Raw genomic sequence first — 65,954 nt, 5'->3', positions numbered from 1 at the left:
AGGGCTTTAATTTGAACAAACTTGGTAGACACTTATTAGAAGATGTTTCATGCTAAATATCTTAGCTCTAGCTCTATGGGTTCTTTAAAAGAAGATTTTTTAAGTTTTTACTATATGCATTTAGGGAAAATCAATGACCCCCGGGGCCGGGCCAATTTTGACCCCAGGGCTTTTATTTGAACAAACTTTGTAGACACCTATTAGAACATGTTTCATGCTAAATATCTTAGCTCTAGCTCTATGGGTTCTTTAAAAAAAGATTTTTTAAATTTTTACTATATGCATATAGGGAAAATTAATGACCCCCTGGGGCGGGGCCAATTTTGACCCCAGGGCTTTTATTTGAACAAACTTTGTAGATATTTACTTAAAAATGTTTCATGTATAATATCTAAACTCAAGCTATTTGGGTTTTTTCAAAGAAGATTTTTAAGTTTTTGGTATACACAGATAAGGAAAATCAATGACCCCCGGGGCGGGCCAGTTTTGACCCCAGTGCTTTTATTTGAACATACTTGGTAGACACCCCCCATTAGAACATGTTTCATACTAAATATCTTAGCTCTAGCTCTTTGAGTTCTTTAAAGTGACATTATGCCCATCCAAGGGTATATAGTGAGTGAACGGGTGAACATCAAAATAAGCTTTCATTTTGCCATAATTCTTTTTAATTTAATAATTAAGTTCGCATAAACAATAAATAATGCACAGATCGAAACGAAATTTCTGTAAATATCCATTAGAATTTACCTATCACGCTTAGTTTATTAAAAGAGTGGGGCAGTCTGTTTAAATGTAAGGCAGATTTATAATTTTATCCTAAACATTTTTAATATCAACTGTTGGTCAAACACCATTTTGTGTGTCAATGTTTTGAAATATAAAGTCAATTCAGCTCAACTTGACTATGAAAATATGAGCATAATGTCACTTTAAAAGAAGATTTTTTAAGTTTTTACTATATGCATATAGGGAAAATCAATGACCCCCTGGGGCGGGGCCAATTTTGACCCCAGGGCTTTTATTTGAACAGACTTGGTAGACACTCATTAGAAGATGTTTCATGCTAAATATCTAAGCTCTAGCTCTTTGGGTTCTTTAAAAGAAGATTTTTTAAGTTTTTACTATATGCATATAGGGAAAATCTATGACCCCCTGGGACGGGGCCAATTTTGACCCCAGGGCTTTTATTTGAACAAACTTGGTAGACATTCACTAGAAGATGTTTCATGTCAAATATCTAAGCTCTAGCTCTTACGGTTCTTTAAAAGAAGATTTTTTAAGTTTTTACTATATGCATATAGTGAAAATCAATGACCCCCGGGGCGGGGCCAATTTTGACCCCAGGGCTTTTATTTGAACAAACTTGGTAGACACTCACTAGAAGATATTTCATGTCAAATATCTTAGCTCTAGCTCTTTTGGTTCTTTAAAAGAAGTTTTTTTAAGTTTTTACTATATGCTTATAGGGAAAATTTATGACCCCCTGGGGCAGGGCCAATTTTGACCTCAGGGCTTTTATTTGAACAAACTTGGTAGACACTCATTAGAAGATGTTTCATGCTAAATATCTTAGCTCTAGCTCTTGAGGTTCTTTAAAAGAAGATTTTTTAAGTTTTTACTATATGCATTTAGGGAAAATCAATGACCCCCGGGGCCGGGCCAATTTTGACCCCAGGGCTTTTATTTGAACAAACTTTGTAGACACCTATTAGAACATGTTTCATGCTAAATATCTTAGCTCTAGCTCTATGGGTTCTTTAAAAAAAGATTTTTTAAATTTTTACTATATGCATATAGGGAAAATTAATGACCCCCTGGGGCGGGGCCAATTTTGACCCCAGGGCTTTTATTTGAACAATCTTGGTAGACACTCACTAGAAGATGTTTCATGCCAAATATCTAAGCTCTAGCTCTTACGGTTTTTTTTAAAAGAAGATATTTAAAGTTTTTTCTTTCGGTTGCCATGGCAACCAGAGTTCTGCATGGAATTAAATTCTTTGAACAATTTTTAAAGGTGACCACCAAAGGAACATTCCTGTGAAGTTTGGATGAAATTGGCTTAGTGGTTTATGAGGAGATGTCATTTAAAGTAAAAGTTTACGGACGGACGGACGGACGCCGGACGAAAAGCGATCACAAAAGCTCACCCTGTCACTTTGTGACAGGTGAGCTAAAAAAACAATCTATACAGATTTCTATGAGACATTATGTTTGTAGGTATATACATACATAAACAAGAGGGCCATGATGGCCCTGAGGTCGCTCACCTGTATATAGCCCCCCCCCCCGGGCCAATTTTTACCCAAGGGCTTTTATTTGAACAGACTTGGTAGACACCCATAAGAAGATGTTTCATGCTAAACATCTAAGTTCTAGCTCATTGGGTTTTTTAAAAGAAGATTTTTTAAAGTGACATTATGCCCATCCAAGGGTATATAGTGAGTGAACGGGTGAAAATCAAAATAAGCTTTCATTTTGCCATAATTCTTTTTAATTTAATAATTGAGTTCGCATAAGCAATAAATAATGCACAGATCGAAACAAAATTTCTGTAAATATCCATTAGAATTTACCTATCACACTTAGTTTATTAAAAGAGTGGGGCAGTCTGTTTAAATGTAAGGCAGATTTATAATTTTATCCTAAACATTTTTAATATCAACTGTTGGTCAAACACCATTTTGTGTGTCAATGTTTTGAAATATAAAGTCAATTCAGCTCAACTTGACTATGAAAATATGAGCATAATGTCACTTTAAGTTTTTACTATACACATATAGTTAAAACAATGATACCTCTGGGGCAGGGCCAGTTTTGACCCCCGGGCTTTTATTTGAACAAACTTTGTAGATATTTACTTAAAAATGTTTCATGTATAATATCTAAACTCAAGCTATTTGGGTTTTTTCAAAGAAGATTTTTAAGTTTTTGGTATACACAGATAAGGAAAATCAATGACCCCCGGGGCGGGCCAGTTTTGACCCCAGTGCTTTTATTTGAACATACTTGGTAGACACCCCCCATTAGAACATGTTTCATACTAAATATCTTAGCTCTAGCTCTTTGAGTTCTTTAAAAGAAGATTTTTTAAGTTTTTACTATATGCATATAGGGAAAATCAATGACCCCCTGGGGCGGGGCCAATTTTGACCCCAGGGCTTTTATTTGAACAGACTTGGTAGACACTCATTAGAAGATGTTTCATGCTAAATATCTAAGCTCTAGCTCTTTGGGTTCTTTAAAAGAAGATTTTTTAAGTTTTTACTATATGCATATAGGGAAAATCTATGACCCCCCGGGACGGGGCCAATTTTGACCCCAGGGCTTTTATTTGAACAAACTTGGTAGACATTCACTAGAAGATGTTTCATGTCAAATATCTAAGCTCTAGCTCTTACGGTTCTTTAAAAGAAGATTTTTTAAGTTTTTACTATATGCATATAGTGAAAATCAATGACCCCCGGGGCGGGGCCAATTTTGACCCCAGGGCTTTTATTTGAACAAACTTGGTAGACACTCACTAGAAGATATTTTCATGTCAAATATCTTAGCTCTAGCTCTTTGGGTTCTTTAAAAGAAGTTTTTTTAAGTTTTTACTATATGCTTATAGGGAAAATTTATGACCCCCTGGGGCAGGGCCAATTTTGACCTCAGGGCTTTTATTTGAACAAACTTGGTAGACACTCATTAGAAGATGTTTCATGCTAAATATCTTAGCTCTAGCTCTTGAGGTTCTTTAAAAGAAGATTTTTTAAGTTTATACTATATGCATATAGGGAAAATCAATGACCCCCTGGGGCGGGGCCAATTTTGACCCCAGGGCTTTTATTTGAACAAACTTGGTAGACATTCACTAGAAGATGTTTCATGCCAAATATCTTAGCTCTAGCTTTTACAGTTCTTTAAAAGAAGATTTTTTAAGTTTTTACTATATGCATATAGGGAAAATCAATGACCCCCGGGCCGGGGCCAATTTTGACCCCAGGGCTTTTATTTGAACAAACTTGGTAGACACTCACTAGAAGATGTTTCATGCCAAATATCTTAGCTCTAGCTCTTTGGGTTCTTTAAAAGAAGATTTTTTAAGTTTTTACTATATGCATATAGGGAAAATCAATGACCCCCTGGGGCCGGGCCAATTTTGACCCTAGGGCTTTTATTTGAACAAACTTGGTAGACACTCATTAGAAGATGTTTCATGCCAAATATCTAAGCTCTAGCTCTTACGGTTCTTTAAAAGAAGATATTTAAAGATTTTTCTTTCGGTTGCCATGGCAACCAGAGTTCTGCATGAAATGGAATTCTTTCAACAATCTTGATAGAGCTTCATACAAAGAGTAGTCCTGCCAAGTTTCATTAACATTGGCCTTGCGGTATCATAGAAGATGTCCTTAGAATATTTAAAATGTGGACGGACGACTGACGACGGACGCCATTTGGTTGGCCATCCTAAAAGCTCACCTGCACTTTGTGCAAGGTGAGCTAAAAACATACAATTATACCATTCCTTATATGTACAGACATAAGATATACAAAATGTAAATAAGACTTTAAAGTTTATAAACATACTAATAAGAACAAATTGAATCCATCTTAAAGATGTATGCGTCCAGATGAACCAAAATAAGTTCAAGAAAATCAAACTTGAGAAAAAGGTACTAAGATTTTAAGAAAAGTAAAAAGATTCAAGTAGTAATGTTAATATGTTAATATGTGCCGTTAATCACTTATTTTGGAGTAATTATCACTACATTTCTACTGCGTTACTAACGCAGATAGGCGTAATTTTGCATATTTTGACCTCTTTTTGGTAATTTACGTGGACTGTACACATGCAAGTGCCGTTTGCAATGTTTAAATTACTGACTTTGTTCACTTAAAAAAAAAAACAAAAAAAACAACTTTTTAATAGATTTTCAAAATTTTCATGAAAATTGGCATGAATCTGGAGACATGTTTTAAAATATTTAATTTACTACACCGTTTTCTTATTTACTAGCAAATATTTTCTTTTGGTGGATTAGGTATCATTCCATGATTGGTGAAGGGAAATTTGACTTTATTATTTGTCTTCTTGTGGAAGATATGATAAACTGAAAAGGCCTTGTTAAAAAGATCACCATGATGAAGATTTTCAACATCAAAACTGTCTCACGGGTCTGCAATATGATTAATTTACAATCGGCAATTCTTATACTAATTGCTCTGTCCGCTTATGAACGTTTGTGTCAAATATTATTTTTAATTTACAATGCTAACTCAAAAGTCTTCAAAATTGCACAGAAAATTGGATTTTAAAGACCAGTCGGAATTCCCCTCGTATTATATTCTGTTTCAACACGGATAGCTGTTGATCTTTTAAAAAATTTAAGGATTATTTGACATGACATGAAAAGCAGACGACAATTGCGATGCAGACGACAGTCCAGTTCAACGACTTATCGTCTGCGGGAGATCGTGACCTCTTATAAGCGCGCGCAATCGCCCGCGTTAATATACGAGACTAATGATTTAAAATCTGAAGAAATCTTAGACATTTTTATTTTAATTGCAATTCAAACCGGGTTGATTGCTTTCCAGTTTTTATCACCCGCTTAAAGATGTTGATTGTTTTCATGCAGTGCAAATATCTGTCAGTCTTTGACATTGATAGCCTTATATTTCATACCAGGTAATTAATCTCATCAATTTAGCCTCGTTTCTATTTTCATAGTTCAAAGAATCCATATCAAAAGCATATCGGACCCCATATAACCTCTTTTTCATTTTTAGAGTCAAAAATATCTACACAAAATGTATATCGTACTCTAAATAGCCTCATTTTCAAGGTCAAAAACTTCTTACAAATTTCTTATTGTACTTGAAGTGATAGTTATTTCAAAATGTCATAAAATGGTGGAGTGAAATAAAGATGTTAATTATACATTGCTGAGTTCAATACTGATTCTAGTGGAGTCGAAACGTATATCAGACTCAACTAGCGCCCCGTCCAATATAGGTTTTACAGCTGTGTGTCGTACAAAAGAATTCAATATTGCACTCAACCATATATAAGAAGAAATCTAATAGTATACCAAACATTTCTACATGTGTTTTCCGCAAGGATAGTCCAGGATCTTCTTCAGGGTTTCTTTTAAATAAACGGCAATGTTGGTTATGTCCATTGCTACAAGAAAACGCTACACTTGCATGCTTCTATGTAATATAACCCAATTCTATTGAATGACTCTTTTCTAACCACAGTTAAAATAAAGAAAACTCTTTAAATCTTTTGAGGATTCCAGATATATGTATAACATAAATGTATCTCAAAGTTTTTTTCCGAGCTCCGTTAAAACTCAGACAATCCCCGCATAAATTTAGCACGTGTGAGTTGGTTCTCGTGCCTATATACGTGTTATCAATTTATCCCACAATTGTTTTATTTTATTATTTTTATTTTGCTGTTTGACAAACCATTAAAAAGTTCTAGAATTTCTCTTTCAAATGTCAGAATACCAAGCGAATCTACACAACTGACTTATGCCCTTGATTTAGTCAGGGACTTCTAAAGACTGCAATTAAAATTACAAATACATTGTCATACAGTATGTTTTAACAAGAGTCTTTTTTGGTGCGAACAGTTGTGCCTCTTGTTTAAACCAAAACCTTGCAAGTGATTTCACCTTTTTAACAAATCAACCTGACCTGAGAAAATTGCCACAAATCACGTCAATATCAAATTTACTTTAGCCGTCTTTTTAGCACGACATTAAGGATGAATCAGAAAGAATAAAAAACCAATTGTGTGTTGAATTTGATTGCAGGCTTGCATACAATATGTTGAATAAACAATATAAAAAAATACACCGATTAAAAAACGTTACTTCTTCAGTAACATGAAATGCTGTCGGGGCTAAAAGTTTAGAGGGAAATGAGCAATAAAAAGCGAAAAGTAGATACTCATTTCGCGTTTCTTAAGACGTACTTCATTTAAAATTTATGATATAAATGCTTAATAAAACTGATCAGTGAGAACTTTACAATTACGGCACGTGTGAAATTATTTTGACACGCGCAAGAACAAAATAAACGCAACAATTTAAGTTATAGCATTTTTATTGCGGTACTTTAGAGCTTATTTTCGATCAATTGAACGCTTCAAATGCTTGTTAAATTTCCGTTTTATACCCAGTAAGGAGATTTCAATGGGGCTTGACTGGTCTTTATAAATGCTTGAATTGTCACGTAGTGCGTATATAAAATATTTCGTGTCAAACGTCTGTAAACAACCACCCTTCATGTAACTTGGAAAAATAAACGTTTGCAATTACACTGAGGTTTTTGCCTTCTTTTTTCTGAGCAAAGTCTCTTTAATCCAGAAGGGAGTGACTATTAAAGAAAACAGCGATTTATAGTTAGAATTAACATAAAAAGGATAAAAAAATGTAAAATGAATTAAAATGTAATAAAAGAAAGTCAAATTTTGAGAATAAATAGGTAATAAATCACTGTTTTATGTATCAAGTACATATATTTTTTGGCTTATCATTCGTTGTGTTGTGATCGAGAATGCTACTGATTCGAATCCCTGGATGGTCTTTGTTTCTCTCGCCGGTCGGTTAGCTCAGTTTCTTTTTATGGTGGGCTAGGTTTCATTATGGAAAGTTAATTCACCGGAAAAATGAATAACTCTGTAATGTTACGGTTTACGACTGTGTATTCTCATAGGCAGGGTCGGTGGTTCTACTTTCAAAAAACAATTTTGGGAAATTTCTCGCCGACGTCTTCACATAACATGAACAAATTGTCCAATTAAAATAAATGTCTTTTTCTTGGACGGATATAACAAGCAATAATCTAATGTGGTACTTGGTTTGCAAATATTTTATCTATCGACGGATCAAATCTACGAATTTGCCATCGTTCCTGTTTTCGACAAAGAAACGAAAACTGGACACTAACGGACAAACATGACGTAAATATATTGTACAAAATTCATAAGTTTGTGTATACATACATAAAACATTGCAGTGAGCATGTAGTTATATTGTCATGTGAAAGGTCATCGTGTAATAATTTGAAAAAGAACACCAAAGCATGTGATATACAAATATACATATGGCGAGTCTTAATATGACATGTATTAACCTTAAACAAGGATCGTAAGTTTATATCATAAGATAATGACATATAAATAACTCTATTTAAAAAGCAATTCAAGTTTGAAAATATGAATATTTTACACTTTCAGTACAAAGAAAAATCAGTGACGTTTATCACATATTTAAACAATATATATCAGATGCTGACAATAACTTTAAGAGTAGTCTGTTCCAATGTCACTGAATGCCATGTATACAAATTTAATGATAATAACTTGATATTGATATGACCATCGTTGGAACTTACGGCTGTCGATATTTATATATTCCGTGAACACTTCCGGTGTTTGTTGTTGTTTTTGTTTGTTTTATGGCGCAGCACAGTTTAAGTCATATGGCGCCGAAGCAGTAAAGACGATTTTGGCTAACTTCGGGTGTTACAAACAGGGGTAAAAAACACTAGCGTTTTTGTACAAGTTCAACCTTTACAGAGCGTCCATCTGAAGAGTGCATTCGTTGGTCGCAAGGTAGCTAACTATTGCCAAATTGCGAAAAGAAGAAACTTGAACGAAAACGTTCACGGAATATATAGGGGATCGTAAAATCAACGTGGATTTTGGACGTTTGACTACAAGAGAGTCCACTATCTATTTACTAGGGGCGCCGTGGCCGAGTGGTTAAGGTCGTTGACTTCAAACCACTTGCACCTCACCGCTGTGGGTTCGAATCCCGACAGGGACTTTGGATTCTTACATGTGAGTAAGCTATCCAGCTAGCTTACGAAACGTCGGTGGCTCTACTCAGGTGCCCGTTCGTGCCTGAAATAATGCACGAAGGGCATCTGAGTTCTTCCTCCACTAGTAAAGCTGGAACGTAGCGATATGACCTATACTGTGACATAAAACCCAAAACAAACAAACAATCTATATACTATAGTGTATGTTGCTTCTTATGTAAAATGATGGTGCTGTGATGAGATATCCTACTAAAATCATCAAAACAATACTATAAATTTACAAAACATATAGAGGATATTGAAAGAACGTAAGTTCAATACTGAATTTATTGAACGAGTTTAATTATTTTAGGATTATTTTATGCGAGCCTCTAGCGAGCATAATATTATTTTATTCAACGAGTTCAATAAATTCAGTAATAAACATACACGGATATAATGTTCTTTTTATCACATACCCAAAATAAAGACTATTAAAGTGAAAAAGAATAATTTGTCATTGACGCGCCTATATTGTAACGCTAACATTTAGGGCGTCTGTACACTATGTTTACAATGCAAATGTCGACACGTCAAAATACGGTTGTTCAATACTGCAAAAGCAGGATGGATATGTGATAAACACTATATATCAGATGTTGACAGTGGCACGGGTATGTGATTTTTATAAATATTCAATTTGACATACATAATGTTTTAAAATATATATACATAATTATTGTATTAAAGAGATTACGGGACAGAATCGTACTGTTTTCTTTTGACACCTCTTGTATACACGCAGCATGCCCCCTCCTGAAAAAAATGACAAAACCGCTGATTGTGATATAGTTACTGACTGCAAGTCACATACACATATAACAAAAATGATAATGTTGTACAGTCATACCGCTACAGAGCGACCCTCTCTGTACAGCGTTATTTACATTGATTTGATGGTCGTTTTGGAGATGATTATTGCAAAGTTTAAGTTATTCTTGCAGCATGGCGAAAAAAAAAACGAAACGTGTACGAAAACTCAGCAGTCATTGATAGTTCGAAAAGCTTGTTGCGTTTCTGTAGCTTCGCCTATTCGCCCAGTTGTGTATTCGTAATTTTGCCAATTCGCCCTGCCAACCAAACATATCTGTCTCAAAGAAACGCTTAACCGATGGAATACCAATGTGGAGTGTGCTTTAAACGAAGTATACAACATAAAAATATATCAGAATTGTGGAATTTAATGAATGTCAATTCAAAAGACTTTCTATCCTTCAATTGAGTCAATATATCAAATATGAAATGTTAAAAATCTCAAAACTCCGAAATTAGCACATCATATTTAAAGCTATTTTGATTCCAAAATAAGCGAATATAACTTAAATATATGTAACAGTACATTACCGAAAAACTATAATATTTTGTTTAAAGGTGCACTTAACCTTTAACCTTCAGGCGGCAACAGATTTTACTCGTGCCATCAGTCGGTCACTCCATGTCGTCTGAGCATGGTCTGCACAGTTTGCTTTTTAATCAGTACATATTTTAAAAATATTCCTGAATAATAATGAATGGACTGGCCATTTCTGACCATTTCTGACAGAGGACCAGTCCATTTGTAGTAAGGGAGAGTATCAAATTTTTTTGTTTAAGTGTCGTGTATTTAGTTTTTCTACAATTTATAAACATTTACCTTTATTAGGGACGGCAGTGCACACCAGAAACCAGTATTAGGAATCAAGTCACTTCCCTCTGCTTTATAAACTACCTTTTTGATGATGACGCCAGCTATGATGTACACACCGAGAATGGAAAATGCTCTGAAAACCATAAAATAGAAACCCATTTTTTTTAAATATATGACATCATTACAGATTGAATTTAAACTCAGTTTAAATTCATGGATAAATAAGTATACGTAACTTCATGTACAAACAAACAAACAAAATATTTCAAACGTACATTTTAGGATGTTTTTTTTTCTTCAAAATTAATGTAACTTAACCTTTAGTTTAGTAGAAAAAAAACCCACATGAAATTATGTTTTGGTGAGCATTTATTTACAGAAAAAGAGATTTAATGTTGCAATGACGTAAACTCCACGCTGGTATATTAAAATGTATGTAGCTTATTTCTTAATTATGTCTGCTCCGTAATTTGAAAGCGCATTTAATCTTAGAAATGAATAAATTTGTCGTTCTTTAGAAAGTAATGAGCGTTAATTTAGTAGGAATAGTTGGTAGTTAGATATTCGAATAACCAACTACCCACTAACTGTAGTTGGTTATTCGTAATTCCCAACTATTTAGGTGGTAGTTGGTAATTCAATACACTATCACCAGCATGAAAATGTTACAACACATCATACATTTTTGAACACAGAATAAAGACGGGGACTTAAGCTAGTTGTTTATTTTCGCGAATCCCCAACTACCTATCAGAAGTCCGAATTACCAACTACCTTCTGGTAGTTCGTTGGGGATTCACAAGAATGACAAACTTAGTCCCCTGGTCGACGTATAGGGAGACGTGGTGATACCATTTGGTAGAATTCATCTATCGTGTCATATATCTGTTACTTTTTTTGTAATAATTATTTTCTATTTTTAGAGAAATACATGTTATATTCGAATAACCAACTACCTTCTGGTACGTAGTTGGGGATTCACGCGAATAACCAAATGAGTTCCCTGGTCGATTTATTGTGAAGGGGGTGTTACCATATTATAAAAAAATACCACAAATTTAGTTATACGAGGGTTGTCCAAAAAATTCGTGCACTGCAATTATTGCTGTGAGAGTTATTGATAAAAAAAGATGACTTATATATCACTTGAAGGGGAAATCTGTCTCAAATAAGAAAACAAAAGAAAAAGTCCTGTAACCGGCGTGTCGTGAAAAAGAATCGTCATACAGTTACCTTAGTAACGTAATATCGGCGCACGACAAAAAACACAGGACACTACTGACACACTGACAGACAGGACACTACTGACACACTGACAGACAGGACACTACTGACACACTGACAGACAGGACACTACTGACACACTGACAGACAGGACACTATTGACACACTGACAGACAGGACACTACTGACACATTGACAGACAGGACACTACTGACACATTGACAGACAGGACACTATTGACACTTTGACAGACAGTATACTACTGACACACTGATAGACATGACACTACTGATACATTGACAGACAGGACACTATTGACACACTGACAGACAGTATACTACTGATACACTGACAGACAGTACACTACTGACACATTGACAGACAGGACACTACTGACACACTGACAGACAGGACACTACTGACACGCTGACAGACAGTACACTACTGACACACTGACAGACAGGACACTACTGACACACTGACACACAGGACACTACTGACACACTGACAGACAAGACACTACTGACACACAGGACACTACTGAATCACTGACAGACAGTATACTACTGATACACTGACACACAGGACACTACTGACACACTACTTACACACTGACAGACAGTACACTAATGACACTACTGACACATTGACAGACAGGACACTACTGACACACTGACAGACAGTACACTACTGACACACAGGACACTACTGACACACAGGACACTACTGACACACTGACAGACAGTATACTACTGATACACTGACACACAGGACACTACTGACACATTGACAGACAGGACACTACTGACACACTGACACACAGGTCACTACTGACACACTGACACACAGGACACTACTGACACACACTGACACTACTGACACACAGTACACTACTGACACAGGACACTACTGACTACTGACACACAGGACACTACTGACACTACTGACACACAGTACACTACTGACACACAGGACACTACTGACACACTGACAGACAGGACACTACTGACACACTGACAGCCAGTACACTACTGACACACAGGACACTACTGACACACTGACAGCCAGTACACTACTGACACACAGTACACCACTGACAGACAGTACACTACTGACACACAGGACACTACTGACACACTGACAGACAGGACACTACTGACACACTGACAGACAGGACACTACTGACACACTGACAGACAGTACACTACTGACATACAGGACACTACTGACACACAGGACACTACTGACACACAGGACACTACTGACACACTGACAGACAGGACACTACTGACACACTGACAGACAGTACACTACTGACACACTGACAGACAGTACACTACTGACACACTGACACACAGGACACTACTGACACACATTACATTACACACAAATTATCTATCAAAGTGACGCTCATTAGAAAGTGACTAACATTTGTATTAAAATGTTGTAATAATAGATTCAGAATATGTTATCGCCTTATCGCCTGATAGCGCTGAATGCACATGTGAAATAATTCTAATAACGGTAAACAAAATAGTATTTTGCTTCACAATACCTAATACTAAATCACTTTGAGTTTACTAATTACCAAAACCTTAAAGAAGCAAAAGCTGTATCAGATAAATGACCAAAGTGTAACTGTTTGAAAAAACAACTGTAACAAAACTTCAAAAAGAAAAGGCTTTTGTAAAATTAAAAAGGATTGCATTTTTATTGTATTATGGGTCTATAAAAGTTGCAAACCTACATGATAAGTAGTACAGATCCACCGCTTAGACCTCCAGATCCTGCACCGAAACAACATTCCGGAGACACAAGTATAAATCTCTGTAATTCAAAAATAATATAAAGAAAAAATAAAAGGAAATAACAAAAGACCTTATCAAACAAGATCGTAGATTCTTTGTAATTTATATCATTTATGTCTTTTTCTAAACTTTAGCTGTGATAAAGTTGATCTAGGGACCATTTTATATAATGCCGGCGCTATGATACCGTGTTGAGGACAATACTGAATTCTATTGGACAAGTATACAGTTTTATACCTATATTGGACGAGCGCTACCTATGACCTCTTTATTTCGGACCAACAATAATTTAACTTTTTAATATAACTTTGTTTATCCGAGTCCAATATGAATTCGATATCGATTATTTTGGACAAGGAAACCTAAAGCGAGGCTAGATCTATATGGAGTATATATATATAATATCTAAATTTATTCGAATCAATCTCCTTGAAAAGAAATGTTTTCTAGACAAACATTAATTAACAACGTTTGTGAGTGTTCAAAATCAAGTGAAAACCGAATCCTGTATTTTTTGCCCTTAACAACTCATATGATGTCTTATATTCATATACCGCGTTGTAACACCGCACTTTGGGGTCAAACGCACTTTGGGGTCCGACCCCAAAGTGCGTTAAACTTCGCACCGCACTTTGGGGTCCAACGCATTTTGGGGTTAAAATCGAGAAATTGACCCCAAAAGTGCGTTAATAAGCTACATATCAACGCACTTTGGGTTCAAGAGGTCTAAAGGTGTCATCTGAGTTCTGCTCAAATACTGAGTACTGACTTATTTTTTTATCTGCGACATTGGAATATTTGAGGTGGAATTCAAGATGGCGGTCAATACTTTATGATGCTTAAGTGATAAAAGTTTCAATAATTTTACCACTTGAAATATCTAAAAATTGTGTTCATATAACAAAATTACGGTGGCATAAAAGTGACATTTGCATTTTTGTGTTTTTAGTTTTGTATACATATTTTATTTTAGTTTTGCATACATATTTTTTCAGTTTTGCATACATATTTTTTTAGTTTTGCATTCATATTTTATTTTTGTTTTTCGTACATATCTATCTTATTTTTGTTTTTTTTCATACATATTTAGCCAATAAAAACAGCCTTCAAATCTCATAACGGCCTATAGGGGAGTATAAAACTAGCACAGTGGTTTGGTCCCATTTCGACCCATTTTTGGAATCGGCCCAGTCTTTTTCGGCCGGGCAAGTCTGGTTTCGGCCGACCTTTTTCGGCCCATTTTTTATATTATATGCATTTCATATAATTATTGTTTATTATTATTATATACTATTATATTAGTGTCTATTTGGAAAGGGCTGTTGATTGGTGATCAGTTATTATTCCATGAATATGCACCACTTCCTGAGAATTGAGAAATATAAAACGTAGGCCAATTTTTTAGCACATCCAGATGATGTGCAGAACTTATATGCCAGGTGTGTCGGCTCAAGGTCGGGGTCACACCTTCAGGTCAAAGGATGAAGACTTGGGTTTCATGTCCGCTCCTTATCTCCGAAACCCTATGAAGGATTTTAAGGCACCTTGTGTCAAATGTTTACCTCATCGAGACCATATGCAGAACCTTTCTTTGGGTTACCGTGGACTATATATTTATATATATATATACTAAAAAGTGTTGTTATTTTTTTGATATCTCCAAAAATGAAAATATTGGTATTTGAAAATGGCATTTGCAAATGAGGTACTGTAATTTACAGATGGCGAAGTGTTTAAAAATGGTGTTTTACAAATGGTGTAATTATCCAAACCTCTACTTTGCAAATGGCGTCATGTAAATATATGTAACAAAAAAAAATATGAACAAAAAAAACTAAAATAAAATATGTATGCAAACTAAAAAATAATATGTATGCAAAACTAAAATAAAATATGTATGCAAACTAAAGAAGAATATGTATGCAAAACTAAAAAATGTATGTATTCAAAATTTAAATGAAAATATGTACGACAAACAAACAAAAAATATGTACGAAAAATAAAAAAACAAAATATAAAAAAAAATACAAATGTCACTTTTATGCCACCGTTCAAAATACTCTAGTACAGAAATTGTGCATTCCTAGAATTAAAAGATGCTGCGAAAAATATCCCGATCTGTCGGTCATTTACTTGATAACTTTTGGTGCCATATTGAGCCCCATTTTAAATATGTTGGGAATGAAATAAAATGCAGTTAATATTTTTTTCCAAATAACTATAAATATACTCTATTGCAATGTTCTGGGGAAACATCAAGTTTTTCGATCGGACTATAAAAAGTGATTTTTACAAAAACATTATTAAGCTTATCAACAAACTTAAGGGTTTTTGTAAGCTCCGTAACAACCGTTCGCCAGAGGCTTTTTATGGTAAATCTTACATACTTCTTTAGAAAGAGCAAACATGAATTTTATAACGTTAAAATAATGGTATCTGAGAAATGTAAGATGCTTGTTACCTGAATAAAGTAGCGATAAATGTGAAATTATTTGTCATAAAAGAAGTCAAAACCCTGTAGTATTTGACTTCCCTATAAAATACTAATTCACTATAACTGTACTCATCATTGCCAGAAAGCAACAAATGAAAAAGATGGTTCAGGTAATTGGTCAATGTGTATTTTTTGGATAATATAGAAGAACATCAAAATGAAAAAGCTTTTAAGAAAAACAAATAAAAGCATAATGGGCCTTTAAAACATTATTTTTAACCCTCGGGGGATCGATACCCCACAATCCCCTCAATACCCCCAGTGAGAATTTTACATTATTCTGAAGCTCCGCTCTTAATGTGCGACTACTTAAATAGTTGATATCTTTAGTACTGCCTGTACTGACTACTACTTAAAGCCGCATCTATATACACCTAGTCAAATTTCTTATATGTCACATTTAGCTAAATAAATGGCTCTTTCAACATATTATCAGGCACATTTTTTACTAAAATGTCCTACTAAGATTTCCCAGAATTTATACCCATGTCTATGCTAAGACTATCATATTTCTATAAAATGTGTAAATAAAAAACGGGAAAATAATGCATTTAGCTTAAAACAATGGAGTTAATGAAAGGTGTACATTCTTTTAAAATAAATGGAAAATTTGAGAAAAAATAGTTTAAGCTTAATAATTGATAGAAATTCTTAATTTGGTGATTTATTTGGTGAAAGTTATTCACTTACTAATCAAGATCATTTAAATCCCTATTGATTCTACTATAATTCAGGGCACATGTTTGTATCTATTTAATACCTTGATTTTTTGTTTACCATTGACTTTGACTACAAAATATTATTAAAAACATAATGAACATTAATTTTCTATGACCCCAAAGTGCGGTCGTTTGCCTGATGTTAAAAAATGCATATGTACCTGTTTAACGCACTTTGGGGGTTAAAATTGGACCCCAAAGTGCGTAACGCACTCTGGGGTCGGACCCCAAAGTACGTAACGCACTTTGGGGTCGAACCCCAAAGTGCGTTTGACCCCAAAGTGCGGTGTTACACCGCGTCACTAGGCTATGAATATTAATACATTAACAGTACCACGGATAAGGAACTGTTACACACGAAGGATGGAGTTTTTATGATAACTTTTTCAGAAATTCATGTGATAACTGTCACGGAGTTCGTCGAAACATATATAGCACCAAAAACTCATTTTTGAAAGATGAAAATAACCATTATGACGAGTGTTTTTGTAGTATATACAGATATTTTCCGACGAACTCCGTGACAGTTATCACAAGAACTCGTGAACAAGTTATCATAAAAACTCCATCCTTCGTGTAACAGTCCCCCCCCCCCCCCGTGAGTACCATTATCACAACTTACATAAGTGGGCGGGGTATTAGTAATTTCACCGAGAGTATCAAAAGCAGTCGTAGAGTCTTGGTTATTGCATACAAGAAGAACCTCTGTTTGTCTGAAAGAAATATAATAACAATGAACTACTAGAATATCTAAGGTGTTTCTTGGACAAAATATAGTTATATTATGTCAACATTTATATCATAAAGTAGATTTAGATATGATTTATTTTAAAATATTAAAAAGCGACCATTTATTTCAATATGTTAAAAACTGTGACCAAAAACAGTAGACAAAGGCGGGGTCTTAAGCGTTAAAACCATAGTGAAATGTAAAAAGTCACAGGATCAGAAAAATCACAGAAAGTTTTGTATAACCATATACTATGTCGTGCCAAATAATTATATGGTACATATGTATTAAAAATTGAACCGTACAAACAGAAATATATATATGGACGAGTACAGAAGTGAGATAAGTCGTGCAGACAGATCGGATAGTTACACTTTTTTCGGATATTTTTGGTCTTCTTTTTCTCTTTTAATTTTTGACAATACATAGACAAGGGCCTGTATGTAGCCTATGTTTAATGAGGCTCCATCCGCCCGTTAAGGAGCAGCCTTTGCTGTGGTGCACGGACCGCGTACATGTCACCAGTCATGTTCCTAAAGAGTTCATTTTGAAGCACAGTGATAATTTACCTCCATGCAATTTCCATGATATATTAGCCAAAGATATTAATTTTGAGCCAAAAGTAGGTCACTGTACGGCGGTCAATGAGAATCTTAATGTACTGTACAGTAACCTGAGACAATGTGAGAGAAGGAGGTAACCCTTAAAAGGACTGTTGGTGCCAAGCAGAAGACCTGCCTTTCAAGGCATCATTTGTACAAGGGGCTCATGGACCCTAGTACATGATCCTTGTGGGTCTGTGCGCGCTCAACTGTCTTATTTAGGAATTATTAAATCACGTGGTACAATTCAAAAGCATGATTGTACGTGAATATCGGGCACTGTATAAACACCATATATAGCCGTACCTCGCAGCGTCCGCTGATGTATATTTTGCAACTACTATGTCCGAATCCAAATCCAGACCAACATTCTGAGCATTTTCTGTGTAAAACGTCACTCTGTCTTGTGTACCAGTATCGTAGAATTGGAACGTCCCTACGTCACCTATAACTTGACAAGCCTAGTGAATTGAGAGAAAATAGTGTTATTTTTTGTTAAATTTAGTTCAAAATATCCGGCAAAAATTTCTTTTGAATAGTAAAAGATTATGGCGCCGAAAAAGGAAATACTAGTAATTTTGGCTAAGCTGGGATGTTACAAATTTAAAAGCAACACCAGGGGTCAGTATCTACTCACCTGGAGCTAAGAGATGCATAGACTCAAGTTATTCGGAACTATTTAATCGCCTCTTACGATCAGGCAGGGATATACGGCGATTTTAATTCTGATGCATCAACCCTTACAGACAACACCTTTTTTCAAAGGACATGCCCAACTTCCATTCTTGGAACTGTACATTATCAAGTTCGGGAATACCAAGATAAAAAATTAAAGTTTAAAAATTAAAGCAGGCTGTTCTGACTCTACACAGGTGGCAAAGATTAATCGTTGTCCATTTAAGACGGGTCAGGGTCAAAATGTCATTGATAATTGTAAGATAAATTACCGCGACATCATGGCAGTAATCTGCGAAGGCTGATGGGTCGGTCTCTGTGAATGGATCACATGGATTATAAGAGTATTTCATCTGATCCAACGCTGGATAATCTTTATATCTGCAATGTGAAAAAAATAAAATTGTTGGTGGTGTTGGTAGTTTTCATTCCGGACAGTAAGCCACATTAAATTTACCAGAGCACAGTTCAGCCACCGCATCATTCATGGACACGCTGTGAAGCAGTTTACCATCACTTTCACTTGGAACAGAAACTTCTGTACATACCAGACCAGGGGTACCGTGCGAATGACCGTAGAAAGGATTTCCGAAAGTGACCTGCGCCGTCCGGGAATCGAACCCGAGTCGCCGATTCACAGTCCAACGCTCTATCTAATTGAGCTGAAAATAAAATCATGCCCAGACCTGATATAATTTTTCGGAATTTTTATATCGGTGACACAGTGACGCTATCTGAATAGAGCTAAAACAGAGTGCATGTTCTAGTTGTATCATCAGATTCTTATTTAGACTATCATTCCCATGACAACCAAAAACTTTTTGTGTGGCGAAGTGGCCAAATTGTTAACGCGTCGGACTAGTATTCTAAAGATTGCTGGCTGCGTGGGTACAAACGCCGATGGGCTAGCTATTGTTTACTTCATCAAAAAACTTTACACTCATTTCTATATAAGTACTGGTAAGGTCCAGGTAAAGAAATTTGACAGCGTTTCAATAAACTTACAGTACAGCTTCCAACACAATTGAATTAAAATGAATTCGTATTAACTAAACACTTTTTTTCATTCAGATTAACTGGTTGACACTGAACTTTACAGTTGTTGAGAACTATATTATTACGAAGCTCATTTAGCTTTAGCAGCTAGTCATCCACGAACAGAATTTGAGCCACGTCACGACAAAACCAACATAATGGGTTTGCGACCAGCATGGATCCAGACCAGCCTGTGCATCCGCGCACTCTGATCAGGATCCATGTTGTTCGCTATCAGTTACTCTACTTGTAATTGGGTTGGTAAGCGAACAGCATGGATCCTGATCAGACTGCGCGGATGCGCAGGCTGGTCTGGATCCATGCTGGTCGCAAACCCATAATGTTGGTTTTGTCGTGACACGGCTCATTTTAAGTATTGCTGTAATCATAAACGCGACATACAAAGTTATAGAAGTCAGACATTATAAACGATTTTACTATAAAAAGAAGTCCATCTATTAAGTTGAAGTGCAATATACTTTCATAAGATAACAACAGACACTTGGGGTCAGACCCAATCCCACGGCTTGATAAGACCCCGTAAATTGTCAAGAAGAAATAAACATTTTAACTGTTTAAAAGAAATGTTGCATCTGTCTTAATTATTTAACTTGCATTTTGAAAGTTTTTGAAACTTCTGAAATTTTGTTTGTTTGTCTATTTACAGTTTAAAGAGGAGGACCAAGCGATGGGATAGAGTCTGTGAAAATGACTGTCAATGTGACATCATATACCTTACTGTAAAATGACAGTAACCGTATTTTAGAACAAGTTGATAAAAACATACCTGGGTCCACCTTTTGATCCAAGAGCTTTAAGGTCAATGGTTCCTTTCGAGCATTCGCATGAACAAGATGACTTCCGCTCACATGTTTCGGCGTTAACAATACCGAGTAAAAAATAAATGTTAAATAATCCAGTCAATAGATATTTCATGGTGAATATATGTTAATATATGTGTGATTTTTGTATGTTTATATATACCAACTATCAGCCCTATGCTCATATGATTATATCAATAAACTATTACACGATAAAAATGATAAATAGATAAAGATAAATACGATAAAAATATGACCGTGACTAAGATATCTTTGTGTACAATATCTCTGTATCAAATTATGTGTATATTATCTATAAACATCATAATTATTATATAAAGTTAATATGTATACAAAATTATTTGATTTGGAAATTTCAAGGGGATATATGCAGTGCAAAATATCAGCAAAATATTCTGTAACATTAAAACATTTTTATGAAACACTATTTAAAGAAACATGTGTTTATTACACCAGTACTAGTCAATGTCTATAATTTTATGTTTTTAATAGTTATTTGACGCATCGTTTCGGACAATATGGAAATATGTCCCATGCATCCTGGAAGTAAAATGTTGCTATTTTTCCGTGGCTGCAAGCCATTTCATTTGGAAAACCTGTTCCGGTTAGGTGGTTTTCTGCTTACATTTATAAGTGCATGATTGAACGGGAAACCAGCTGAAATCGTGCCAATCGCAACTTTTCGGCCTTTTCCGTCACTCTTCGGATTAATGATAATAGCCGATGTACTTCCGATTGCAATCGTGACAATTCGGGCGATTCCGTCATACTGCGGAATCAGACGAAGTAATATTACGGAAATCTAAGCTATTTTAGTTACTTCGGTAATCCCAGTTTGTTTATATAAATAGGATTCGTATTTTTACTTGATTTATTGTTTTAAACCGTAATAAATTATAAACGAAATTGTTCCGTTTCATTTGTTTTTCAAGACGCAAAAGTTAGTTTCTTTTATAATTGTTTTTTGTCTGTATTAGTTTTACACAATAGAGGATGTTGACTGTAGTAGTATTCCGTCTTCAAAGGGTGGTCCAAATCACACAGTGCATGATCGAGTTATATATAGAATCTACTGAACTTGGTGAGGTAATCTAAAAATAGCCCATGCATATCATTAACCTTACCACGTGATGATTTATAGATAGCGCATCGTATCTGGGAACATGCTTATTAATTAAATGAAATGTGCACACTTGTTTCCTTTCAGTATGATAGATCTTCACGTTAGTATTTTTACGATTGATTATTTTCTTTATTAGTTTTATACAATAGAGAATAGATTTCAAATCGTTTTGACAAAAATATTCGTTTTTACAAAAATAAAAACAAATAAATATGTTGGGATGAAGGCACAACTGTGCAAGCCTTTCCTTTTAAAAGGAAACTTTATATGTATTTGTGTTTCTAGTCAAGACACGTGATGTTATTACGCAGACTCCCCATGTATGCGTAGGGATTAATGAATGCAAATGTCAGTTCCAAGATGACAATACAACTATAGACATAACCAGTGTAGGGAAAAATGATGGAACGGCAAGGTAGGTAAAACCTATATTTATATCTGATATTCTACTATGAAACCACAGAAGTAATATATATTAATAATAAACCTATTGCTCTCTTCTTCGTCGGCGCTTTGAGAATTTCCGACGAAGAAGAACTACCAGGCCGTTTGCTCTTCTACGTCGGCGCTAGTTAATTTCCAAAGTAGAATAATTTTGAAACCATGGCACCCCTCAAAGTAGTACGCTTGGTGTTCGTATTCGTTCGCGTGTAGAAGAAGAAATATAGCCAAACAATCACAGGTCTAGGTGCATTATTCTCATCCGGCCTTTTGTTCTTCTACTGCGCGCTTTGTGAATTTCCTTGTATATGTTACATAAATGCAAAGTTCTTTTTTTTTAAATAAAAGAGGTTTTAACTGTGATATTTTTCTTAGTAACAAATGGATTTCTGATAGAAAGGAAAACAAAATATGTAGGCGCCTTAGTGAGTACAACAGCTCTCCATATTCTTAAAAAAGTCGGGCTTATACAAAATAAAGCTTACTTTTAGATTTCAGGATGTGTTGTCTAAAGACGGTTATCTGTATTCGTACAACCCGTGTGGACCTTTTACCGAGTTCAGCTGTATTAACGCTGCAGTAAGTATTACAATAATAAACTAAATACAGGTACTCGTACACGCTCGTACGCGCAATTAAACTAAAACAATACAAATAGAAATATTAAAAAAAATCATATAAGTATGGGATATCTTGATTCATTGTCATCTCATAGGATTTTCTTACTATGATTATTCAACTGAATGGACTGACAGAAGTGTCTAACATCCTCAAAAGGCTTATCTTTTGTTTGATCATATATGTTTACCTATAAAACTGTTACAAATGTTATCAAGTCGATTCGTATTTTATATGTTTAACTCTTGCAACACTTAATATCTAAAATGGACTCGTCCGTTTTTCATTCTGGACAAAACCATTAATAATTCTGGGGAAAATTCTCAAATAATGTTCTGACTAAATAGCGAATAGTGCAGACCATGATTCAGACGGCACGGCTGTACCTGAAGATCTTGGCCTGCTCTGATCGCATGAGTAGATTTAGTTGCCGCCACCAGACTATTAAGGGTTAAAGAAGAAACGCAACGGGGCTTTTATATGGCTGAATTTATAGGAAATTGCACAGAAGTTGCTTTTAGATAAGAGTGCAATTAACAGCATTTCCGGTTAAACATTTATGAGCAAAAAGTAAGTCAATTCCGAAAAGAAAATCACACAATATAAAGAAATGGACGTTCGTGTAAATTTACAGAGCTCAGATTTTTGTATTGTTTTGATGGAACACTTCAGCATAAATTTAATCCATATTGGTATTACATGATAGATTTTACACAGGTGTGTCGGAAAGACCGGATAACGGGTAAGACGGAGGTGACGGGCTATGCCGAGATGCCACAGTTCACATATGACGAGCTTACCGGGGATACAGTTATAGGTTATACTGCTGGAGCACTTGGAAATGTGTAAGTTTTCTGTCGCTGTTCCTGGACAGTAACAGGATTAGACCATCTTTACCCTTACACCGCCTGTCCTAATCCAATCAGAATGTACAATTTAATATCACATGATAACAAAATGGACGATCAAATAAACCTAAAAAAGGGCGCCTACGGGACACACCATCCGCCATGTTTTTGAAGGATTACCTATACATAGAGTTGAAATACTATCTTCTCTAACGTGTAGCTCTACTGTGTAAAATATTCGGAATATTTCTCTTCAAAGAGGAAAACTTAGCTCTTTTGTTCAGTAAGGAATCTTCGCGAAAGGGATATTTTTTAAATAACCGACTGAATTTCAAGCATATTTTTAAATGTACTCGTATTTATGTCATACACATCGACATGACCAAAGATTCCGAAATTCAATTGTTTAATTTTAATTAAGTCGTAATCATTTGGGGATTGTTAATGAATTTGTCCAACAAATGCGTGCCGTATATAACGTTTTTGGTATACACAGCAAATATTTTTTTTGCTGTATTGCTTTTAATGCAGACGACATGTTTGTTTAAAATATCCGCAGTGTATTTACAATGCATTAGCAACGTATAGATATTTGGATAGTTTCCGTCAATCTATTCTAGTAGAAAGCCATGATTCATGATTCGCCCGTAAGAATGTGCGCGCATGCGTGCGTGTGCAACAAATTTAATCACTAGGGAAACTAAACGGTTTTATATATAAAAATGCTCCGTCAAAAAGAAGAAAAAATATGTAAAAAAATAACTAAGACTATTGTACATATGAATTTCAGAAATAGCTTACTTCAGGGGTAAAATGAGTTTAATACCTTGTTCCAAAACGTATATTTCAAAAAAATGTCCTGAATGTTGCGTGTATTAAAAATAACAACCCGACAATTTAATTTCTAAATAATTCGACCGTAATCAATGTTTATCATCAACTGTTTGCTTGAAAAAAACGCCAGATTTTTAAATATTCGTGCTTTTTTTTCTTTACTATATATTTCAGACATACATTTGTATATTTAATGTGTGATGACAATCCCCGGCCGGGACCACCACAGTTCTATCCAAATGGAACTATAAGTGAAAACTTGTATGTAAGTATCCAAACAATATACATGTATAAATATAAGGGCCGCCACAAATACGTTTTTTTAGGTTGTGGTGTGCGCGTGTGCGGGGATAAATAGATAATGTATGTTAATTAAGATTATTTGTGATAAGATATCTTATTAATAAAATTGATATTGGGATAAAGTCGGCCATGCAGAATACGGTATACTTTGTATTTGAAAAAACACAACAAAAGCAAACAAAAAAGCAACACATATCCCGACAATGAAACTCAAATGAAATATAGTATATAACATAAGTGTTTTTAAAGCTGCATGCCTCCAGATAAGCAAAAATACTTCAAGAAAGTCAACCTTAGCAAAAAGTACTTTGATTTTTAGAAAAGTCAAAAGATTCAAGTAATAATTTGCACGTTAAAGACTGATTTTTCAGTATTTATCACCATAATTCTTCTGCATGACTCCTGCAGTATGGACTATTTTTGCATATATTGACCTCTTTCTAGTACTCAACATGGACTGTACGTGCTGTTTCCAATGTGTACATTACTTACTTTGTTCACTTCAAAAATATTTTATTTATATATACATTTTGAGCATAAAGTCGCCACTTTGTCCGTCCGTCCGGCCGCTTTTTTGTCCGGGACATAACTCTGACACTATAAGAGATATATGAACAAGAAACTTTGTAGGTAGATAGATCTCATTGATTAGATATGCAGTGCACAAGAACCGTAACTCTACCTTGCCTTATTTTGGGGTTATTGCTGATTTTTACACTCACAACTTTTCCGAGACATTACTGTGAAACTAGAAGAGGTATCAACAATAAACAAAGTCGGTAGATAGATCTTATTGGGTAGAAGTGCAGTGCAAAGAACAGTTACTCTGCATATCCTAAGTTTGGAATTATTGCACTTTGAGCTTTGTCGGGATATACTAGTAACTCTGAAACTACAGAAGGTATACTTTCCTGTGTCCAAAACTTAATCGGGGAGCATCACCCGGTTCAACCGACTCTTGCTTATTACATTCATTATTATTTTGTAAGAATACATTGAATATTTTAACTATTTTTAATCTATTATACCTCAATATATCCTCCAATGTAAATTTCCCATAGGCCTATTATGTGTTCTGATTAAATATCACACTTCTAGGATATATTCCCCAGAGAATATTTCTTATATCACCCTAGGGCACTTTACTCTTGCATAACTCCAGCATATTTTTAAGTTTAACTACTTTGTTACAATGTTTTTTGGTGTAAGGGAGATAACACCTACATACCTCCGTATGTAATATTGTACCAGTTAATTCCCTTCGACTAATCAATATTAAGCGTTTAGAAATGTATAAAATCATTTTTGAACTGTTACTGTTTAAGCAAAATTTAATTGTAAAAATGATGATGTGTATTCTATTCATTTTCTTTGACTGCATACTTTATAAATATTGTAGTTGTAGGTATTTCGGTAAAATAAAATAAATAACACATGGCTGTGATAGAGGACAACCCTTGAACTGGCATATTATCCCTCGGCTGCGCCTCGTTCTTGCGTTCATATTTCAGGCGTATATACAAGAATTCGATTATATTTTATTTTGCTGCAGGTGTTAATGTTGTACACGCCATGCGCATGCGGGAACAGATGTGATGCTAACGGGGTTATAGGTCAAAAAGGCTCGGACAAATTCACTCTTGGTGTTGGATACCTTATTCTCATAGGGTATTTATTTAAATATATGAACCTATACTATATTCATTGATATCAACTGGCATTTATTTAAAATATATTGCAGTATATTCTAAGAAAAAAGAACAATATTATACCATAAAATTTAAATAAATATTATGAGATAGCCAGACAAATTTGGGAGGCCATTCCGACCAAGGGATACTTTAGAAAGGGCAAACATGCTTATCACTGAAGAAATGCAAGTGTTGAATGTAAAAATATTTGTCATAAAAAGTAGAACGTAGGTAATAGACCACTGTGTATTTTTTTTTTGGAAACTATATTAACAGAGACATAGATAACATCTGTTTCTATGTCTCTGATATAAACTGGACACAAAAGAATACAAAGATTTTGAGAAATAAAAAATCAAATATTTTTTTTGTTTTTGTAAATCTTCCTATTATACGAACCAATGAACCATTTTTAGCAGTTTTGAACAAAAATATAATTCAGTCCATATAACAAGGGTTAAACGCAGAACTGTAGTAATTTATATGAAACAAACAAGGACTTACAACAGTTTTGCGGTCAGCCCTCGATATATGTACAATACTGAACAAGTTGTAGATTTTTAAAGCAATTTTAAATAATGGTTTGCATGATTTGTACATGTATATGTATATAAAGCGAGTTGAAATATCTGTTGCTTTTTCACACAGTCGGTTTAGGAATGGGGAAAGGGTGTCAGGACCTCTATATCTCAAGTGTTCCTTCATATGACACCAATATACTGGTTGCTTTCAGGAAGCGGACTCGAAAGTGATTAATATAAGTTGCAAAAATTTGTTCCGCAATCGAGTTTAAATAAATATGTTTAAACCTTAGTGTTTGTGCAATGGGCCTAAGATTACTATTTAACCCTTCAACCAATCTGACAATTGTTTTATCATCGGCCTTATTTTATTTTTCTTATATTTCTAGGGTAATTGGAGTGGTACTGTTGTATTTTGTGATCGGTGCCTTGATAATGAAATATTGTAAAAAGGCGACGGGTCGGGAAATCATTCCAAACAGCTCTTTCTGGTGCGGTCTTCCTAGCAACATCAAGGTATCACGTGACATGTCGAATAAAATTTATTTTTGCTGTATATATCTACATTTTATAATACAATTTTCTATTACTGTCAATCATTAGTATAGACGTTTTAACGTAGTTTACAATACACTGGAATACAAATATTCAGGTTATATAATTACCGGGAAATTGTCGTCTGCTAAAAGTGTCCGCTGCCTAATTTTAGGATTTTTATCAAAAATTCAAGAAATTAACAGACAAGAAACATGGCAATGCCATGAAACCAGGTTTTCAATTATCACCATTGTAGATAAATATGTTGTAGCTGAAATGCAAATACAAGCAACAAACAATGTAACTATGTGCAATGTAAATCATGAATAATGTTGGAGGAATTGCACACAGAAGAGGTGTTCACTATATATTCTGTATAAGAGAAAAAACAAAGGGCCAAAATTAGGTCAAATATTAACCAATCACAAAACCCTGACAATATGCGCCAGAGCACTTGATGACAAAGCTTCTGTGAAAGTTAGAACAAAATCCGTTGAGAATTATGTAGGAGTTGAGCACAGAAGAAATTGTTCATTATATAATCTGTATAAGGAAAAAAAACAAAGGGCTATTATTAGGTCAAATATTATCCAATCACAAAACCCCGACAATATGCGCAATGGGCACTTGACAACAAAGCTTCTGTGAAAGTTTGGTCAAAATACATTGAGAAATGTAGGAGGAGTTGCGCACAGAAGAATTGTTCACTATATATTCTATATAAGGAAAAAAAACAAAGGGCCATAATTAGGTCAAATATTATCCAATCACAAAACCCCGACACTATGCGCCAGGGCACTTGATGACAAAGCTTCTGTGAAAGTTTGGTCAAAATACATTGAGAAATGTAGGAGGAGTTGCGCACAGAAGAATTGTTCACTATATATTCTATATAAGGAAAAAAAAACAAAAAGCCATAATTAGGTCAAATATTATCCAATCACAAAACCCTGACAATATGTGCAAGGGCACTTAATTACAAAGCTTCTGTGAAAGTTTGGTCAAAATCCATTGAGAAATGTAGGAGGAGTTGCGCACAGAAGAAATTGTTCACTAAATATTCTATATAACGAAAAAAAAAACAAAGGGCCATAATTAGGTCAAATATTATCCAATCACAAAACCCCGACACTATGCGCCAGGGCACTTAATGACAAAGCTTCTGTGAAAGTTTGGTAAAAATCCATAAAGAAATGTAGGAGGAGTTGCGCACAAAAGAAATTGTTCACTATATATTCTGTATAAAGAAAAAAAACAAAGGACCATAATTAGGTCAAATATTATCAAATCACAAAACCCCGACAATATGCGCCAGGGCACTTGATGACAAAGGTTTTGTGAAAGTTTGGTCAAAATCTATTGAGAAATGTAGGAGGGGTTGCGCACAGAAGAAATTGTTTACGCCCGCCCGCCCGCCGACATACCTCAATCTAATATCCAGTTTTTTCCTTCGGAAAACCTGGTTAAAAATAATGGTGACAGTCTAACAGCTTGGTGCCCGACATGACCGCTAGATGCTCGGTGAGGTACCAGGTATGGTACTCGGTGGGGTACTTGTTGTCTGGTCTGATACCAACCTGTAAAGGCTAATGTGATAGCTTAAAGCTGGCAAAGGGTTAAATAAACTTTACAGTTACAACCATTCAGTAACATTAAGTTTGTTTCTCTGGTGTTTTTTACTCTGATTTTGTTTCTCTGGTGTTTTTACCCGATTTTAACTTATTTCCGGGCATATCCCCACGTCCAGTTCACCTTACGGGTTTTCCTGCATAACTAGCCCAGTGATTCAGTCACTTCCTCTATAAGTAACCGAATACTAATCCCACATGAATTCTGAAAGACTGGTAGAAGAAAATTGGCCACAAAATCAACTGTCATGAAGAAATAACGCCTCGTCCGAGGATCAAACCAGAGACCCTGTTTTACTAATCCAATACCTAGGCCTATGCGAATGAGCTAAGCGTATTTCCTTGTGCATTATTAGATCGCATGTTATAGAAAATCTAACAAACTTTGATGCGCCACCAGATGACGTTTTAAATTTGTTCAACCTCTATATGTCAAGCTCGTGTAAATCATCTTTCAAGAGCATTATCGGTAAAAAATGATGAGAGGTAATAATTCATCAGCATCTTTTAGAAATCACCCTGTCCATAGCTTTCGCAGAAGCGGTGGGTCCATCGCAGCAGCGGTGGAGTACTCGTCGCAGAAGCGGTGGATAAAAGCTATGGCCGGTGTGGAAATCGAATTTATTTAGCACTTGTTAGTTTGTTCCATAACTGTATATTCAATATTTAGCTAGGTTTCATATCTTTTCCAGAGAGGCTGTATGTCAATGTGCGGACAGAGCTATGAGAAAATGTGATAAACCGGTTTTATGCTTAGATGCACTTGAACACCACTATGTACAATTTATAAAAAGTGCGGTTTGTTTGTAATACTGAGATTTTGTTTCACTACAGGTTTGTTTGTAGTATACAATGTACATAAATGTTTAGTTAAACTACAGTTTTAACAATGTACATAAATGTTTAGTTAAACTACAGTTCTTTTTGCAATATACATTAACATGCTTTGTTTGTTAAACTGATAAACGTTATTTAAACCACAGTTCAGTTTTTAATATACATAAATGTGTTGTTATAGTTTTGTTTGTAATATACATTAACATTTTCTTATACTAGTTTTGTTTGTAATATACCCAAACGTTTAGTTAAACTACAGTTCAGTTTGTAACATACATTAAGGTTTAGTTGAACTAAGTTGTTTGAAATATACATTAATGTTTAGTTAAACTAAAGTTCTGTTTTCAATACACATAAATTCTTTGTTAAACTAGAACTGTTGGTAATATACATTAACTTTTTGTTAAACAACAGTTTTGTTTGTAATATACATTGACATTTTGTTAAACTACAGTTTTGTTTATTATATACATAAATATATTGTTAAAATACAGTTTTGTTTGTAATCTTCATCAACGTTTTGTTCAGCTACCATGTTGTTTAGATGCAGTTCTTTTAGGATATTCAACCTTGAACTGTACAATATGAGAATATATGTTAATGAGTACACAGCTGGAGAAATCATATTGGACTAGCCACATGATCTTGAATGGATGCATAAAATGTAAAATTATACATGCATCTTCAGCAGTTGATCAGATAAACTATTCCACAATTAGTTCAACACAAAATCTCAATTTAAACAGTGTTGACACATTGGAGGCATGGTGGTGTTGGTAGTTTTCACTCTAGCTATCTGCAGTAAGCCACGTTGAATTAACCAGAGCACAGTTAAGCAACCGCATTGTCCCTGGGCAGGCTCTAGCGCAGTTAAACAAGTACTAGTTGCCTTCACTTTCCCAAGGAACTGAAACTTCTGTACATGCCAGAGCAGAGGTACATTGCAAATGACCATAGAAAAGATTTCATGACCAATTACAACAAAAGTGACCTGCACTGTCCCAGAATCTAACCGGGATCACCCGATTCACAGTCCATTGCTCTACCTATTGAGCTAACTGGATGGTCTCACATTGGAGGCAAGATAATCAGTTCCAATATTTTTCACAAAGTCTAAAGCTAAGAACACATGGTAAACAAAATATTTCAATTTAACTTTATTGATCAAACCCAAAAATAGGATCAAATCTAACATATGATATAACATCAGTGTCCTCTATGATGTACAGCTTTCATATTCTCAAATCACTTTAACGCCATGCATTCATTTCAATAACTTAAAAAAAGAAAAACAACATTTTTTAATTTTTTTTTCAAATCTTGTTAAGTCTTAACATCACTGTAATTCCGTGGATTCTTTTCATGCGACACATTTGAAAATTTAAATGTCTACCAACAGTACAGTATTACGAGGTGACCTTTGGGGTAGGCGGTACTCCTTGGTTACAGGTCGGATCTTCACTTGCCAGGGTCACAGGCGATACCTCCTTCAGTAACTCTCTGGGGATAAAATTTCCGTCTTTGTCATACCAATAGTTGGGATCATATGAGTACTGAGGAATCTAAAATAACGAAAGAAAGACAAGATGTAAGATTATATTAAAAGCATGGATCCGATTCTTGATTTCGCTAACAATTTCACATAATGTGCGTTTTAATGTGCGTTTCACCTTTAAAGCTACTCTCCTACACAAAACCGATCTTAAAACATCAACATATCTGTTTACAGTTAAATACATGCATGCATAGAAGTAAAATTTGAAGTTTCCATGAGATAACTGGAGCTAATAGTTGTTATGTTTCACTTGACAAAGATATAAACATCACTGTTATCACATGTAGTTAACATGTAGCGAGTAGTACAGCTTGATGCAGGTAGAACTTAATATATAAATGTAAGTTTTAAACCAGATTATTCAAGATATGTTCTTTATTTTGTCTTTATTATTGACACACTTTCTTATGATGTATTGTACAGCAATCGTTTGCAGAATAAACAAGAGCTGTCGGAGGACAGCAACGCTCGACAATTCAAGAGTTGTCATAAGGGTGTTTCATTGAGTATAATAATGCTTACACCAAGAACTTAAAAAGTTATGATCAAGGTTAAAGTTTTCAGAAGTCAATGCCCACATGAATGTAACATTACAAGATATATTTGTAAAACATGTATGCCCCTTATCGGCAGCCAATTAGTCATGTGGCCAGGTTATTGTGACCTACTGACCAAAACATCAATAGGTGTTATCTACTGGTCATGACTAGTCACTGTGGCATTGTGACTGAAAAGGTTGTGTGCAGCAATTTTATGACAAAGTTATCACAAATCTTACATAAATTTAATGAATCATGTATGCCTCCTTAATGACAGCCAATTTGTTATATTACATTTGACTTTGTAATGTGTACCAAAAGCATTTTTAGTTTAATAAAAAATATCAACCATGGCAACTTGAGTTGTTGAGAGTTATAAGTAGGAAACCGTTTTTAGCTACAAGGTCAATGTGTCTTTGATCTTTGACCCTTAAAACAATAGGGGTTATCTCCTGATCAAGACAAATGCACCTGTGAAGTTTCATGGTGAAGGGCCTAGGAGTTGTTGAGATATTGATCAGAAATCATTTATAGCTGATTTATTTACCTACAAGGTCAATATGGCCTTGCCCTTTGCCCCCAACATCAATAGGGATCATCTACTGGCCAAGACCAATGCACCTATGCAGTTTGAGGGCCAAGGGCCCATGGGTTGTCAAGTTATTGATCAGAACTTTTTTTACCAACAAGGTCAATATGACCTTCACCTTTGACCCCAAAATCAATAGGGGTTATCTACAGGCCAAGACCAATGAACCTGAAGTTGAAGATCAAAGTCCCATAAGTTGTAGATTGTTAATTGGAAACCATTTTGACATTCAAGGTCAATTTGACCTTGACCGAAAGTACCCAAAAACAATAGAGGTCATCTTCTGGTCATGAACAATCCCCATACCAAGTTTGAAGTTCCTAGTCCAAAGCGTTTTTTAGTTATTGATCGGAACCATCTTGTCTACCAACAGACCAATGACAGACAAATGCAAAGCAATATACCCCCAGTTCATTGAAGTGGGGCATAACAATACCTCTATTATTGTTTTGTTTTTTTTCAACAAAAATAAGGTCGAGCTAAAAAACAACAGCAATTTTTCCACAAGTGATAACTTATCCCACATGATTACGTATGTAATCAGCAGTCAAAGACAATTGACTCAATGTCCTCTAGATCAAATTCACAGAGAAACCTTGCTAACTGTTTTGGGATTAAATTAGTACTTACAAATTGAAATAAGTACTCCAAGTAAGTAAGTTCCTCTCCATCCATTGCCAATTCTGGACACTCCCATGGGCCATGCCAGTCGTCTATGTGTTGGATGTAATGTTCACTTTCCAAACTGTAATAACAAACAAGATTGCATTTGTAAAAAATGCTACGCCACCGCATAAATACAACACTAAAATAGTAATGTAGGAACAATTTTTTTTTGTTTTGACCCAAGGGCTTTAATTTGAATAATCTTCCTAAAGTTTCACTACACAATGTTTACTGCAAAATGTCTCACCTCTAGCCTTTGTCAATTCGAGAAGGTGATTTTTTAAAGTTTTTACTATATACATGTAAAGAAAACCTATGACTCCGGGGCAGGGCTAGTTTTGACACTAGAGGCAAAATTTGAACAACTTTGGTAGAGTACCTATAGATGATATCATATACCAAATATCAAAGCTCTAAGCCTTGTACCTTCAGACAATTTTGACCCCAGGGCTATAATTTGTTCAATCTTGCTAGAGGTTCACTACACAATGTTTCATGCAAAATATCTAACCTCTAGCCTTTGTCAATTTAGAGAAGATGATTTTAAGTTTTTACTATATACATATGAGGAAAACCTATGACCCCCCCAGGGCAGGGCTAATTTTGACACTAGAGGCAAAATTTGAACAACTTTGGTAGAGTACCTATAGATAATAACACATACCAAATATCAAACCTCTAAGCCTTGTACCTTCAGACAAGAAGGTATTTTAAGTTTTTACTATATGTACATATAGTGAAAATCAATGACCCCCGGGGCGGGGCCGATTTGGACCCCAGGGCTATAATTTGAACAATCTTGGTAGAGGTCTACCAGACAATGCCTTATGCAAAATATCTAAGCTCTAGGCCTTTTGGTACTTTACAAGAAGATTTTTTAAATTTATTCTTATAATTCCTTTTGGTTGCCATGGCAACCAGAATTCTGCATGGAATGAAATTCTTTGAACAACTTTGGAAGGCCTTCACCCAAGGATCAATCCTGCCAAGTTTGGTTGAAATTGGACTTGTGGTTTTTCACAAGAAGATTTTTTAAGTTCACTATATAATCTATATAACACACACACACACACACAAACAAACACACACACAGGTGAATCGCTATATGCCACCGCATCGCAGATGCTGCGGTGGCATAAAAAGAATTTTCAACAAGAATGCATGCATTAAAATACAATGCAACATTGTATAGAACAAAGTAATGGTAGGAACAAAATCACTCGCTATCATTCACTAGTTTACTATAATAGGGACAATAACTGAACATAATGAAAAGCGGTACAGTCTAAATATTTACAATCAGACAATACACAGAAACAAACTCAGTGATAGAGATTCACAAAAATAGTCCTGGCAACCACGAAATTGGCATCCCTGCAGCAAGCCATGGTTTAACTTTCGTAATACTTACGTTAATCTATACATGCTCCACTGTTCTTCCTTCTGCTTATGCCAGTCGGCAAATTTTGTTGATTCACCAAACCTGGCCGATATCAAATCCATGCCTTCCAGATCCATAAACAACTGCAGAAATAAAATGAATGTCTTTTGTAAATAGCATTCATTGTTCTTAACTTACATTTAACAATACAATATCTTATTTTTTTTTTATCACAACTTCATATATTTAGACAGTTCTATTTGAACAGTAGCACAGCCTTACTAATCATTTATATTTTCATAAATTTGGTTTCTGTAACACAATGGTAGTAAAAAGGTCATAATGATAAGGGAACTTTTTTAGCCTTACTGGTGGAGGAAGATCTCCCGTTACCATCCAAGCATTACAGGCAAAAACAAAAGATGTTTGTAAATCATGCATGACCCCCTCGTCAGCATGTGGGATGTTGTATGCAATGTTGCTAGGAAACAGTTTTTGGTACACCACCTCAGTGTGACCTTGACCCTTAAGTCCTCAAATCAAAAGAGGCCGTCAACTGCCTAAGATCAGTTACTTGGAGCAGCAACCTTTCTAACTTTTTAACTACAAGTTTTATTGTCAAGATTTTGCATGCCCCCCACACCCCTAATTTCATAGAAAGTCCTATGTCTGAAATCAGTCTTAAGCCCAAAACTGGGTCAATTTTGTGTTTCAAAGAAAATGTTGTCCAAACCTATGACTCAAATGCTATGACTCTTTTACTTTATAAATAACATGCTGATGGGCATATACAAATTGGGAATAAGCAGGTCTGTCATTCTATTTCTTAACTTTCTCAGGAGAATGAAATGATTTTTAATATACAGTATTTGACTGAAGATAAAAATGTTGATTGAAACGGTCTTAAGTTAGTCCTAAAGTTGACTTTATGTCCTAGGACTTAAGGACTTTCTATGAAACACTGCACTGTGCATTTACAATATACACAGCAAAATATATTCTAACTATTCTGTGATACCTCAAATTGGCATATGAGCCGCGCCATGACAAAACCAACTTAAGGGTCTGTGACCAGCACGGATCCAGAACAGCCTGCGCATCCGCGCAGTCTGATCAGGATCCATGCTGTTCGCTTACAAACCCTATAACAAGTAGAGAACTGATAGCGAACAGTATGGATCCTGATCAGACTGCGCGGATGCGCAGGCTGGTCTGGATCCTTGCTGGTCGCAAACCCATTATGTTGGTTTTGTTATGGCGTGGCTCAATTATAATTTTTTTTACAAAGAAAGATTTTTATTACCAGGTCGAGATCCTCCATTTCTCTGATGTCATAGTACAGGGTGTCACAATGTTGTCTGCAATAATAAATGATAAATTTCAAAATCTGACTGATCTAATGATATTTAGTAATGGGTTTGCCTAACTTTGAATTCTGAAAAGTCCATTCAATGTTTATAGAATTTCTCTATCAAAATATGAAAAATTGAGCTACCCACAGAATAGAGTTAGCCAGGCTGCAATACTGCCATGCGGTTACCTCAATAAGTAGAGCGTTGGGGTTTGAACCGGGCACCACCCGGACAGCGCTGGTCACTTTCGTTGTGATTGATCACGAAACTCTCTACGGTCATTCCCACTGTACCTCTGCTCTTGCATGTACAGAAGTTATTATTTCCTTGCTAAAGTGAAGGCAACTAGTACTGGTAAACTGCTTGACAGCCTGCCAAGGAACAATGCAGTGGCTGAACTGTGCTCCGGGAAATTCAATGTGGCTAACTGCCATGGTCTGGAGTGAAAACTACCAACATCACTACCATACTGCAGTCTGACCAGGCTCTATGCGAAATGTACTTATGTTGGGTCATTTTTGTCAGACTGCATGGCTTTATTAAATTTGGCAAACGGTAATCACTGTCTGTTCCTGTATTGTATAGGTTTAAATTGCAAAAGTGGTGGCAGAGCCAAGTGGTTAAAGCATCGGACTAGTATAGTAGTAATCTAATGATCGCTACCCTCAGAGGTTCAAATTCTGTCAGGGACATGTCATTGACATTCTCTAAGATGATTTTCACCTGAAGAAAGTAGGGCTGGATGTGACATAAATTGTCATAAAATTAGCAAAATATCAACAAAGTGGTACTTTGTCTTCAATATAAAAAACATACTAAATAATTATCACAGCACTAAATGAATGTAAAAATTCAAAAGAATCAAAATGTGGTTCCAGCTATATAGAAAATAAACAACCTTTTGAAAACACCAAAAATAAATAGAGAATATTGAATGAGTGTAAGTGTAATACTGAATTTATTGAATGAGTTGAAAAAAATTATATTATGCACGCCTCTGGTGAGCTTAATATTATTTTATTAAACGAGTTCAATAAATTCAGTAATGAACTTACAAGAATTTGATATTCTATTTATCACACACCAAATATAGAACGTTTGAAGTAAAAAAGAACCGATTTTCCATTGATACGCCTATAGAATTACGCTAACATTTAATGCCCTTTAAGCTATCTTTGTGTAATACAAATGAAGCCACATCAAAATATATGCAGGGCTGTGTAAGTTGTAACACCACTTTTACAGAGTCGCAAAAGCAGCACAAGTGTATGTGATAAATAGGTTTTAAGTAATAAAAAATAACATTATTTTAAGGCTTCACGGGCCTTTAAGAATTCACCTCATTTCAGGTAGGTAGACTTCATTATACTTTTTCCTCCAGCCATCCAAATATGCCTCATTCAATACTGGGCTATTTTGCAACTTGGGCTGAAATGTTAAGATGAGAAAATGAGAGTATAGATGTGATCCAATTGGTTAAATATCAGTTGTTCAATACACAAATGAAAAGATTGTCACCTTAGTGCAATAACTGGTTGACTTGTATTTAAATAACTAGGACCAGTCTCAATAGGTGTTTCCAGAACACAGCAAATGTTGGCTTCTCCCATCTAATCCAAGGATAAAAATTCACATTATGATTATAGCGTCAAGGTGCACTAGCCTTCACAATCTGATCAAAGCATTGCTTTATTATCTATACAATAACCAAGTTGTAACTATTAATGTTACATATTTTTATAACATGTTTGTTCGTACCATGGAAAAAGAAGAGAAAAAACAGCAATTGATCATTTTGATGCGTTCTGAATATATGTATTATGTAGCAATATAGCTTCATACATATACCCTTTGAATTATACCGACAAACATCCAATATTTATTTCCCTTTATTTTCTTTTGCTTAAAAATGTACACTTTTTATATAAATATTTGTTTTGTTTAGGCATTATGTCACACTTCCACTGAAAAGGTCAAATACATGTAGCTTTTAAACTTTACTGATGCTGCAGGCCTCAGATGCCCCTCTGTGCACTAAGTATTCAATAAGTTCTTAGGTGGTACTCAGCTGTAACTTAAGTAGTACTTAAGTCACTTAGACACCTCTATAGAAACATTCCCTAGCTAGACAGCAGCCTCACATAAAAAATCTAAAATATTTCAGTCAGGACTTGAATTCAAAATGTTGAGGGGCAAGTGGTTTGTATTAACATGCATTTAATAGTCTTGGTCAACCTACATGTATACACAGAGATCATTTTTTATTTTGTTTGGGTTTTACGTGGCACCAACACAGTTTAGGTCATATGGCAATTTTCCAGCTTTACTGGTGGAAGAAGACCTCCCCCCTCTGTGATTTATTTTTGAAGGGAACGGGCATCTGAGTAGAACCATTTCAATTTGTAGGATTCAAACCCACAGCAGTGAGGGACCAGTGGTTTAAAGTCAATGACCTTAACCATTCAGCCACTGATGCCCAACACAGCAAACCATTTCTTCACAAGACGATCATTCCATTTCTATACAATATGCCTTATCTGAAATTCTAAGCAAAGACTTTGCTTAAAATCATAATTAACTATTCACATACATGTATTGTTTCAATCAAGACAATGTTCATAAATAGACACAATTAACTTTGTTTTCCAGTCAGACATATCAATACTGTTTCTTGATCTTTCTCAGAACAAATAATCTTACATATTTTTCCTTCATTTTCTTCTCAATGTACGATGACGGGGCATCAAGGTGTATAATCAGATGTGGTTTCCAAAACAAATACAAACTATTCTCCCTATGCTCCATGTACCAACGTAGACCTGAATAACACAAACATATGAGCCACGTCACGACAAAACAAGCATAATGTGTTTGCGACCAGCATGGATCCAGACCAGCCTGCGCATCCGCGCAGTCTGATCATGATCCATGCTGTTCGCTTACAAACTGTATAACAAGTAGAGAAACTGATAGAGAACAGCATGGATCCTGATCAGACTGCGCGGATGCGCAGGCTGGTCTGGATCCATGCTGGTCGCAAACCCATTATATTGGTTTTGTTGTGACGCAGCTCATATACATTCAATTAATTCTAGTCATGATGAGATCTGCTTCATGTGTGCAACACTACTTCTCATAATGGTTAGAGCTCTCAGTAGGTTCAGACTTTCAGTTTGGGCTAAATTTTCAGGAGTCAAATCAGTTTTTTTCTTGTGTCATTTGACAACATGAATCATTTTCATATTACAATAAAGTAAAGCTGATAACTGTATCAGTCAAATTGATAATATTTAACATGGAAAAAAGGCCTATAGATCTGTATTCTTTTGATAATTTAATAAAATAATAAATGTGTGAAACGGGCATATAAAAATGAATGCCTAAAATTCAAAACAGGTTGTCTAAAAATATATGTAATACATCATATGAAATGAAAGTGAGATTCTGTTCTATCCAGACCACTGTCTGACTAAAGCACCGAAATTATTGAAAAACTTTTTTGATGTTCTGTATGAACTTTTGTACATAGTTTTTATCATGAAATTTATAAGCAAAAATATGTCATGACAATGTTATATAACATACATGTGTAATAAATATACATGGAGGTAACTAAATGAGTGTAGGTTTAATACTAAATTTATTGAACAAGTTGAATAAAATCATATCAATATACAGCCTCTGACAGGCTAAGTATTGTTTTTTTCAAGGAGTTCAATAAATTTTGTTACCAAATCTAAACAAGTATAATATTCTATTTACCACATATTCTAATTAGCAATGGTTTACAGTTTAAAAGAGCCATCTTTAATTGACGTACCTATAGTGTAATGCTGACATAAGCACGCTATAACACTATGTTTGTCTATTATATGCAAATGACGTCACATCAAAGTGTTATTTCACTTGCGTAATTTTGTTCTTATAAATAGCTATATTACACTCATGTGCCGTAGTTTATGTGATAAAAAGAAACTGTGATGTACCACAAGAAACATCATGTCATATTGTTTTCTTCATCGTTTAAATACAAAACATTTGAATATGCTGCAAATGCAAGACTACGAGTACTTTACACTAACTTTTACTAAGTCTGAAATAAAGAAGACTTTAAACGAACCTTTTTTCGTAAAATATCCATGGTCAGCCATATTCAATGCATAAACCATATCACTGTATACACTGTTCTCTAATACAACACCCTGGCCTGAAATGTGTTTGACAAATGAATAATACAAGGACATAACAAAAGATACTGCCAGGATATAGAGTATACGGGTGCCTCATATTTCCATGGTACTTAACTGTTTAACACAGACAACAAAAGTTAGAAGAATGAAATTCTGGAAAATACGTTGAATATTGTAAGAAAGACATGTCAATTACATCATAGTTTAATCCATTAAATGTTTGCATGTAAACAATTATGTACACAATATGACAATTAACACCATCTGCTGCAAAGTGAGTGTAAGTTCAGACTTCCCGAAATACGTCGGTCCGACGGACATGTCCGATAAATTTTGATCAGGTCCGACGAGTTTTTATTCCGGATCGGTCCGACTGTCCGGCTTTTATCCAAGCCGCATGTATACGGCTGTGACTAAAAAAAGGATTGGAGCACCACACTAAATACCGGTTTCCGGTATATACCGGACAAGGCGCTTGAATGATAAAATGCTAAAATATTGTCTTTTTACCCAACGGAATGAACTTTAACAGGTCTAATTCATCTTTTCACACCGAATCAAGTACGATAATCAAGGAAAAATGTAAAATTTGGCGAAAAAAACGATATTTGTCTATTTTGTGATCATGATTTCTGCAAGCGTCTAGAGATACTGCTCCAATTCTGTATTGAGCTAAATCCCATGTGTATACAAAATGGCGTCGCTAAAGGTGCCAAACCTCGGAAAAATAAAAAATCTACGTCAGAGGAACAGGCAAAACAGCAGTAAAAGGATAAAAAGAATAGACCTGAGACAAAATTTAATGAATAATAGAAGCAAGATAGTGAATCGTTTATGTATGATAGGGAGGAGATGAAAATGCGCTGTAAGGAATGTGCCGATTTTTACTGCGAAAAAAAATAAAAACAAAAAGTGTCTTAGAAATACAAACACAAGTCATTCTTTGATTTTGATCAATTTTATTTAGTCCGACAGATTTCGTTTCGGTCCGACAGATTTTCATGGTTTGTCAGACCGAATGTCTGACAGTTTTTTTCAACTTTCGGGAAGTCTGAAGTTGTGTTCTCATATTTCAAAGGCAATTACATTTTTACTGTTTCAAAAGCAAAACCAACAGTAATCTTTATTTTTTTAGTACATCTATACCTAGCCCCGTCTGAAAGTGCGGATTTTCTCTATGGCATTTATACAATATCTCAATGGTTGTTTAACAAAGACAGTTGTCTTAAAAGGTATGAAAACTAAAAGTAAAATGGTGAAATAATTTTCTTTGCTCTTAATCTGAATAAAATAATAAGTTTTCTCAGTCATATTTGTAACATCACGAAAAAAATACAATATAAAAACTTCTGGCAAGTGCATGAAGTCTAGGAGACATTTGAAACTGATAATGCCTAAGTATTACCTTGGCATTATGGGTACCATGAAAATACGAGGCACCAGTATACTGTAAACGAAAACTTTAGGATACTGCTAGTAAATAAAAATATAACTACAAGAAACTTTAAAGGCACATTATGCCTCAAAAACAAATTTTCTTTTTCATTCTTTAGAAAGGGCAAACATTTGCTTTATAATGTTTAAGTAATTTAAAGGTTTCTAGATGCTAATCAATTGATGCAAGTAGCTCAAAATGTGAAATTATTTGTCATACATTAATTAAAATGTAAATAAAATGTTTTATTTTAGATTTTGCTTGCCCTGCAATTATGTGTGAATTTACACCTTTTAAAATATTTTCTCAAGAGCCCAAAATTAATATATATTTGAATAAACTCATATCTTATGAACTGTTCTTTTCTTTGAGTAAACATTAAGGGTGTAATGGTTTACTGGTATACCGATATATTGCAATATGAAAAAAAAAAAAATTGTACCACAGTACGATATTTGGAAAACCGGTATTTTATAAAAATCACAATTTTCAATAAATTGCTTCTTATTTCGTACAAATTTCCCATAAAATCTTTAAAAGGCGAATTTTATCTGTGCCAACAAAGGATAAAAATATCTGACAACTAGTACACATAAATGTCAATAAGCAGCCGTGTAAATTACATAAGCGGCCCAGATGTGAAAGGTCACGTGCAACTTGTTTTGTTTATCCAATTGTGTGACAGTTTACTTTCTATTTAGTCCTTATATTTTTATTAAGTTTCTACTAAGAATATATACATATAATAATAATAATATACAAATGTATTTATATATAATGTTACTCCATCTTTACATCAAAACATATACCCAACAATACGTATTACAATATATTGCAATACGCTTTAACAAAATGGCAATATATTGCAATACATTTTTTGCTGTATTGTTACACCCCTAGTAAACATACCTGTATTCATAATGTGCCTCAATGCAAGAAGGTACTGCTCCCAACGTTGTTTGAAATAGTTAATCTGTGTGTTTCCGTAAAACAACTTTTTTTGAGGATCTAGCCCTGCATAGAAAGAATCCATATCATAACACTTCAATCTTTCTGTAGGCATCAACCCATCAGTCTCTCTTTTATCTAAACCACAGATAACAAAGACATCGTCATCAGTGAAGGGTGGTATATACTTCAACTTAAAATTATCAGCCAATTTCTTAGCAAATTCCGATTTACCTACACACGGCAAACCCTCAACCAGTATAATTCTGCTATTTTCATTCATTCTTGCAGATGTATATTCAATCAGACTTCTCATAAATGAAAATTTCTTCCTTCGGTATGGGAAAGGCTTTTTGTAATTTGGTTGAGTGGTCAATTGCTTGTGTCCTTCAACTACTCCAGGGGCGACAAGGGTTGATGGACGTGTGCATAATACCCAACTTCTTCCTAGAAGAGAACAAAGCCTTGCTTGACCAAGTGCCATGATGTTGATTTTGATTAAGGACACTATTCTATCTGAAAATTGACATTTCTTCAACTTGATACAAATCAAACTCCTCGCAGCGGTTACTTCCCCTGATCTGTACAGTAACCACTGCCACCACAAGTAAATTCGGTCGAATATAGCCGGATATATTTTTTTCACTTTTAATTTTAAAATAGAATACTTAATATCATTTTAGTTTTCTTTCGTTAAATAGTTATGCTTAATGTACAAGAAAGTAAAAAATTATACGTTTAAAAATTATTTTGTAAACATAACGAAAATATTTTCACTGTGACACCGTATGCATAGTAACAACCAGTAAACAATGGCAGAATATAAACAGTTATTGAACGATTGCGCAAAAAGATTTGATCCGGCACTTGTTTTAAAGTGATAACAAATTGTGTGTCTTGAACTTATTTTGTCTGGTAAGAATGTAATTATAAATCTGCCAGTTTGATATGGGATCCTTGGCATTCTGAAACTGGCCGCCATGTTTTTGTCACATGATACAACTATCATCACGTGATTTCAGTGGTGGCAGTGGTTAAAGTAGCAAAGCGTGACGTAACCGCTGTGAGGAGTTTGGATACAAATTGGCTGTCCTTCGCCGAATAACGGAAGACAGTGGGTAATACATTAGCAAGAGGTTCGTTCCTAGTATCGTTGTCGTCTATATGGATGGATGAATTTTCTTTATAGAATTTTTAACCAATATAAGTAACCAAAGGTGCAGCTTATTTCATATATTGCTTATATGTAAAACAAAACTTTGTTGCAATTTATTAACGGGAATAGCAGTACTAGCTGTCGAACAGAGCGGGTTAACATGGTTACTCTTAAAATAAACCTGGGACATAAGATAAGATAATTATCTTATGTCCCAGAATAAACACTGCAAAATGAAACTACCTCATATTTGATTTTGTTTCAATTAGCCTTACCCTAATTGGTAAACGTTTTGTGTATTTTTAACTTATTTTTGAAAATGCTATTGTGGAATGGGATATCGCATAATTACAATAATGATAAGAAACATATACCTTATATACAATACACAATGTATGTATACCTGCAATTTTTCAGCTAAAAATGCACTTAAATACGTTTAAAAACGGACCCGAGTCCGATATTACAAAGGTGTCGTATGGCTGCCACTCGTATCGTTATTAACAAGCTTATTCGCATAAATCACGTTATTATTTTGTAAACATGGCAATAGCTAAAACATCTATTAAACAACTAGAACAACGATGTTTAACTAATCAATTAAGTCATGGAAAAAATAATTCCGATTCCGGTTTAAGGGCGTTCTGTATAGCTTATTCTTGGAATATTTAATGTTTTTCATAAAAGACCATCTACAAAGAACACATTAGTACCAACTACGACAACTACCATGCCTCGCGCGCGCATGCACGTGCCGTTCCACATGGCCTACGGCCTTCGTGGTCAATTCCTATGCATCAAAACTCCAAACCGGTGTTAAATAGCCGATATACACCTCTCAGGCCGATGTTATTTCTTAATTTTAAACGCGAATACACATTTTCGTTTATTTTCTCGACAGGTAAGTGTGTACAATACTAAAATAACCACACTTTCAATGTATGTTACTGTTATATGTTATTAATCATTATCGCATGGTTTGGAACTTTTCCTTTGTTCTTACTAACCCATTAATAATACTCAGTACACTTCACTACCTGTATTACAGTCGACTGCTTTATAGCGGTTGAGGTTTTTTTTCGCACCTTGTATATATCAATGTAGTTTTTTTCACAGAGTGGGGCAGTGGTAACGAACATTCACAGTAGCAAAAAAAAATGGAATCAATAAAATAAAATAAAATAAATAAATAAATACAATGAAAAATATAAACAAAGATAATTAATGAAATGAAATTTACTCTCATTTAATCAAAAGGTACATCCGCTGAATGAATTATTTCCACTGAAAAAAGCCCTTTAATCTTGAATCAATATTGGTAACAGTTACAATCCGCCTCTAACATTGTATGTCTTTTGTATATTTTTTTTGCGGCAGCGAAAACAACTTGAAACAATTGCCATATCATAAATAACTGTAATGTAGCTAACGATTTATTTATTTATTTATATTTATTTATTTATTTATTTATTTCTATTACAAAAAAGGAAACATTATGTCATTGCGATAAAACAGTTATAGTATATGACGAGGATATAACATTGGCTGGGCGACATCTCGGGATGTTTCTGCAAAAAATTGTCTCGCCTTGTAAGCATTTTTTAGCAGAAACATCCCTTGATGTCGCCACAGCCAGTGTTATATCCTCGTAACTAACTCGTTTCATGTACTATAACTATTACTATATAAGCACTTATGAGCATTGACTTGTCGATACAAACTTGAAAAAGACAGACTTAATCTTTTGTTTTGGGTTACATCGCACCAACACGTACAGTAGAAGTCTTCGGGTTGCATTTTAAGTCACATCAACAACATGAACAATATTAAGGTCATATCGCTACTTTCCAGCTTTATTGGTGGAGGAAGACCTGCAGATGCCGCTCCGTGTATTATTTCATGATCAGGCATGAGTGGATACCTGAGTAGAACCAAATCTCAAGGTTTTACTGATACCTCAGGAGTCAACTGGGCATTTTGCGAAAACAACAATATTACAAAACGTCGCAAAACAAAGTAAAGTGACATAAAGTGAAACCATAGTGCTCAATGCTTTGAACATATGTATATAAGAAAAAGAAAATAAGATCATAATGTATTATTTAGAACAAAAATAATTTTACAGAAGAGTGCCAGATTGAGGAAAACATTTTTGCCTTCGGTATTCATTAACTTAAAACATTTAAGAATGATAGGCTTATGGAAATGAGAATTGTCCAAATATGTCTTTCTCAGGTCGTGACAAAAAGGAACAATTAAAAAATAATTAACAAACTGATTATTAAAATAGATCAAAACTCTTAGACTTCTATCCAAAATACAAAAAAGCTACCCGTTTCAAATGGCATTTTATGGTTCATACATCTAAATTTCAAAAACGCTATGGTAAAATGTTTCAAAAGTATTTTTCAAAACCATATTCAGTTTTTAAAATTCTATAGTTTAGACATTTACTTGACTAATACACAGAAGTTTGACAAATCCGAATAAACTGGTCTTTAATTATAACAGAAATAGAGGATATTTGTTTAGTTCAGTGTAAGATCGAAATATATATCACCGAGTGAGCACCAAAAGGTATATTTCACGAGTGGCGCAGCCACGAGTGAAATATGAACGTTTGGTGTTCACAAGGTGAAATATATTTCGATCTTACACTAAACTAAACAAATTTTCTTTTTATTATATGCAAAGAAACGTTTTAAAAAGACATTAAACCTAATACTGAATGAAAAGCGCGCCAAATAATAATACAACGTGACGTCATTTACGACGTCACGTCATTAAGTTGGTACCCAGTAATGTGCACGCTGATATTTCACTGAAACAACGTAAGGGGCTTAAATTCAAAACAGTGAAATTATCAAAGTGGTAATTTCACTGTTTCAAACAGTGAAATTACCAGTTTTAAATCACTGATATATTTCTATAAACCACCGAAAAGCATGTAATAAATGGTTTTCTTACATGAGAAACGGAATTGACTGTTAACTTAATTGACAAACCGAGAGGATCTAAAGAATTATGCACAAATATCATATTAATCAAAGAAATTCAACATCAAGATCAAAGTATCATTTCTTTGACAAAGACAATATGGCTAGCCCACCATATATCATACAAGATGTGGTAGATTGCTTTAGTCCAAAAACCAATTAAAATAAATTCAAATGGAAGCGATCAATTACCGAAGTTCCATTAACTAGCTGGATAGCTTCGCCACTGGCGTGATTCGAACCCATAGAGGTGAGGGGTTCTTTTTATTTAAGCAATCGCTATTAAACATGGTTTGCAACATACAAAAGGTAAGTATATAGCAACAAAGGAATCTTCATATATTATGAATGATATATAACTAAACTACAGCAAGTTCATATGTTTTATTGAAAATACTAAATGCATGCTATATACACATGTATTTTATAAATGTATTGAAATGCCCACAATAAATGTTTAAACATTTTAACTTATTCCAAACAATTAATAATATACACGTGCATTTAACAAGTAAAACATATCAGTGCAGTCATGTAGAACTATCTATGAAAATGTAATCTTTTCACTGACATACTTAGATAAAAGAAAAGTTTATTATATATATATATATATATATATATATATATATATATATATATATATATATATATATATATATATATATATATATATATATATTATTATATAAATGAAATATTGAGAAATATTGATGAAGTCAATGCATTTTTTTCGAAATTCATATTTTAACTGCAGTGAAATAATTTTCTGTATTTCAACTGGTATATTTCCGGACTTTTTTCTTCTAATTTCAGGCATTACACAAAATCATTGTTAAAGTCTTTAGAACCGTTGGATCAAAACATTAAATATAGGTATATAATAAACAGAAAAGTCGATGTTTTTCTATAAATATGAGATTTAATTTCATTTTCTGGTATGAAATTATAATATTTCATATCACTTGTCAATGAAAATAAATTCGCAATTTCCGTAATTGTAAAAAAACTTCAATATTCTCTATTCCTTTGGTAACCAAAGAACAAAAACTACTTATCCGTATGCTAGATTGAACTTGTTTGAACTATATCTGATTGTTTGAACTATATCTGATTGTTTGAACTATATGTGAGGCACATTTGTGCAACTCATGCGTCCTCGGGCGTCTTCTCTTTTCTGTTCTATTTCTTTTTTATTTTCTTGAGAGAGCATATAAGAATATTCCAAAGGCGGTACAGCTAAGAAATGTTCTTACACCATGTTGCTTGTTCCATCTTCTGATATGATTTTTGACCCAAGTTTCTCCTGTAATGTATGAGTAACAACAATCCTATTACGTTTCAGTAAAACACTATGCAAATATTACCTTTTCTTAACAAAGTTTAGAAAAGCTATACTATGTCGGACAAATTTGCGATTTGTCCGAGATTTTAATGGTTATTGGAAAACATTCATAAACCTTTTAAGTGTATTAATTTTCATTGACAAATATTGATTTACAGAGTGCGAGGGTTAATGGTGAACAAATATGTATAAAATTCAGACACTTGAAAAGGTTGTCGACCTTATTGATTGATAACTTACTTTAACATTATCTGACCTATAGTACTATTTTTAACATACTGAGCATTCAATAAGTGATACAAATATATATAACATTAATTAAAGCATTATTAAATGTTTTATTTTTTGACATGCCAGAAGATCGAACTTGCGACCTTAGAAAAGGGAAACCATACCTGCTGTTTGCATGACATCTTCTTCAAGATTTTTTTTAATATCTGACATCATAACAGCCATAGTCCACGGCCAAACACTTAGAAATACACCAGAGCCAACCAACCATAGCAACCTTGTGTCCGAATCCTCGTCTAGGTAATACACACAGGCACCAGTCAGTGAACCAGTGAAGGCTAAGGCTCCCTATGTTGAAAAGCAAAGATTATTTGATAAAAAATACAATTGTATTTTGCTCAGTTACACGCTGTATGATGCTTTACTAAAATGTTTTCGAATTAGTTGAGTAGTGATGAAAGCGGCGTTCCATAGTAAGCCATGCATTGTGCTATTGATTTTAGTAATAGAAAGTCACAAAAATAATTTAATGCAATAAGATTTATGATAACCCTTTTAAAAACCAAAACTTACTTAACTAGTTTGTATTTGACCAATCTAGACTCTTTATATCCCATAAGAGTATATAGATTTATATAAAATCTTACCTGAACATTTTTTGCTCTCAAGAAGTTTTCTTTCCAGTTTTTGCGACAATTTTGTAGATCAAAGGTTTCACCAGCTGGACTGCTCACTGTATTCACGTACAGGGCACATCCTGCAAACAAACCAGTCAGACCGGTGGTTCCTATTTTAAGAAAATCCTTTAAATCCATGGCTCACGAGGTAGAACGTGTAATCTATGAATAGTTAATTGATATGACCTTCAGAAAACTGTTTACGTACTCATGAATACCTTCACCGTCCAAAATTTCATAAGTTATTTATAGAAAAGACTAGTTGTGGTTTTAAAAAATATTATCATTTATCGCAAAACAAGTTTACTAATGGGTTTTAAAGTGAATACGCGGGAAAGATTAATTATACAGGATAGATGAGTCACGTTTGTGTAAACTTACGATAACTTAAACTATGGCACGCCTTTGTTGTCAGATAATATGGTATTTTAATGACTGTTCATCATAAATTTAGATAAATAAAACCTACCCTTTGTCATGTTTTATTGTATTTAAAAAATAAAATTACACAATTTTTAAATTTTGAAAATTTATAAAGACATATGCAGTTTTCTATTAAATATGTAAATGTAAAGATAATTAAAGCTGAGGTTGAAGTTGCTAGCCTCCTGTCTGTTTTAAACAGTAGAATCCTGTGCTCACCTGAGCTAGCTCAGGGTGAGCTTTTAGGACCGTTGAATGTCCGTCGTCTGTCGTCCGTCGTTCGTCCACACTTGTTTGTTAACACTCTAGCGGTCACATTTTTGCCTCAATCATCATCAAACTTTGTCAGCATGCTTATCTAGGTAATAGCTCGGATAAATTCGAACACGGGTTATCTCGGATGAAAAACTAGGTCACAGGAGCTAAAAATAGAAAAACCTTGTTAACACTCTAGCGGTCACATTTTTGCCTCAATCATCATCAAACTTGGTAAGGATGCTTATCTAGGTAATAGCTCGGATAAGTTATGGATGAGTTTGAACATGGGTCATCTCGGATGAAAAACTAGGTCACAGGAGGTTAAAATAGAAAAACCTTGTTAACACTCTAGCGGTCACATTTTTGACTCAATCATCATCAAACTTTGTCAGGATGCTTATCTAGGTTATAGCTCGCATGTGTTCGAACATGGGTTATCTCAGATGGAAAAATTAGGTCACAGGAGCTAAAAATAGAAAAACCTTGTTAACACTCTAGCGGTCACATTTTTGACTCCATCATCATCAAACTTAGTCAGAATGCTTGTCTAGGTAATAGCTTGGATGAGTTTGAACATGGGTCATCTCGAATGAAAAACTAGGTCACAGGAGCTAAAAATAGAAAAACCTTGTTAACACTCTAGTGGTTACATTTTTGACTCAATCATCATCAAACTTGGTCAGGATGCTTTTCTAGGTAATAGCTCGGATGAGTTCGAACATGGGTTATCTCGGATGAAAAACTAGGTCACAGGAGCTAAAAATAGAAAAACCTTGTTAACACTCTAGTGGTCACATTTTTTACTCAATCATCATCAAACTTAGTCAGGATGCTTGTCTAGGTAATAGCTTGGATGAGTTTGAACATGGGTCATCTCGAATGAAAAACTAGGTCACAGGAGCTAAAAATAGAAAAACCTTGTTAACACTCTAGTGGTTACATTTTTGACTCAATCATCATCAAACTTGGTCAGGATGCTTTTCTAGGTAATAGCTCTGATGAGTTCGAACATGGGTCATCTCGGATGAAAAACTAGGTCACATGGGCTAAAAATAGAAAAAAATCTTGTTAACACTCTAATGGCTACTGTTGTGATCCAAATATCCTGAAAATTGGTCCGAAAGTTTGTTTCGATGATTTCTAGGTCAAGTACGAATATGGGTCACCTGGGTTCAGAAACTAGGTCACACCGCCCAAATATGGAAAAACCTTGTTAACACTCTAGTGGTCACATTTTTGACTCAATTATCGTCAAACTTGGTCAGGATGCTTGTCTCGATAATTGCTTGGATGAGTTTGAACATGGGTCATCTTGGATGAAAAACTAGGTGACAGTAACTAAAAATAGAAAAATCTTAATAACACTCTAATGGCTACTGTTTTAATCCAAATATCCTGGAAATTGGTCTGAAAGTTTGTTTTGATGATTTCTATGTCAAGTTCGAATATATGTCACCTTGGGTCAAAATCTAGGTCACACTGCTCAAATATGGATAATCCTTGTTAACACTATTGGTCACATTTTTGACTCACCTGTCATGAAACTTGGTCAGAATCTTGTCTAGGTAATTGTTCGGATGAGTTCGATGGGTCAGGTGAGCGATCTAGGGCCATCTTGGCCCTTTTGTTCTTATTTCATTGGAGAGGTCATCTGATCACCCCACAGTTTTGAAAATGATTGCTGGCGGCATCCATTCTTGATTATCAAATTGAAGTTAATGAATCACATTTATAATTTTTTAGTCATAATTTTTTTTTTCATAAAATTTATTTTTGTCAATACATATGATGTTTGGATGATGTTTAAGTGTTTTGGGTTGTAGAGTGGGAACGGGGGTATAGTGTAAGTCATGGCCACGCGACGTTCACCTTCGGAACACCTCAATAGGCGATATGTTGCAGATGACCAATCAGAAATTCTTACTTTCCCGCCATTTGAATAACTGAAACAAACTTCCACAGCTGCAAAAAGACCGCTCGTGTACCTTAATTACTATGCTCCACTTTGGGCTGTCAGACCTCAGCTATTGTCCATAATATTTTTATCCAAAATTTGACAGAAAGGGCCGATGAGATGCAATTTGGGGTTAAGCAGAATTGCTGAGCTTAGGGTTCAGTAGAAAGGAATTACATTAATTGTATTTAATTTGCCAAGCACATAAGCTAGCACACGCGTACCCATCTGATCTCATCGGATTTTAATGCCTCTTATCGACGTACATACGGGAAAGGCCGATGGTTTACGATTGACACGTACCCTCATAGACTCAACTTGTCAAAGAAAAAAATACGACCTCTTAATTTAAAGAATTGATATTAATCGTTCCTTGTAGCCTTCTATCATGCCTTGTGTAAATAACTACTAATATATAATGGTATTTTTTTTTTGTTTTTTTTTTTTAAATATTGTAAATAACTAATGCTAATGCCATATCCTTCATGAAATCACGGATTTATATTACTAATAATCCGTGATGAAATTGTGACTGACTTATAATAATGTCATCATTTTCCGAATAATTTATGTAAAAAATAACTAATAATGTCATCCATCTAGAATAGATTTGTAAATAACTTATGATAATGCCATCATTCTGGAATAATATTGTAAAGTAAAGCAGGGACTTAATTAGCTATATTTGGTTAGTTTATATTGAATGTATTTTAGTTCGATTGTGTAATATGTAATATAACCTTTAAGACACACTTTCTAATCATAGGTAACGATCAATGTTTTAAAGTATTAGTTAGATTAGTTAACGTACATGTACAAGTATCACAGTACATATAGCTAATATCAGCTGCTAGATACATTTTTAATGATTATGACTATACAAGTAGTGTCTCAAAAATGATAAATGATCTAAATTGGCAAACCCTTGAACAGCGTCGAAACATCAGTGCTGTAACCTACTTGTATAAAATCCAAAACAACATTGTTTTTGTTGACCACCAACACCTTACTCAAACAAGAAATCTGAACTACCTGATACCCTACTCAAGGACACAATATCATCAAAATTCTTTCTTTCCTAGGAGCATACGTCTTTGGAATAGCCTTCCTCTAACTGTTCAGTCTAGCCCCAGTTTAAACATCTTTACTGAGAGGCTTGACCCATTCTATAAATTCTAAATTGCACACATATGTCTTTTAAATTAGTAAGTGGCTAGCCGCACGGGCCCGTACGGCTAGCCAAAAGTTCTAGCCTTTAAATTAATAGTCTTGTAGTACTTTTATTCTTTTAACTTTTTAATAAACATATAAATAATTTCTTTTATTAACAGTTCCCTGACAACGCGCCTGCTAGTCATAATCAGAATTGATTGTTAAGCAGTATAATGTAGATGTAGATGTAGATATAACCATTGAAACACAAAGCGTAAGGAAGATGATAGCGATATTAATGACTCATTCATTCAGTATACTATACCGTACCACATAAATTATGGCAGACCCAAAATATGCAAAATTGCCAGGAATTGTAAGATTGCATCGGACTTTGATCATGATTTCAGCTTCACCTGATATGATACGAATAATATTCTTATCCCTAAATTTTTTTTAAGTTCTAAATGTCCTGAAGCCATTGACTTTATGTCGATATTATTATTGGAAAGTGGGTGGGGTAACCTTAAAAAATAATAAGCGTTTTCACTACGGACCCTCATAATTGATAAATGTTGCATAAATATTTTGCGATCAGTTTAATGTTTTCCATAATAAACGTAAATCAACAGCCAGCTCCCCTCCTTTTACTTTGTAAGTGGCAGAGACCACAGACACTTTGGGTGTGGATCTTAAAACACCTTTAAAATCCAAATTAAATGTATATTTGTCAATCCCAGTCCCACCACATGTACTGATCATATATATCAAAAAAACTAAATGTATGCCGTTTTGAAAAAAAATCGTATTTCAACGTCTATAATAACGGCGGCACGAAATACCCAAATATACCCAAATACACCCAAATATACCCAAATATAGTATTATTTATTTTTGTTTGTATAAAATATATATTATAATGAGAAATAAATAAATATTTATAAAAATACAATGACTTAGCCTGCTAAAGCTTTCATTCATTCCGTTGAAATGGGCAGTTAAGATGTTGTAAGAAAATAAAGTTGTGACATTTGCTTATGTATTATATAGGATAAGGTTCTTTATGAATGTACTTTCAATTTTTAAATCAAGATATGATATTTGTTGTCTACACTTAGATTTTAAGGGGTAATTTTGTTGAAATTTCATATCATATACAAGTGTCCAATGTTATTTAAAAAAATAGCTTTTATGGAGTACATAATTATACTGTATTTTGGTTCAAAACACAGTGATAGGAAAATGTATATTTGGGTATGTTTGATTGTATCTTAGTGAAAGTGTATATTGTATTCATGATTAAAACAGCACTTTTTTAGTATAAAACCTTTATTTTTAGTATAATTGGGCAATATTTGGGTATATTTTGGCAATATTTGGGTAATATTTGGGTGTATTTGGGTATATTTGGGTATTTCGTGCTGCCCTATAATAATACACAAGATAAAAATGTTCGCTGGAAGAAATCCGCACACCTACCGTCAACATCGTCATGTATTTTCTTTCATTTCCAATATTTTCACATAATCCTTTGGTCTATTGACACAGAAGATATAATTCTTTACGATGATGGTCAATTTTAAACTTCAACGGTAATATAAACAAAGCAACAGCCAAAATAAACATCAAGATTATCGCCGTTTTACTCCATTTACAAAATCTTTCCATAAATTCAAACGTGGTCCCAGCTTTGTCGTGTACAAATATGCACTGCTTTGAAGTATGGGAACCAACATATTACCGAATGGCTCCGCCCATAGCCGACTGGTTCCCATCTTCAAAGCGCAGCGCATTTTGCACATGGCAAAGCTGGGGCCATGTTTGAATTTAACATTTAAAATGAAACTTATTTACAAATGTACAACTCTTAAACATAACATGTTTTTCTATAAAAGTTGACCAGTTCCAAGTTGTTACAGGGCTGAGTTGAATCTTTAAAGTTTATTCATCATTTAAATTTCACATTTGGCGCAATTAATGATTTCATGTGATTTTATTTATCTTCAGGACTTGAATTCCCCAGATGTGTATGAGACCAGTGACCTGCCAGAGTCGGAACAGAGTATTGCTCCCAGTCAGGTATTTCTTGAATGTTTTAAAGGAACTCCACCGAGGTTCAAAAGTAAAAAAATATATAAAATTTAATTTTCTTACATAGATCAGCTGGGAGTTGTTAAGGCAGAAATATATTTGCAAAAGATAATTAAATCATGAAATGTATTCAGAAGTTAATTGAAAATCATACTTCTGTGCTATTATTTTTCTGATTTTGAGCTTTTCATTGTTTGGTCAATTTCCACAATTGAAATGAATATTCTGAGAAAAGGGAGTGATTGAATGATCTGAAATTTTGTGCATAAGTTATTGGGCTAGTCCTACATCAAATGGAACATTAATCTCGAACAAATATTTCCAGTCCAGTGATGTCATAATACCTCAGTTGAGACCCTTTAAAATAAGCTGTTTGAAAAAAATATGAAGGAAATGTATTTGTGTGTAAAATTGTGATAAATTTCTTGAAATTTTGATTTATCAAGGTCAGGTAAAATTTATATATATCATGCGCTTGATTGTCAAGTTTTAATGAATTTCTAATGGCCATGGTTGATGCTGTTTGTAGAATGTAGAGTGACAGACAGTGACACTGGAAAAGCAATGTGATTAAAATTAATTTCTAAATAAACTTCAACATGCATCCGTTCCTTGTGAAATTGAAGGTATGTAGTATTAGTAAACTGCTCGACAGCCTGACCAGGAATGATGTGGGGGCTGACCTGTGCTTTGGTAAATTCAATGTGGCTAACTGCCTTGATCCTTAGTGAAAACTACCAACAGAGATGTTGTAATAATACTTATTGATTTAAATGTTTTAACAGGAGGAAGTTCCCAATGATGCCATAGATAAAATACAACTGGATACTGAGACAGCGTATAAACAGTTTAAAGGCAAGGGAGTGGAGGGAAAGAATATTGGTAAGCTTGTCAAGTGACATAATTTGTACATGTACACATTTGTGACACAGGCAAACTGTTAGGACTGCAAAAGGAAAAAATGTAGGATTGTACAAGTTGAAGAAAAACTGAAAACTGCTTTTGATATCACCCAGTAAAGATTTTTTTTATATACATGTATGTTATATGAATAAAGTGATAAAAATCGGGTGAAATTGGTTTTGCAGTATTGGTTATTAATGATCGTTTGAACATTTTGTATCATTGAAAGATGAAAAATAGCATAGAAAAGTCATGGAATTTTAGCTGTAGAAGTTTGTATGTACCCAATATATAAAAGGAGAGAGTATTACTGATAATTTTAGCTGTATCCTTATTGAATTTTAGAAAAAAGATTTGTTCTGCTTTTAATTTAGAACTTCAGTGCTTAATATCATGGTGTTTTTTTCCCCCAATTTTTGAAGAGGGAAAGGCTTTCCTAATTTCTGAAAGACGAGATTGAAATTTTCATGTTGTCTCCCTTTGAATTGTGAAAGAGGAAGTGTGTTGCTGACAGAAATTGTGAGGGAAGAAATATGTTTGCTAATATTCAGATTTTCCTTTCATTTGGAAAAAGGAAACACCAAAACATATTTTTTTTGTCCATTCAGAGATCAAATATTCCACTTGTCCCCTCATAATTACGAGTAGAATTTAAGAGAACTCTATGCAGGATGAGTAGAATACTGCCTGCACATTGGATTAAGAAGCTGCTCTTCCTGCAGGACGAGTGACTCTGAAGACATTTTTCGACGGCTGTTGTTGATATGTTGATAAAGATATATATGCCTTTACTTTAATAACTACTTTCAGATTTCTCTGACAAGATTAGTGAGTCACGGAGAACTGGTTATGAGGCCCAAGTGGAATATGAACTGGTAGATAAATGTTTCATTTCTAATTCATATATGACTAACTGAAGTTTGTAAATACTTATTTCAGAATCTAAATATACCAATAAAAAAAATATCTATCTTTCTATCAGAAGCAAGTCTACTGATTCATGTTAGTTTTCATAAAATTTTTGAAAATGTATTAAATTTTAAAAGTTAAATATTTTGAAGTGAACAAAGAAAGTAATTTACACATTCCAAACAGCACTTACAACCCAAGTAAATTGCCAAAAACAGGTCAAAATATGCAAAAATATCCCTTACTGCTTTAGTAACGCAGTAGATATATCGTGATAAATACTACAAAATAAGTCATTAATTGCTGAAAACATGTAAATTATTACTTGAATCTTGAATTGTTTTACTTCTCTTAAAATCTTCGGATATGAATAATACAATATGAATGTGGATTGGTATATACATATAGCTTTGAAGAATGTAGAATCATACTGCAATTTATTTTATATTACAGCTAGGGGAAGGTACGGGTAAAGTAGAATCTCCACAGCAGAAATACATGAGGCTTCAACATGAGATACGTGAACTTAGTGAGGAAGTCAGCAAGATAAAGGTACCCAATTTTTGTTGTAAGGTAATGTTACTGTAATGCTTTCCTGCCCTAAAAAAATCTTACATCGACCAATATCGTAGTAAATCGGTTATTTCTGGAATGTTATTTATTCAAAATCTTGGGCATTAGATTACTTACAATCACTTATCCTTTATCGCTATGTATTTAAGTCCTTTCATAAACAGTTAAAAATTATTGAATACCTAAGCTTGTGAAAATAACATTTCTGAATTGATTGATTTATCACTCTATTGGCCGATATTAGAAATGTTTGGCGGGAAAGCATTACAGTAAGACTACCTCAACATGTGTTTATTATTTATTAAATTAAAAACTGTGTGAGAGGTAAATGTTTTCTCCTATTTCATGTATAAATTTAAAGGAACTCAACTAAGGTTCAAAAGCCTAGAATATAAAATTTTGAATATCTTACATAGAACAGCTAGGACACTTAAAACTAATGATATGCAAAAGATATGTAAGAAATGTACCTAGAAATATTTAAAATCATATCTTTATGCTATGCTGTTTTTAGCCCGAGTTGAGTTATTGTCCACAATTAGAATAATTATCTACTTGTAATAGAGTTTGTAAGCGAACAGCATGGATCCTGATCAGACTGCGCGGATGCGCAGGCTGGTCTGGATCCATGTCGCAAACCCATTATGTTGGTTTTGTCATGACGCGGCTCATTTTATCTTTTTTTGTTTAGGACAATATCAAGTCCGAAGCGACAGAGGAAAAATTATCCCCAGTATCTATGGGGAAACAATTAGAATATTTACAACATCAGTTAACAGACCTTCATCTGGAGAAAGTCCTCGGACCAGAAGCCTCTGTTGATCTCTCTGATCCCCAGGGGGCGCTGCAAAAGTAGGTCATAAATATATAACTTTTGATATCCTGTACATTGTATTGAGATTTGATATTTTGCAGGAAGTACATTTTATCTGCAGAGCTATAATGTTACCATTTTATGATGTGAGGCCTTTATGGCCTAGTGGTTACAGTTGCTGACATTGAACCACTTGCCCCTTACTGCTTAGGTTTGAATTTCTGCAGTATTTTTGGATTCTCTCATGTGAGGAATCTATCCAGCTAGCTTACAGTCTGTCAGTGGTTCTACTTGGGGTACCTGCTAGTGACTGAAATTATTGATGGAGGAACACCTGATGTCGTCCTCCGCCAGTAAAGCTGGAATGTTGTCATTTGACCTGAACACTGTAGGTTTGATATAAAATGCAACCAACAAGAGGAAAAAATTACTTTCGAATTGTAAAGGTATATGTTAGGGCATGGCCCAGTAGTTAACGAAGTGGACTGGTGATCTAAGAATTGCTATATTTGTTCCCTTAAGTAAGAAACTACACTCATTGCTTAGTTCTGGTTTGTTCCAGGAACCCATTCGAGAGTGTGTAGTTCATTGCTTCCTACACAATCAAACTAAAATAAATTTGTATAAACCAAAGTATAAATGTTAAATGTCTACATCTAAATTACCAAAATATCTGATAATATGAATGTGTGATACATGTAGTATATAAATATTTTAGGAGACTGTTAACACAACTAGAATCATTTAAACCTAGCCAGAAACCAGCCTCTAAAGCTGGTAAGGAGAGTGGAGCCGGTGAAGATCATGTGACCTATGAACTTTTCTACCGCCCTGAACAGGCACAGTTCAGTAGAAATGCAAAGGTAGAATAAGACTTTTTTTGAAAAATGTTATATGTCATTTAGTTTTTAAAGCAGTTTGTCTCATGTAATGTATCCTAAGGTTCAAATACTAACAGAAGATTATAATATGTAACTGCAGATTTAAAAATTTATTCCAAAGTATTTGAGTTTCAAAAATATTTGAATATATTTTTCAAGTATAGAGTAAAGATAAAGATAAGATTTTAAGTGTAAAATACTTATACCAGATCTTTTCTTTGTGAAAATATTTACAAGAAAAAATAAAAAAAGCAAAAATTTGTCTAAAGTTGTACCATATATGTAGAAAATCCTCATCCCCACCCCCTTGTAGAAAACAGATAACCCGTTCATCCCCTTGTGGCTGAGGGATTGCCTTTATGGGTTGAGGCATCAGAATTGCACCCACTGTTAACAGGTTTAAACCCTATGTGATCGTAAGAGGTGACTAAATGGGTTTGAATTATTGGAGTCTATCTCTTAGGTCCGGCAGGTGTGGTGGTTTGGATCCCTGGTGTTGCTTAAATTTTGGTAATACCCAAGGTTAGCCAAAATCATCTCTCCTGTTTCGGTGCCATATCAAACAAAGAAACCTCCTGTTAAGATGCTCTTTCAGTTTCTTAGAAATGTTTTAAGACTTTAGTGTTTTGTAAATGTAATGGTAATAAATATAATTGTAGATGATGAATATTAAGGATTATTTTTTGTATTTTAGCTAGCAAGTTTGGAAGAGCGTTTAGAAAGATTAGAGGCTGCAATGGGAAACACTAGTTCTGATAAGCTGGTAAGTCATAAATTGGTTGTACCATAATTAAATGACAGTTGTATTTGAATCAAGTTTTAATCAATGTAGGGATATTTGTCTGTAGACATAATTTCTTTAAGGCCCAACATTTTAAGTCTGGGTGTTAAATGAAATAAATAAAATGGCATAATAGGAGTGGTTTCATGGTCTACCTCTTAAGGCAGGGATTGTAAGCTTAACCCACACTCTTGTTGTGACCATATTTTCTTTTATATGACTAATACTGATTAGTTCAAGGAATGGGGGTCAAAAGTGATTTATTTAAGTTTTAAGAATATGTTAATAAAATCAACCTTGGATAAATAACTAAGATTATTTGGCATGATAATGATTGTTTGTACTGATTATATTAACTTAATTTTGTTGATATTTTAGGGTTTACTCACAGCAGATACAGATAATAAAAGTCTAGTGGTAGGTTATTTAGACACAATTAAATGATAAGTTAGTTCATGACAAAGATTACATTGAAATAGTCAAAGTTTGAGTGCAACTTGCAAAAAGTCCCTGTTAAATGTTGGAAGAAAAATTGTTAAGTCAGATTGGTTTTATTCAAATCATTGTGGAGAACATTTTTAGTGATCGGTTTTCGTCCGGCGTCCGTCCGGCGTCCGTAAACTTTTACTTTAAATGACATCTCCTCATAAACCACTAAGCCAATTTCATCCAAACTTAAAAGGAATGGATCCTTTGGTGGTCACCTTTAAAAATTGTTCAAAGAAATTAATTCCATGCAGAACTCTGGTTGCCATGGCAACCGAAAGAAAAAACTTTAAATATCTTCTTTTAAAAAACCCTAAGAGCTAGAGCTTAGATATTTGGCATGAAACATCTTCTAGTGAGTGTCTACCAAGTTTGTTCAAATAAAAGCCCTGGGGTCAAAATTTGCCCCGCCCCAGGGGGTCATTGATTTTCCCTATATGCATATAGTAAAAACTTAAAAAATCTTCTTTTAAAGAACCCAAAGAGCTAGAGCTAAGATATTTAGCATGAAACATCTTCTAATGAGTGTCTACCAAGTTTGTTCAAAGAAAAGCCCTTGGGTCAAAATTGGCACCGCCCCAGGGGGTCATTGATTTTCCCTATATGCATATAGTAAAAACTTAAAATATCTTCTTTTAAAGAACTCAAAGAGCTAGAGCTAAGATATTTAGCATGAAACATGTTCTAATGGGTGTCTACCAAGTTTGTTCAAATAAAAGCCCTGGGGTCAAAATTGGCCCGGCCCCGGGGGTCATTGGTTTTCCTTATATGTGTATACCAAAAATTAAAAAAATCTTCTTTGAAAAAACCCAAATAGCTAGAGTTTAGATATTAAGCAAGAAACATCTTCTAGTAAGTGTCTACAAAGTTTATTCAAATAAAAGCCCTTTGGTCAAAACTGGCCCTGCTTCCGGGGGTGTCATTGTTTTTAACTATATGTGTAAAGTTAAAACTTAAAAAATCTTCTTTGAAAAAACCCAATGAGCTAGAGCTTAGATGTTTAGCATGAAACATCTTCTTATGGGTGTTTGTACATAGTTTGTTCAAATAAAAGCCCTTGGGTTAAAATTGGCCTTGCCAGGGGGGGGAGGGGGGTGAGGCCTATATACGGGTGAACGACCTCAGGGCCATCATGGCCCTCTTGTTTATCAGACATGTCATTTGCTAGATTATCAGATATTAGCAAGATTTATAATATTGCTTTGCTGCTTAGCCAATCAGAACAGTTCTACCAAGTGAGATAATTTGATGAGCAAATCAGAACATTTCTACCAAAGTGAGCTAATTTGATGAGCCAGTCAGAATAGTTCTACCAAGTGAGCTTATTTGATGAGCCAATCAGAATAGTTCTTCCATATTAGCTAATTTTCCGAGCCAATCAGAACAGTTCTACCAAGTGGGCTAATTTGATGAACCAATCAGTGTAATCCTGCAAAAGGAGTCAATTAGAACAGTTCTGCAAAGTGAGCTAATTTGATGAACCAATCAGAACTATGTGTATGAATAAAAAATGATACAATGTATATATTAATTTCACAACATTTCATACAGCATATTTTATGTTACTATGGTATTATAGGGAGCTGTGGCTGTAGTGAACTCCAAGATGTCTCTGTTAGATCCAACCAATGTAGAACAGGTGGAGGTGAGGTTACACAGTGTGTTACAGAAACTTGATAAAATTGCTGAGAAGAAAAACACGCAAGAAGATGGCGAGAAACAGAACAAAGTAAGTAATCAAATTATAAACATCTGTTGTTGGGTTTTTGGGGGGCATTTAGATTTAACCTTGTTTTTTTTTTAAACTTGAGTAAAAAAGTAAAATTCAGTTGTTTTTTTTAAAACTTGGGTAGACTGATTTGTAAATGTCACTGTGGCCCATTGCTTTTGATGTCTGCCTGATTTGATAAGATGTTAGAGGTTGGTCCTTTGGCTTTAGGTGTCAGCCTCTCAAGTTGGGGGTGGTTGATTCAAGCACTACCAAGTCGGTCATGTTTCTTCATACAACATCAGGGCCTTTTTACCTTCTATAACAGGGGCCGGTATAGGGCTGCTTCCCCAAAGAAAATTTCTTTAAAATCATGCAGTTTTCCCCAAAAATTGAATTTACATTAAGTTTTTTCTTCCCCTTTTGCAAATATACCATGTAATTTTTCCCCAAAATTAAGGGCTGGGCTGCTTCCCCAAACTGTGAAAAAAAGCCCTGAACATCCACAAAGGTTTGTTCCAGGTAGGACCTCATGTGCCTTTTCATGCATTATTTCAGGCATAAGGACGAGCACATGAGTAGAACCATAATGTTCCAAAAGCTAGCTGTATAGCTTTCTCACATGAATGAATTCAAGGTCCCGGGCAGGATTCTAATCAACAGTGGTGAAATGAAAGTAGTTTGAATTGAAAGTAGTTTGAAGTGAAAGGTTTTAACCACTCCAGAACAGATGTTTGTAATTTTAAAGTAAAACTGAACTACAAAAATATATTTCTTTTCATGTCCCTTCTCTGAAAGAATGTATTTCGCTATGAACCTTTATTGTATAGAAACACTTTCATTCAAGGAACAGTTGATTTCATTCTTGTTATTTCCCTTTGCAGATATCTGAGCTATACAGTATGGTTAAAAAATGGGAGGCCACTGCTGATGTCCTACCTAAGGTTGTTGATAGGTTGTCTGCCTTGAAAGATTTACATGAACAAGGTGAGTGAATAAAGAAACTTGCAATAATTAGCTCGACTATTTGAAGATTAGGGAGAGATTATGGTACTCAGCCAGGCGTCGGCGTAATACTTTGATCAAGTCTTTTGTGTGCAAGTTGGTATCTCCAAAAGAACCAGATGAAATGGGTTAAAACTTCATACACTTATTTGAGAGCATAAAGGACGTCACGTTCCAATACCCAATACTCTAACATGGATTCTAACATAATTATACCCTATTTGAACTTAGAAAATTTTACATTGTCCAGGTTCTTGTTTTGCTATCCTTCAAGCTCTGAGAATAGAATAGAAATTTTTTTTTTCAACAAGATTTTTGTCATTTCATGGGAAAAAATATTTGATATGAATCTTTATTTGCAATATATTTTCTAATTTGACTGTACATGTTTTAATGAGTAGTGATCTTGTTGTTGCTTATGAAAATAAATCATGTTTAATACTTGTTAAATTGTTGCAACAATGAGATATATGCTATCAAGTTTAGACGCAATTTGACTTATATGAAGTTTCAATTTTTTCCCATTTTCTACAGAACGGTTTTGTAGATGCAGATGCTAGCAATTTATTTCTCTTTAAATAATAATAATTTGTGTTTAACTTCTACTATCATTTCATATTTTGCAGCCCTACAGTTTAGTCAAGCCCTGGCATATTTAGACACGACACAGGAAGAAATTAACACTAGTCTTAAATCACATGGTGATATGTTAAAACAAGTAAGTGGATCTGTATTACTACTGACAAATGGCTGTTTTGCAAAGTCCTTACTATAAAATACTATGTTTGCCCGCTTAGCTCAATAGAGAGCATCGGATTTGTAATCTAGGAGTTTCTGGTTTGATTCTCTGGAAGACTGGAAAGTTTTGGCTTTAAACCTGGTTAAAATGAATTTGTGAACATAATATTGATAAGTTGTTTCATCAGTATTTTTGTCAAGATTTTTATAGAACTGATATGAAATTTTATATTTATAAGTACCTCTTGTGGTTGAGGGGTTGCCTTTTAAGGGTTGAGGCATCAGTATTGCAGCCACCTTGTATCCCTGCATAAAAGTAAGAGGCGACTAAATGGGTTCAAATTAGGGGAGTCCATCACTTAGCTCCAGCAGATGAGGTGTTTTTGATCCCTGGTGTTGCTTCCCTGGTGTTGCTCTCAATTTTGTTACACCTGAGGTTAGTCAAAATCATCTTCCCTGTTTTGGCGCCATATGACCAAAGTTGTGTTGATGTACCATAAAACCGAACAAAATAAAATTATATTTATTATTACACATGTACTATGTCTATTGTATCGAAAATGTTATTTTTATCTTTGCAGATGGAGGGAACAATGAATGAAAATATTTCAACTATAAAGAATAATTGTGAAAGTTTAGATGAAAGGATGAAGAATTTAAAGTGAAAATAATTTATAATTTTATTTTTCCGACTGTAACTTATATATAAGCAATTCTCATTGTCAGAGATTCAGAAAATTATTTATGTTCATAGAGGGGAAAAAAGGTGTGAAAAAAAGAAGGAAAAATCATGTGACGATAAAAACGTTTTTCTTTATGATAACTCGTACACTCCACTCATTATTAAAAGATAACTCTCACATCTCTTCATTCACTGAAAAAAAAAGCGTGTTCAGAATTTACGATAAAGTAATTAAATTTGGACTTTTTCAGAGAATATGAAGTTAACATTTTTTTCATGACAAAGGAAAGTGTACTCGCAAAATTTTAATATACAGGTTTATATTTGAACAATTATAGTAAGACTTGTTTTAAATTTTCATGATCCCATGATAAATTTTAAAAAACCCATTAAATGGAAAAAATCTCAAAAAAGGTATTTTTTGCAATATTTTAATTTTAAAAATTTTAAAGGAGTGCCTACCCCTTTTAAAAGGAAACCTTTTTTTTTGCTAGCCAAAATTTAAATTTTAGCCATATAAAAAGTCAGGTACAGCCCTTTTAAAAAAAAATTTTTTTGGCTAGCTGAAAGGAAAGTAAAGGCCTTTACGGCTAGCCACTTCCAAACTTTTATACTTGTTGCAATTCTCTCCTCTTATCCAGGTAAAGAATACCTGTGATATCATGTTTACATGGTTTACTTGGTCTTAAATTTTTATCTGGTGGCTGATTTTTAATTCAACTTCTTATAGATCTTATCTAGTAGCTTGTAGTAAATTATCTGATGTTAGGAATATTTTTTTATTTTATGATAAAAACAAACCATATTTTCTTTAAGATTCTGATTTCAGAAAAAAAGTTGTGAAAATATGAAATTTCATATTGGCAGTTAAGTATAGCAAAAGGCTCATTGAATAGTGAAAGAACAAAAACAGAAACAATAGAAATAGTTGAATATAAGGAAACATGCATTTCCTCAAACAGAACAAGTTTTCAAAAAATTCCCTTTTTATAAAAAATTAAAACTTTGAAAAACCCAAATTTAGGAAAAAAAAAGTCTGTACAAAAATTGCATATTTTGTTTATAATAATATGTATTTAATATTAATTTTTGTAAAGCTTTGGTCTTTCGTTACTGGTCAAAGCGGTTATTTATGTTTGAAAATGAGAAGGAATATACTTCATGTATTAATTATTAAATGATAAAAAATCTTAATTTTTTGCGTTATTTCAAAAATTGGTCCAGAAGTTTACAAGTACATGTCTGGTATCTTTTTTGATTATTTAGCTATGTTTAAAGCTACCCATGTTGCAGTAGTGACACTTAATTTTGCATAAATTGTTTGATATTGTTTGAAATCCATCATATCGTTGATGTTCTTCATATCTTTGACATACTATCATTCATATCATTGATGTCTTTAGTATCTTTTTCATATCATTGATGTCCTTGGTTATCGTTCATATCATTGATGTCCTTGGTATCGTTCATATTTCATTTGATGTCCTTTGTATTCATTCATATCATTGATGTCCTTAGCATCGTTTATATCATTGATGTC

At 34.2% G+C, this 65,954-nt stretch overlaps 5 protein-coding genes across 5 annotated transcripts; 2 read left to right on the top strand and 3 right to left on the bottom strand.

Annotated features, from left to right (window-relative positions):
- Positions 1-9,011: 9,011 nt before the first annotated feature.
- Positions 9,012-20,787, bottom strand: LOC132735739 (uncharacterized). Its single transcript, XM_060722728.1, has 7 exons — positions 20,564-20,787; positions 19,014-19,122; positions 18,373-18,527; positions 17,357-17,447; positions 13,461-13,540; positions 10,496-10,622; positions 9,012-9,618 (listed from the first exon to the last, which is right to left on the bottom strand). Exons 1-7 carry the CDS (start codon positions 20,710-20,712, stop codon positions 9,556-9,558), a joined length of 774 nt encoding a protein of 257 aa, XP_060578711.1. The 5' UTR covers positions 20,713-20,787; the 3' UTR covers positions 9,012-9,555.
- A 1,223-nt stretch (positions 20,788-22,010) lies between these two features.
- On the top strand, positions 22,011-30,212 carry LOC132735738 (uncharacterized). Its single transcript, XM_060722727.1, has 7 exons — positions 22,011-22,156; positions 22,674-22,761; positions 23,518-23,645; positions 24,657-24,747; positions 26,338-26,453; positions 27,387-27,513; positions 29,855-30,212. Exons 3-7 carry the CDS (start codon positions 23,572-23,574, stop codon positions 29,897-29,899), a joined length of 453 nt encoding a protein of 150 aa, XP_060578710.1. The 5' UTR covers positions 22,011-22,156; positions 22,674-22,761; positions 23,518-23,571; the 3' UTR covers positions 29,900-30,212.
- Positions 30,213-31,138: 926 nt separating this feature from the next.
- On the bottom strand, positions 31,139-43,226 carry LOC132735737 (NADH dehydrogenase [ubiquinone] 1 alpha subcomplex subunit 10, mitochondrial-like). Its single transcript, XM_060722726.1, has 8 exons — positions 42,616-43,226; positions 40,202-40,288; positions 38,782-38,900; positions 37,421-37,509; positions 36,033-36,087; positions 34,760-34,872; positions 33,313-33,427; positions 31,139-31,561 (listed from the first exon to the last, which is right to left on the bottom strand). Exons 1-8 carry the CDS (start codon positions 43,136-43,138, stop codon positions 31,406-31,408), a joined length of 1,257 nt encoding a protein of 418 aa, XP_060578709.1. The 5' UTR covers positions 43,139-43,226; the 3' UTR covers positions 31,139-31,405.
- A 3,949-nt stretch (positions 43,227-47,175) lies between these two features.
- LOC132735729 (uncharacterized) lies at positions 47,176-49,290 on the bottom strand. The gene is made up of 3 exons (XM_060722718.1): positions 49,027-49,290; positions 48,544-48,727; positions 47,176-48,109 (listed from the first exon to the last, which is right to left on the bottom strand). Exons 1-3 carry the CDS (start codon positions 49,192-49,194, stop codon positions 47,997-47,999), a joined length of 465 nt encoding a protein of 154 aa, XP_060578701.1. The 5' UTR covers positions 49,195-49,290; the 3' UTR covers positions 47,176-47,996.
- A 3,825-nt stretch (positions 49,291-53,115) lies between these two features.
- Positions 53,116-64,772, top strand: LOC132735730 (dynactin subunit 2-like). Its single transcript, XM_060722719.1, has 13 exons — positions 53,116-53,219; positions 54,851-54,922; positions 55,720-55,816; positions 56,648-56,712; positions 57,200-57,298; positions 58,011-58,171; positions 58,852-58,996; positions 59,709-59,777; positions 60,174-60,212; positions 61,861-62,010; positions 62,874-62,976; positions 63,621-63,712; positions 64,314-64,772. Exons 1-13 carry the CDS (start codon positions 53,184-53,186, stop codon positions 64,395-64,397), a joined length of 1,212 nt encoding a protein of 403 aa, XP_060578702.1. The 5' UTR covers positions 53,116-53,183; the 3' UTR covers positions 64,398-64,772.
- The last annotated feature ends 1,182 nt before the right edge of the window (positions 64,773-65,954 follow it).

The sequence above is a fragment of the Ruditapes philippinarum genome, unplaced genomic scaffold, assembly GCF_026571515.1.
Source record: "Ruditapes philippinarum isolate M1 unplaced genomic scaffold, ASM2657151v2 ctg5247_1_1_1_1, whole genome shotgun sequence".
Lineage (NCBI taxonomy): Eukaryota > Metazoa > Mollusca > Bivalvia > Venerida > Veneridae > Ruditapes > Ruditapes philippinarum.
Note: the sequence above shows the minus strand (reverse complement) of the source record. Positions and strands in the feature narration are given on the sequence as shown.

What these genes read in the sequence shown, in the direction of transcription:
- LOC132735739 (XM_060722728.1), bottom strand. Translation starts at nt 20,712, where the DNA reads ATGAAATATCTATTGACTGGATTATTTAACATTTATTTTTTACTCGGT. An exon ending in GGATCAAAAGGTGGACCCAG is followed by an intron (nt 19,123 to 20,563) that starts GTATGTTTTTAT and finishes TTCACATTGCAG; the next exon opens with ATATAAAGATTATCCAGCGT. An exon ending in CACTGCCGTCCCTAATAAAG is followed by an intron (nt 9,619 to 10,495) that starts GTAAATGTTTAT and finishes CATTTTTTTCAG; the next exon opens with GAGGGGGCATGCTGCGTGTA.
- LOC132735730 (XM_060722719.1), top strand. Translation starts at nt 53,184, where the DNA reads ATGGCAGACCCAAAATATGCAAAATTGCCAGGAATT. An exon ending in AGGAAGTCAGCAAGATAAAG is followed by an intron (nt 57,299 to 58,010) that starts GTACCCAATTTT and finishes TTTTTTGTTTAG; the next exon opens with GACAATATCAAGTCCGAAGC. An exon ending in ACACTAGTTCTGATAAGCTG is followed by an intron (nt 59,778 to 60,173) that starts GTAAGTCATAAA and finishes TTGATATTTTAG; the next exon opens with GGTTTACTCACAGCAGATAC.
- LOC132735738 (XM_060722727.1), top strand. Translation starts at nt 23,572, where the DNA reads ATGCCACAGTTCACATATGACGAGCTTACCGGGGATACAGTTATAGGT. An exon ending in GGATACCTTATTCTCATAGG is followed by an intron (nt 26,454 to 27,386) that starts GTATTTATTTAA and finishes TTATATTTCTAG; the next exon opens with GGTAATTGGAGTGGTACTGT. An exon ending in GTCTTCCTAGCAACATCAAG is followed by an intron (nt 27,514 to 29,854) that starts GTATCACGTGAC and finishes TATCTTTTCCAG; the next exon opens with AGAGGCTGTATGTCAATGTG.
- LOC132735737 (XM_060722726.1), bottom strand. Translation starts at nt 43,138, where the DNA reads ATGGCACTTGGTCAAGCAAGGCTTTGTTCTCTTCTAGGAAGAAGTTGG. An exon ending in TGGATATTTTACGAAAAAAG is followed by an intron (nt 38,901 to 40,201) that starts GTTCGTTTAAAG and finishes TGTGTTATTCAG; the next exon opens with GTCTACGTTGGTACATGGAG. An exon ending in AGAAAATGAAGGAAAAATAT is followed by an intron (nt 37,510 to 38,781) that starts GTAAGATTATTT and finishes TTAACATTTCAG; the next exon opens with CCCAAGTTGCAAAATAGCCC.
- LOC132735729 (XM_060722718.1), bottom strand. Translation starts at nt 49,194, where the DNA reads ATGGATTTAAAGGATTTTCTTAAAATAGGAACCACCGGTCTGACTGGT. An exon ending in TGAGAGCAAAAAATGTTCAG is followed by an intron (nt 48,728 to 49,026) that starts GTAAGATTTTAT and finishes TTTTCAACATAG; the next exon opens with GGAGCCTTAGCCTTCACTGG. An exon ending in AGATGTCATGCAAACAGCAG is followed by an intron (nt 48,110 to 48,543) that starts GTATGGTTTCCC and finishes CATACATTACAG; the next exon opens with GAGAAACTTGGGTCAAAAAT.